The sequence below is a fragment of the Drosophila persimilis genome, unplaced genomic scaffold (assembly GCF_003286085.1).
Source record: "Drosophila persimilis strain 14011-0111.01,24,50 unplaced genomic scaffold, DperRS2 tig00000631-arrow-arrow-pilon, whole genome shotgun sequence".
In the NCBI taxonomy this organism is placed as follows: Eukaryota; Metazoa; Arthropoda; class Insecta; order Diptera; family Drosophilidae; genus Drosophila; species Drosophila persimilis.
In genome coordinates this window covers 49,268-121,356 of record NW_020825327.1, presented here as the reverse complement: position 1 = coordinate 121,356, position 72,089 = coordinate 49,268, and the positions used below count along the sequence as shown (strand labels likewise).

Genomic DNA, 72,089 nt, shown 5'->3' with positions numbered 1-72,089 from the left:
GTTAGGGAGTTCCGCGCGCTCTCCGGAGCCGTTGTGAGAGGATTGCCGATCTCATCCCATAACGGAGTCCCGAAGCCAACTCACCCATACCCCAAAGAAAAGAGAGCCGTCAGCAGCCCGAATCAGGCCATGCCCTTGAACCTAGTTCAAGGGCGATAGAAGAGAGAGCGATGGGGATCAACGGCCCGGGAGCATTAAACAGAGCAGCTAAGCCAAGAGGGGGTTCAGAGAAAAAATTCCCGCAACGGAGGAGCATGCGCGCCGGACATAGTGATTTAATGATTTTTTTGTTCTGAAAGAAAAAGTGAGTGGGATGAGGATGGAGTAGTGGCCATCACCCTGAAAAAAAAACTTATTAACTTATTTACTCCCATTATTTATTTCTTGTAAACGTCTCCATTTATATTTATATGTTAATCCCCTAATTGATGTCCGTCTATATCTATTTATATATGTAACTTATTTATATTTATTATATTAATTATTTCTATTTAGCTATTTTTTTATTAACCGCCCGTAATGATAAGATGAAGGGGGAATGAAAAGGCAGGCTATGTTTAGCAATGATACCATGTAAAAGTAGGAAATTAACGTGAAAATTATAAGAAAGAAAATGAATTGCTAATCGTTTCGTATGAGGGGAAGAGGAGCCACAGCAACGGGGGGGTAAGGCTGCTGCACATGGCAGGGAGGTCCAGAACGTCGTGATTCGGATCTCAGGTAGGGTGGGTACGTCAGAGGTAAAAACATCGACACCTCGACCTGGTCCACGTCTGTGTTGAAGGAAGTTACTGTAATATTGTTTGTCGAGTAGAGTCCGTTTGCAGTTTTTTTTCTCGTTTACTTTTGTTGTTTCAATTTGTTCGAGATGTCCAATTAGTTGGTATATTGTGCGACCTGAGGGCTTGGGAAGTACCCAGCCCTGAGATGACTGGCTAGCCGGCCTTGCCCCGAAGAAAACAAAGGTTCGTAACAATAATGGGGCCCATACTGAGACAGGGAAGTTGACTCGCAGTCCTGGCTCTACCATCAAAGAGGGAGAGTACGGATGCGAATCACACAGACGTCGAAGAAATTATAAATATCCAGCAGAGAAGATAAATCTCGTGTGGTAGTGGTATTTTGCAATCTGGGGTCCATCGGTGTTCCGGTGGCCTGTGAGGGACTCGACGAGTTGGCTCACAGAAGCACGGCGCTGAGGGATCTGAGGATGCAAAGAAAATCCACAAAGTAAAAAGTTTCTTTTTGGTGTTTGATGATTCGGCACTTATCTGACAACGGAAAGCAGGAAATCTCAAGAGGGGATTTGGTTTGGCACTGGCAGAGGCGAATCCACAAGCCAGTTAGCAACCGGCCCGGTGCCTGGTGTGCAAAATGAGAACCTGAAGAAGAAAAAAGAAATACCCGAAGTTAGGATATGGTCAGAAAGATTTCTGTTTTTCGCTTCCCCTGCTTACCGCTGGATGGAGTCGGGAGGGTAGATTCTCAATGAGATTTTTGTTCTGAGTGGCCCGTGGGGACAGAAGTCGGCCACGCGTTGCACTCGGAGCAGCTACAACATCCCGCAACGCACATTCAGTAGGGAAGTAGGCGGAAACAGCGACTGTAGGGAAGTAAGCGCCCTTGACTCTTAATCTTTCAAGGAAGATAAGATTAGTCAACAGCGCTCGCAAAGTCTAGACGTTGGACAGGAAAAGACGTAGAACACCATGTGCGGAGTTGGCCCTAGTAGTAGTTGTGGTTCCTTTCCCCCTTAGTATTGTTTTGCCGTATTAAGTGTTTTTGTGCTGAAGATCAGTGAGTTAGCGTTATAGGTAGTGTTTATGCGATTGTTCTGAAAGAAGAATAGATAATTGTAGTGAATAAAAAGATAAATAGGATAGTTCGAGGTAGCGAAAAATAGGGCCAAGTTGATGAGCGTGTACAACTTGCGGTCTAAGCAGAAAATGACCCGCAGGACTCCTCCACCAGGTAACCTCCAAGTACAGATGCAAGGCGGTGACACACAGTGCGCTGAGGGGCGTGGAGACGACAGCTGGAATTTGCCAGACCAATCGAACGCACTGCCCTCCGAGATTCTCTCAGCAGTAAATGTCGCCATAGCGCAAGCACAGGAGACGTGGAGAGGCAGCATGGCAGATACCCTGAGTAAGACGCTGCAGGAGGAGATCCGTCGCGGCTTTATGGAGCTGATGGGGGCCACAACAGAGGTGATGGCGCCTCTGCGCCAGAACGTGGAATTGATCCAAGACCTGAGATTGGAAAGAAACCAGAATGAAATCAAGGATAATAATGGCGATCAGCAGCCTCTAGCTCACCTCAGGCAGAAGCCGAACACAGGGGCCATTCCCAAAAGGTGCAAGGACGATGACGCATGGAATTCCCAGTCGCCTCCAAGGAAGCCGGCGAGGTTGAGCCAGAACTGGAGCCGAGGAATAGGCGATGCGGACCTGGATCCAGGTGCTGGAAGGCAGAGACGGAAGACATCAGGAGACGGCGGAGGTCCAACAGATCTGCCACCATTTGAAAGGAGAGATGATTGGAGAGGAGCGAGATGGGGACGCGTCGACAAATGGGAAATCCACTTCGACGGAGATGGAGACCCAAATAAGATGACGGTGCAGGACTTCGTGTTCAGGGTCGAGTTCCTCCGTAAAAAGCACCGACGGTCGTGGGACGAGGTCCTTGACAACTTTCACCATCTCGTCAAAGGACAAGCGGCGGAGTGGTATTGGCAATTTGTCCGAGAACGGCCTCCGGAAGTATGGGAGGATTTGAAGGACGAGTTGGTGTCCCGGTTCCGAGCAGTGGGTTGCGAGCTCGAGCGGCTACGCACCTTGCATGAGCGACGACAACAATCTGGCGAATCTGTGGAAGAGTACTTTAGAGCGATGCGCAGGCTGGCAGCTAGACTCACCACACCTTTGGTTGAGTCCGAAATGGTGGAGTCTTGAAGAAGGGACTCGATGACGAGATCGCCCGCTACGTTTACGCGATCCGAGTCCGAAACGTGGAGCAGCTGAGGGAAGAGTGCCTGGAAGTGGAGTACAACTTTCGCGGACGCGAGCAGAAGTCGACGTTCCGTCCTGCGCCGAAATACCAATCAGCCGGGAAGCGAGTGGAGGAGATAGAGCCGGAAACGGAGTTTCTGGATGAAGACGAAGCAAGGATAGTAGAAGAAACTTACCTGGCGAAGGTAGACTGCGTGGCGAAGGAACGCAAAATATTCTGTTACCGCTGCGGAAAGCCAGAAATGTTTATTCCAACGTGTCCAAATTGCTCGGGAAACGCACGAGCGGGCATAATGAAAGCGGGAGATCAGCGCTCGGGACAGAAGCCCGCGAAGAAATGAACGATGGTCCACTAATCAATATAGAAATTAAGAATAATAGCCCGAATAAATTTAATAAAAATAGTTCGAAGTTCATACCGGCCGAAGAGAGGATGAGGAGATACATACAAATTCGAAACCAGATCTTTGATGACAGGCAGCTGGAGGGGATGCGCGGTGTCAGTCGTAGACTCCAAAAGGCCCGTTCAGGATTTAAGGAACGGCGACAGACTCGCAAAGAGGTGGCCGAGGCAGTCAGACGAGGAGCAGGACGCGATCCCAGAGTGTTTTCCGAAGTGCAGATAAGAGGACATCGGATTGCTGGACTCCTAGATACTGGGGCATCCGTTAGTGTCTTAGGAAAGGGCAGCCGTGAACTACTTGCCGACCTCGAGGTGGAAATGGACAATTATGTCTCGATCATCAAGACAGCCTCTGGAGAAGACAGGTGCATAATCGGCAAAACCAAACTCTTCGTAGGATATAACGGAATAAATAAAGAGATCTTGTTTTACGTATGCCCGTACCTAGAGCAAGCCATGTACTTGGGTATTGATTTCTGGAGATCCTTCGCGCTGGCTCCCACAGTCCTCGGAGAAGAGCACAGTAGATCCAGCGAGGCCCAAGTAGGCGAGATCCAAATGTCACAAATCAGCCAGTACGACGAACATAGCCAGAAGGACGAGGATGTGGAAGCTTGGACCCTGGAAGACACGGAAACCGAAGAGCTGGAGAAGGCAAAGAAGGAGTTTCTGACCTATGAGGAGGCCGGTGGGGATTTTTCACGCCAAAGACCTAAAATTGTAGCGAAAACTTCAGACTGAGTCAGAAACGAGGAAAACGCACTCACGTGGGGAATATCCGATCAGTGGGTGTAAGCCTACGTTGGGCGCTGCAAGACCCTAGGCACCGTAATGTCCGGAAAGGCCAGCAGTTTTAGGGAAACGTGTAACTCTTCGATGTTTGCGAATAATTCTCCGCGGCCATGGTTGCTCGAATTTTCGCTAGGTATTGCATGCGAAGACATCGATAGGTGATACCCCATAGAAGTGGTGAGGAGGAAAGAAGTTTGAACAGAGTGGCAAGGCCAAAATTTAAGGGGAAAAGGTTAGCGAAGAGTGGCGCCACCTGGTCCTGGAGAGTGGGAGTTCCGCGCGCTCTCCGGAGCCGTTGTGAGAGGATTTCCGATCTCATCTCATAACGGAGTCCCGAAGCCAACTCACCCATACCCTAAAGAAAAGAGAGCCGCCAGCAGCCCGAATCAGGCCATGCCCTTGAACCTAACTCAAGGGCGATAGAAGAGAGAGCGATGGGGATCAGCGGCCCGGGAGCATTAAACAGAGCAGCTAAGCCAAGAGTGGGTTCAGAGAAATAATTCCCGCAACGGAGGAGCATGCGCGCCGGACATTTGATTTAGTGATTTTTTTTGCTCTGAAAGAAAAAGTGAGTGGGATGAGGATGGAGTAGTGGCCATCACCCTGAAAAAAAAAAGATAAATAAATCTGTGACTCCAGGGGATCCAGATCAGTTAGAGACCAGGAACCAGGACTAGCGGGACGGGAAAGAGACCCAAGAAGCATAAGAGTGAGTCCGCTCCAAAGGGGGGAGTAAAGAAACCCCAAATTTATTTTTTGTTGGCCTATCCGTAGGGAATAGGTCACAGCTCCGCATCCTGGCTTGCTTTTTGCTGGGCTCGAAGACACAATCCTGGCCACGTAGCGCGGGTCCCTCGCCACTTTAGGGAGAAGAAGAAAAAAAATCATATTAACTTATTTACTCCCATTATTTATTTTTGGTAAACGTCTCCATTTATATTTATATGCTAATCCCCTAATTGAGGTCCGTCTATATCTATTTATATATGTAACTTATTTATATTTATTATATTAATTATTTCTATTTAGCTATTGTTTATTAACCGCCCGTAATGATAAGATGAAGGGGGAATGAATAGGCAGGCTATGTTTAGCAATGATACCATGTAAAAGTAGGAAATTAACGTGAAAATTATAAGAAAGAAAATGAATTGCTAATCGTTTCGTATGAGGGGAAGAGGAGCCACAGCAACGGGGGGTAAGGCTGCTGCACATGGCAGGGAGGTCCAGAACGTCGTGATTCGGATCTCAGGTAGGGTGGGTACGTCAGAGGTAACAACATCGACACCTCGACCTGGTCCACGTCTGTGTTGAAGGAAGTTACTGTAATATTGTTTGTCGAGTAGAGTCCGTTTGCAGTTTTTTTTCTCGTTTACTTTTGTTGTTTCAATTTGTTCGAGATGTCCAATTAGTTGGTATATTGTGCGACCTGAGGGCTTGGGAAGTACTCAGCCCTGGGATGACTGGCTAGCCGGCCTTGCCCCGAAGAAAACAAAGGTTCGTAACAAAATTAAAAAAAGATGCCTTACAATTATATTAAAGTCATATAAAAAGAACAAAAGAAATGTAATGAAGTTTTTAGAGCAAGAGTGGAAACCGTTGAAAAAAGTAGTGCAATATGGCAGAATAAAAGAAAATGTTCCGCTATGTAAAATGGCAGGACATAGCATAATTCACTGCTATAAGTTTAAGGGAATGAGTCCGATAGGTAGAGACCAGTTTATTAAAAATCCGCGCCTTTGCAAAAAATGCTGTAGGCATAGAGATAATGGTTTTTATCTTCGATCGGCCGACTAATTATTTCGAATTAAGTAAAACTTTATTGTGCGAGCTCCAAATTGCAAGTATAACTTGCTTGCCCTTTACATTGCCGCTCCGATCGCTTAGCGCAGTTTCGCTCGGCAGACGTCGGTAGGCAGACGCAAAGCGGGGATAGCGAAGAGCGAGCTGGCAGAGAGCGTTTAGCAGGGCAAGCGAGCGCAAAGCTTTAACAAACATACTAGTGACATAGCCATTAGTAACAGCTAATCGGCTGGGTTCTGATCCAAACATTCACCCTCCGTTGGAAGGCAACGGCTTTCAACAGATCCATCCTGAAGGGGCAGAACCGATATCTTTCCAGCGGCCCTCTTGAAGACGCTTGCTTGGGCGCGGCTAGCGGCTACCCTGGGGTGATCGTTGAATTCAGCAATCGGCGATTCTTTACGAAGGTGGCTTGTGATTGCATAGAATGGCAGAATTAAAATAAGCAATGTTGAAATTTGAATTTTATTCAGCGTGGATATGTCTTCCGCAATGTCTGCAATTGGTCTTACAGTCGAATCTGTTCGACGTCTGCCCTCACTGCCCAAGACCTCAGTAATGATGTTGTTTTACTTGCCACTGCCACGGTCTTAGTCAAAAATCGTTTCGGAGTTTTAGTTCCCTGCCGAGCCTTACGAAACTTCTCGTTTCGCGAATCAGCTTCAGCTTCGAAAAATGAAATCATCGACTGCAGTCTCGGGAATAGGCCACACTAGCTTCGTCACGGATGGATTTTCGGTCAACGTTAGCCTGCACTCTCGCTCATCGCTATACTCAACTCTCATCACTGCTATTGTAGCCTCTAGCATAATCAGCCAAGCTTTGGAATTGACACTCAAAACTGAAACCACTAGCAGATCCGGAGTTTCATAAGCCGCAGCGCGCCGATCTGCTAATTGGCGCAAGTCTGTTTTTCGAACTCCTGTGTGTTGGTCAAGTCAAGCTACTGCCAGGATTTCCTTCAATTCAGAAAACGCGCTTGGAATGGGTCGTGTCTGGAGGTTGTTCCCGTTTAAAAGGTTCCTCTTTGATGGTCAGAAGATCGGCTTGAGGTGCTTCTTCGGAGGTTTTGGGAGGTAGAAAATTGCATCGAACCAATAGTAAAGTCTACCAAAGAAGAGCTAGATTGTAAAGCACATTTTGTCCAGCATTTCCGTCGATTACATAAAAGCGATTATTGTGTTCGTCTGCCAGCTAAATATAATTTGGATCTCCTGAGAGAATCATAAAATCAAGCGCTTCGTAGATTCCTAACCCTTGAGAGAAAGTTAATACCTTGATTTGGGTCATATGTCTCAGGTTCCTGCCCAGTCAATCATCAACTGCCGTTATTTTTTGCCTCACCATTGCGTCGTTTTTGATGGATCCGCTTCAACTTCATCTGGATATTCCCTGAACGACGTTATAATGGCCGGTCCTGTAATCCAACCCAAACTGTTTCATATTCTTGCTCCATTTTGGTCATACGCCGTTGCGATTACGGGAGATATAGAAACTTGCAGTGTATTCTGTGGAGAAATTCCATGGAAGATGTAGGCCGTCTAACCCGGGAATTGTAGTGACCAATATCGGTGCGTGAGTGAACTGTCTAGGTATAAAAATACAAGCCCGGCGATTTGATATAACTCTTTTTTATTAGCTGCGCGTCCGTCTCTCACAATCGCCATTTACAAAGTGCACTTACTCTATTATCGATGTTTCTTATCCGATATCTCACTATTGGTATTTCCCGCCGAGTGTATCGATGGTGCGGTAAATACCAATGCGCGCTGTATGCTATTTTAAATACTAGTTGAATGCCTCACTAATTATTACCTTGATACAATTCGGCCATCCTGACTGGAGTGCTCCTGAACTCCTTACATTTAAGTTAGTTTCTAGATAGGTTGATTTATTACAGTTGGGTGTGGTTTACTCTTAACATTCTCAGTTTACGTATTACAATCATTTTCTTCATTTTGATTCCCTGTGACATTTGCATTATTACCATTTTCAATCCACGGCTTCATATTTGCCACCGCCCAAACTCCTTTATACGGGATCCTTGATTGTTGAAACCCCTCTACATCTTCTAGCAAATACCTATCATTTTTTAACACCTTTGATATCTTATAAGGTCCTTTGAACTTCGGGATGAGCTTTTTAGACACCCCTATATGAGTGTCGAAATTTCTCACCATAACTAGATCATTGTCTACGTACACGTGTGGCCCCCTTCGCTTTGAATCTGCTGCTTGTTTGTGAATCTTTGAAACACCGCCGATGCATTTCGTAACCCGAACGGCATCCTCAACCATTCGTATTGTCCCATGGGGGTCGTGAACGATGTGTATTTAACTGAATCTTTATGCATAAATACGTGGAAGTATCCATTCTTCAGGTCTAACTTGGTGAAAAGTCTTTTCCCTGACAGTTTATCTAGTAGGTCGTCTATAAGAGGTGTTGGGTAATTGTCCTTTATCATTCCTTTATTAAGTGTGCGATAATCGACGCACCGTCTCAACTCTCCCGAATTCTTTTTTTACCAGTACTATAGGCGAAACGTATTCTGACTCACTGGTTCTGATGTAACCTTTTTCTGTGTAATCGTCTATCATTTTCTGTTCTTGGGCTTTTTCGCTATACGACAGTCTTCTAGGTGGGCAATGAAACGGTTTTTCGTGTTCGAAATTCAACTTCATTTCCCACTTGGTTTGTGGTAAGTTTGGTCTTTCTGCGTTTACATACGCTGTCCTAAACATGTATTTAAGTCGTCCTGCGAGTTCTTGGCTACAATCTGTCCCTACTTTCAACTCCCAATCGTTTTCTTTGTCTGGATACTGGCTTGGTAGTTCGTTGAAATTGGCTTTTACGCTCTCGCAGGTATCGCTGTCTTCCAGACACTCAACCATTGCAGAACACTCATTTTCTACCTTGCCTTCACTTTCTACTTCATGCTCGTTCTCTTTACCACCCTCATCTTTTACTTCACACTCATATTCTCCTAAACGCTCATTCTCTATTCCACACTCATTTTTTTCTAAACACTCATTTTTTATTTCACACTCATTTTCTTCTAAACACTCATTTTCTCCTAAACACTCATTTTTTATTTCACACTCATTTTCTTCTAAACACTCATTTTCTCCTAAACACTCATTTTTTATTTCACACTCGTTTTTCGTCTCACTCTCCTTCTCCTTGCAAATGTCACTTACAATTTTAAATTTGGCGATGGCCTTAAACTGCGCGATCCAAGTTGTGACGTCATCGTTGTTTCCAGAAATGTTGCCATGATATGTTGGCAACACGTCTTTGGCGGCATTTAGCAAGATGACGCCAGCGTCATTGTTGGCGGCTGGTGTTGTGTTCTCTCCTCTCCCTTCCTTCTCCCTCTCGCTCTGCAGCTTCAGCAGCTCGACTTGCAATTTTAACATTTCAACCTCTGCTCGATATTCGCCGTGGTTGTTGTTGTGCCCAGGCGCTTGCGGTGCTTTTTCGTTCTTCTCTTTGCGTTCGCTCTTCGTCGAGTCTTGATCTGCGGCTGCCTCATCTTCCCTCTCGTTCTCGCATCTTTCGGCTGCCGGTGGTCCCTGTCCCCGCAGCACTACTGGTATTTCGTTAAGTCTTTGCTTCCACCTTTTGGTAGATTGAGGGACTCCAGCCATCCGCGCAGCTGGGCGGCCGAGAACTCCTCCGTGCCGACCAAGTCCGACATGTTTTTTTTCAGCAATGGCGTCTTCGACGGACGAGAAAAGAAAAATTTTCGCTATTTTTCACTGGCGGCGGTTGATCATATCCCACTTCTGAAATTGTAGGCCGTCTAACCCGGGAATTGTAGTGACCAATATCGGTGCGTGAGTGAACTGTATAGGTATAAAAACACAAGCCCGGCGATTTGATGTAACTCTTTTTTATTAGCTGCGCGTCCGTCTCTCACAATCGCCATTTACAAAGTGCACTTACTCTATTATCGATGTTTCTTATCCGATATCTCACTATTGGTATTTCCCGCCGCGTGTATCGATGGTGCGGTAAATACCAATGCGCGCTGTATGCTATTTTAAATACTAGTTGAATGCCTCACTAATTATTACCTTGCTACAAAGAGGACTTGCGAAGCCTGCCTCCTATTTTTCTGTGCGAGCGATGCATTAGTTGGCAATGGACGAGCAGAGGGCGTTTCCAGTTGGAGCTGAAATCCTCCGCCGTGACTTCTACGTGGATGACTTGATATCTGGAGCCAGCTGTCAGGAAAAGGCTGTCCGAATTCTGGAGAAAACTGCTGAAATTTTGTCTAATCTGGTCAGTTCAGATTGAGGAAATGGTGTTCGAACGTGCCTGCTGTGCTGGATGGAGCTCCGGAAGAGGGCAAGGAAAAATTTTTGAATTTCGACGATGGCAGCCATGTGACTAAAACTTTAGGACTTGCTTGGGATCCAGTTTCTGATCAACTGTTATTTTCGTTTTCGGCCCTACAATCTTCTTCGAATTCCTGCAGGCAATCTGTTTTGTCATCCATAGCGCGATTCTACGATCCTCTCGGACTAGCTGAATGTCTTCAAGTGAAGGTGTTACTGTATTCGGGTCGAGCCGTCAAGATTTAATATATTTGTTGCAAATAGAGTGGCAACAATTCAGGAAATGACCATCAGAAGGCGATTCTGGATTTTTGCTTGGTCGAGGCTATGGACTGGCATTTCCTTCCTCCGCGCTCCCCGCATTTTGGTGGTCTATGGGAGGCTGCAGTGAAGACAGCCAAGTACCACTTCTACCGTGCGATAGGCAGCTCGGTTCTTGGATTTGACGAGCTGCGGACGCTGTGGTGCCATATCACGACAGTGATTAATTCAAGACCTTTAGTTTCAATTTCAGAGAGCCCTGCCGATCCAGATGTTCTAACTCCAGTGCATTTCTTGAATGGAGGCCCTCCTGCTTCGTTTGCTGAGGCTGACGTCACTCAGCTAAACTTCGATCGCCTGGACGGCTGGCAGCGCGTTTCGTACCTGCAGCAGCGCTTTTGGTCCCGGTGGAAGAAGGAGTACCTTACGTCACTGCAGCAGCGATCAATGTGGCGCACTGCGAAGCCAAGATTAGCAGTCGGAGATTTGATTCTTGTCAAGGCGAGAATGGTCGAGCGCGCCAAGCGCGCCGTCAACAAGATGTGCCTGCTGCCCCTTAAATATGCTTTTGAAAGTCAGGCTTCCAACGGGGGGAGTATGTCGGGTCAAGCAGCTTAAATATTGCAATTATTGCAAGTGGTGTGACCCAGAGGAAATGTATTTTGTTGTCATTTCCAACGCCCACTGTAAAGATTATTTGTTACCGCATATGCATATGCAGCAGAATTCTTTCGTCTCCATATATCTCGATCTCTTGTACTCGGTCTAGCAGCGGCACCGAGCAGCTCTAACGCTCTCGGGCTATTCTACTCTCTCGCTCGCGTCTAAGCTTGCTGCATAAGGCCCGGCAATTTAGCCCGTCAGCCCTTGCATTTTCAGTCTTGAGCTAATCTTCGCAGCTATTAGATTAACATCCTCGCATCTTTCGTTCGCCCAATCACCCCCATATGTACATCGCAATAAGTTGGTTTACATATATAAATTGTGAATTATATATCTCTCTATATATACCTCTCCACTTTTAAATTCAAAGTTGCAACAGTTATTAAAAACGCTTAATAGCTTAACAGGTACCTTAGAGCTATCTTACGCTACTTTGCCTCCTGGACTGGTTCGACTATTGGGTTCACCTCTTCTCCGTGCTTGGATAGCGCGACCTACTTTGGACCCCCCCAAGTCGTCTCCACGCGTGGCTCCGCCGGCTCTAACGACTGGGGCTAGAGATTCTTAACGCGTAGCCCAAGTTCGCCACTCAGTCGGCGCCTGACGCGTTCGCTCTCACTCGACTGAACTTGGCTTTTCGGCCCGCTCGTAGTTCGCCCCCCGTGGGATGCACTCCAAGCGTTGCACCGTTGGTTCAAGGGATTGGGGCCTTTGGCTCTTGGCTTTGGGCTCGAGTCCGCCTCTCAATCCTCACACAACGTGTTCGCTTTCCAAAGTTCTTCCCTTCGTGCTGGGTCTCACTGCTTGTTTTTCACTTTTCAAGTACAACGGCACTTTCCGCCATGCGCTGCCCGTATTTTTTCATCGGCGTTCCTTCATTCTTTACTCGCTTCATAACGGGACCTGGCTGGTGACCTGATCTCATGACCATATTTTGTCATGCGCTGGACCACTGCCGGCCCAATCCCGCCATTCCGAGGCCCTCTTCCCGTGGGTCCTCTCCTCTCGTGTTGGTTTTATTCCGGGAGAGCTACCCGCATAACGGCCTCTAACCCTTAACCCTGTATCGCCGCCTGCTTGTAGGAATACATTTCCTCACAATATGCCGAGCGAAGCTGCGCTTAGCGATCGGAGCTGCAATGTAATGGGCAGGCAAGCGACACTTGCAATTTGGATGTCACGCATTAAAATACATATCGCAATTTTATTCTGCGCCGAGTTTTCTTTAATTCGAAATAATTAGTGGATCGATCGGGGATAAAAATCACTAGGTTAGGTTAGGTTGACCCGAACGACCCACAGCCCCACATAGGCCAATACGGCCGTTAGTTATCCGGATAGGGGATTTTAAAGTCCTCGAGAATCAAGGTAATTTTCGCTGAGGCCAGTTGCTGTGGCTTCCTCTTGGAGGCATCTTCCAGTGATGCCAGCACCGGTTCGCCCAGGAATTTCCTCCTTGCCCTTAAGAGAGCAGGACAGTTGCCGATAAGATGTTCCAGGGCTCATCACATTTCCTACAACTGTCTCCTACAACAGATAAAAATCATTATCTGCACATCAAATTTGGTGACACCGACGTGATCTCTCAATTGAAGTGCCAATTAAAAATCGTTTGCGATCAACATTTGATAGCCTTAGAAAATATTCGGCACTTAAGAACAATTTAATGTTATAATATACTTAAATAGTCGCATTGCTGGCTATTCATTTCCCAGTCGCGACAATTCGGTCAGTGCAGTGCAGTGAACTCACTATGCACCTGAGCCTACCAACGTCGCGAATGCAGCAATGCCGAGTGATGTAGATTTCTACAAGCACAAGGCCAAGCCCATTGCGAGGCAATTTAAGGCCATGGATCGATTTTTCACCAAGGAAGAGCATGCCGAGTTAGATGAGGCAGAACTTCAAGCTCGCTTAGAGCAGATCGAGCGAGTGAATGCCGATTTCGATGTCACTCAAACGAGCCATGAAAGGCTGCATTTGCTGCAGTTAGCCCATGATACCCAACTGGATTGGTCAGGTCCAGGCTGTCACGGGATTTGATGGCTGCTCGCACGGTTAACGCTGCTAATTCAATGGCTCGGAATGATACTACATGCTACTATGATGGTATAGCCTATTCTCAAATGCCCGAGTTGTAGCTTCCTCGTTTTAGTGTAATACGTCGGCAAATAATGATCAGGCAATTGCCGTTATTTTTGCCCAATTTTTCCAAACCACCTATTCTGAGGAAAGCTACTCTGGTCATCCGTACCCATACGGTTTACCGAGGTCGAACGGCATTTTCCCTTGGTCCCTTGTTAAATGAATGTTTTTTACTTCATGATCTTCGACTAGTTAAGCCGGTGTGTTCACCGGGTCCAGACGGGGTTCCAGGTTGCGTACTCAGGTACTGCGCCGATGCTCTGTGTGGACCCTTGCTTAAACTATTTACCCAGTCCATCGATTCTTCTTGCTTCCCCCCAATCTGGAAGTAATCGTTTATAATTCCTCTCCATAAAAAAGGTAACAAGTCTGATGCAAAAAATTATAGAGGTATAGCAAAGTTATCCGCTATTCCCAAAATGTTTGAGAAGGTTTTAACTCCGCACTTGCAACATCTCTGCAAGTCACTTATATCTCCAACTCAGCACCACTAACTTGCGTGAGGTAAGCTTTACTCTTTCATTATTAATGGTTTTCAAGGTAACTTACAGGCGGATGTTATTTATACCAACTTCAAAAAAGCATTCGACTCTGTAAACCATTCCCTTTTAGCGCATAATCTTGACTTTTTGGGTTCCCGCCCAACCTCCTGAGATGGATTTCTAGCTATCTTTGTTCCAGGTCTCAAAGAGTCATCTCTAGAAACGTCCTATCTTTACCTGTAAAGGTTTCTTCGGGAGTGCCAAAGGGCAGCCATCTAGGCCCCTTACTCTTTACACTCTTTTTTAAAGTCGCCTTGTGTGGCGATATATGCAAATTGTACCGCTGCGTATGCGTTTCCCATCCCGATACGCATGTGCAATGCATCTTATGACGCAACGACCCGAAGGAGGAGATACAGGTGTTCAAGTTGGAGACTGTTACTTACCTGACTCTTTCTTATCAATTCGTGCTATGCATCAATTGGCGAATAATGAAAAATCGCGTTTTTCGTTTGGCGCTGATATTGCTCGGAGAGATTTCTAGCTAGGTTCTACGATCCTATAAGGCTCATCTCTCCCATAATCACAAAAACTAAAAAATGTTGTGAGAAATTGATATTCCTCACAAAGGCTGAGGAAGGGTATAAGGCCAGCGCGGCGTGGCGAATTAGCCGGTCAGCGACCGGGGGCATGGAATAGCAGAGAACGCAAGCAGCAGGCCGCGGGGCTAGCGCAGTGAGAGAGAGAGGGACCGGCGGGATCGGGCCGGCAGCAGTCCAACGCAGGACCATATATGGTCACAAGATCGCGCCACCGCGGGGATCCCGTTACGAATGAAGAAGAAAGACGCGGAGTCGCCAAATGCACGGTTAGGACAGGGCGACGGCACCCGGGGCACCGTCAGGGAAGTCGATAAAAAGGTAGCCATGGCGGGAGAAGACCGGAGACAGATATTGAGTGCCAGAAAAAGGCTCACCGGGAAGTAGCCTTTGCGCTGGACGAGCGACGCGTGCGTGTCGCTACGGAAGGCATCCAGGTAACTCATCGAAAACGGCTGTCGGGAGGCGAGCAATATCCGTGTGCGGAGTTGAGAGGGCGGACGAGGCGGAGCCGAGTCAGAACCCCGAGCGGTAGCACCGGCGGAGGCAAGCCTAGGAGTAGCCCCGAGGGGAGTTAAAGATAGGTTTACGACTACCCAGTATGATAGCCCGTAAGATAGAGTTAAAATACATGAATTTTTCCATCTTAATCTTTAAGATGACCCCGGTTCAGCGGGCTCTAGAGCGATTTTTACGTTAAATTGTCAGGTAATGACTGACCAAATAAAACAAACAAGTGCTCGACTTCAAGGTATTTATTCAACTGATCGCAGCCACAGACAGCAATAACTCCAACTCCAATAACATGCTCAGAGAGAGAGCAGTACACAACATCGCACATGCTAAGCTAGGGGGATTATGATAGTCTGCTGCAACAATACCAATAAAGAAGTAATCAAACCCACCTAGTGCCTTTCTACTTGTCGGCGGGGAAACTTATAAATTTGTTACGGCGAGCCCACCGACCGCTGAGCCAGCCCAGCTGAATCAGACGGAACAAAACGGTTCGTTACAACTTGCGCCCACGTGCGGCCTCACGACAAGTAAACAACAAAGTGCATTTGGGAAGGGGCGGTACTGAGCTTAGTATCCCGAGGGTGCAACAATGAGGAGCCGACGATGGGTTCATTCGCTGAGGAAGGAGGACTGGCCGAGATGCGCAGAATATTAAAGGAATGGGTAGAGAAGCACGAAGAGGACCCGGATCCATACGAGCGCCTGACGCTGGCGGCGAGCACGGAGCAGGCATCGCGGTTTAGGCAGCCAACCGAGTCCCAAGAGGAGCTACCGGCAGTCCCGGTAAAGTGCCGATCGCCCAGCATGCCACGGGCCGAGAGTGGGGAGTGGGGACCATTCCGGCATAGCCTGAGCAAAGGAGCGCGAGAAACTCAAATTGGTTGGGAGGGGCGAGAGCAGGGGAGGAACATCGCCAGGGACCATACGCAAGGCCACGAGACCGCCTGGATCGAGCTTTGCCCACGTCGCCAAGCAGGTCAGGGAGCGGTCGTTCCAGTTTGACGGAACGGCGAAACCACTCGAATTCCTAGATCACTTCGAGTGATCAGCCGACATATATGTATGGCTTTGATCTGAATTTAATTCCACAAGCAATGCCAGACCAGCTATTTCGAAAAGTTACTCCAGGAGGTGAGGTTAAGGAAGCAAAAGTGGGGAGAGCCATTCAAGGCCTACATGGTGGAGATGCAGACCCTCATGCGGACAGTGAAATGCACGCCTGAAGAGCAGTTGGTGCTCATCAGGGACAACAGCATGCCCATTTTGAGGGTATTCAGCCGGCCGCACAGGTTCAATGACCTGGATCATAATATGACACTTGCCCACGAATAGAGCGAAATCAAATAATCCGTTCACGCGGCGGTAGCGGAGATATGTCGCAATGGTCGACCAATAACGTTCGCCTGGAGGTGCGGCAAAGTAGGAGCCCCGAACCTGGCAGTGCTGCCAGAAAGCGGGTCGCAGGACGTAACCCCCCCAAGACTCGTAGGAGAACTTACAGTGGATGATGTTCAGCTGGAGGTGAGAATCGCTGGCAGCGAATAGAAAGCAACGGTCGATACCGTGGCGACAAGCAGTTTTATCAGCTGCGTGGTGAAGGGCAGGCTGGGGGTGGAGAGGCGAGAGAAGGAGACAAGGAAGCTGGTGCGGCTGGCTGACGGACGCAGCCGGGAAATCAACCCCCAGATCGAGGTGGAGCTAGCCTTCGGGGACAAGAGGGTCCCAATCACGCTTCTCGTGTTTTCAGGAGTGATTGGTGCGGTTGTCGAATGACCTGTGCGGACCTGTGAGGACCTGTGTCCTCAGAGCCACCACGAGGGATCGGACGAGGAATTCCTGGCGAAGGAAGGTAGCGTCGAACATAGCTACACACACGATCACGATGAGCGATGCCCAGCCGATAAAACAACGATATTACGCCAGGGATCCCAAGATGCAAGCTGAAATCAACCAACAGGTGGACGAACTGCTGGCAAGAGGGCCCATCGTGATGGTCAAGAAAAAGACGGGAAAGTGGAGGTTATGCGTGGACCACCGTCAAATAAACGCGAAATCCATCAAAGATTCGTACCCCATGCCAAGAATTGATTATATTTTAGAACAGCTCAGGGAGGCGCGGTTCAACAGCAGCTTGGACTTGAAGGACGGATATTGGCAGATACCGTTGGAGGAAAGCAGTAGGAAGTTCACCGCGTTCACGGTGCCCGGCAAAGTGCAGTTCCAATGGAAAGTGATGCCGTTCGGAATCCACTCAGCTTCGGCTACGTTCTAGAGTGCATTGGAACAGTTAATAGGCCCTGAGATGATGCCACACGCGTTCGTGTACCAGGATGACATCATTGTCATCTGCCGTACAGAGAAAGAACACAAACGAAACCTACAAGAAGTTTTTCGACGGTTGAAAAATGCAAACTTGTGCCTAAACGTGGACAAGTGTACATTTTTTCGGAAGGAACTGCGATACCTGGGGCAGACGGAAGACGGAATCTGCACCGATCCCGGGAAAGTAGCGGCCATTGCGGAGTTGCAGCCGCAGGCGAGTGTCAAGGAGCTACGGCAATACTTGGGGGTAGCCTCCTGGTACAGGCGGTTCGTTAATGGATTCGCCACGTTGGTGCAGACCCTCAGCGCTGTACTGAGAAGGGTTCGAGGACATAAAAAGTTGGCTGACAGCAGACCCGGTGTTGGTATGCCCGGGTTTCTCTAAGAAGTTCGTGTTCCAGTCGGACGCCAGCGACTATGGACTGGGGGCGATCCTTGCACAATAGACGGTAATGGGCGAGAAGAGCTCTGAATTGTACAGAGAAAAACTATTCGGCACCGAAAACAAAGTGTCTGGCCATAGTATGGGCCAAGAGAAAGCTAAAGCCTTATTTGGAGGGATACCGTTTCAAGGTAGTCACCGACCACATAACGTTAGAGCGTTGGAGGAAGAGGAACAAACCGATGAAATATCCTGACTACGTGGTGGAGGCAGGCGGGGTGTACCGGAACATGCCGCACCGAGCCTAAGAATGCTGACGCAAGTGTCAGAGAAGCCGTAGGCGACGGTGTGTGCAGACTTCGTTGGCCCCCTGCAAAGGTCAAAGCATGGGAATGCCATGTTTGACGGAATTGGTCACAGAGAAAGGCCACTGCGGAAGCACTAACGAAAGCGTTCCAAGAACGCATCTTTTGCCGGTTCGGCGTGCCGAAAGTGGTGATCACGGATAATAGAGTTCAATTTACCAGTAGCGTTTTTAAGAAGTTTTTGAAGCAAATGGGCGTACGGCATCAGTTCACGGCCCAGTACACGCTACAAGAGAACCCGACAGGGCGAACTAACCGGATAGTAAAAACTATGATAGCTCAGCTCACCGAAGGGGACCAGAGGAACTGGGATGAGAAATGGCCCGTACGTACCGTACGTATGGTATGGTACATAAACCGTCGAATGCTTGGTCGTTGGATTGCGGAGTGGGTATTCTACGGTGGGCAAAATGAGGATCTGAAGACACGGCGACAGCCTCTGATGATTGCGATGGGAAAATGAGTGACAGGCAGTTGTGGTACTGTTTCTGATGCTGAGTTTTATTGAAGAAATGCATCTCCTTATATAGCTAGCAGTGGTACTCTTATTCTATGGGAAGGAACGCACAGTCTCCTTGTGAGTGTATTTTTAGATTGAGTGCACTTACTCCGTGCGGGGGTTACATTTCAGTGCATTTACTTAGGTACTTGGCAGCAATAAAGTAGATAGTTTATTGCTTGATCCCTTTTGGTGGGTTCGAGTTTACAAGTGATATTGTCTATTCTTAGTTGCTAATGTAATTTTCGTGTCGTCATATTCATTCACATGAAGTGACATGGACAATTGTATTTATGAGTATTTGTGTATGAGATTGCACTGTATATTCTCAATATTAATTAAGTATATGTCTGTGACTGAACATTCTCTTCTAGTGTTATAGTTGACGGAACTTCGTTGCATACTGCTTGGAGTTTCGTTGCGTTGCGTTCGGAATGCGTTGAGAAGATCCATTTATTTGGGTGCTGAGTTTTTAGCCACAACATGTCAGCCTTTGTTTGTGTTACCTGACACTGTGTTGCTGTTTTATTGTTATATATTTGAAACTCGCAGCGATTGTCCACATTGAAGATCGTCTGATGGTCAAAACAGATGAACTCCTTGTTTTGTACATTAAGACAACGTCGGAATTCCTCTTGGGTAGTGCCCATGAACTGGTCTCGGTGGATGTTTACAGTTATTTTGGTGGTTCTGAGGTCAAACATACTCCATCTTGTTGAATCCCAGAAAGGAATTGGTATGATGCTGAAGACTTCGAGCTGAATTGTTGAGACCAGAGGTAGCGTCAACTTGAAGATGACGTGTGTTGCAGTCGGGGTTCCTTCGGCTTGCATGATTCTGTATAGTTGAATCACCTCTTTCGTTGTGACCGGAATTTGATCTTGTGGCAAATTATCCCGCATCTGGTCTAGTTGGTCTCTTAGTTGCTCGGGAGACACCAGCGTGGGGCTTATTCTCCGATGATGAATACCGATTAGGACATCAGATATGTCGGACTGCATTCGTTTGAGAGTTGTTGTGAGCAGGGTTAGCTTTGCTGTTAGTCCTAAATACGCTTGAGTCAGATGATCGATGTGATATGCCCCTCTTTCTCGGTTGATAGTAGCCATTTGCTGTTCCAAAACTTTTAGGCTATTATCCGTGGATACTTTGTCTTTTCTGACTACGTTTATTATAGTGTCGATAATTGATGCACATAAGTCGTAGCTCTGACATTCCAGCAGACATTAGTAGCATATCCCTCCAATATGGGTCCAAGTCATAGTATACGATCATGGTGCACTCAGAAGTTGCTATTCTTGATGTTCCAAGCTTCTCATAGAATATTCCAGGCTTGTTTGCGAATTGTGTCACATTTATTGACTGTGACTATGCTAATGGAAGCATGAGCAACAGCACTAATAATGTTGATGTTAATTTAGGTAACAATATTCTTGTTCGCTGTTTGGGTGGCTCATCCTTTTCCGTTTTGTCATTGATCACGTTGTTGGAACGTTTGATTGCCACATCTTCTGCAAATAGCGGCGCCAGACGAGTGATCGGGCGCTTGTATATGCCAGATGCTGTGTTAACATGATGCGACCCATTGGCCACTTCTTTACTGGAAGGTTGTCTTCCTTCACCAAAACTAATAATCCTTCAGGTACGTTTGGTGAAGCGGTCTTCCACTTATGCCGAGCTTGCAATTCTTGGAGGTATTCCGTAGGCCATTATTTCCAGAATGAATGCTTTTGGCGCGATACCAATTCCCCCCCAATACCAATGTTTTTCCTTGATGATCAGTATTGATGTCAGGTGGCGTTGTCAATGGTTTACCAATCAAGAAGTGTCCTGGGGTGAGCGCTGTTGTATCAGTGGGATCATTATGCACAACTTGATCAGGGGTGACATAGACAGCCCTGATCTGTTGAGCCGCATAAACTTCACGATTCCTGTTAGACTGACTAGAAATTGTATACCGTTGTTCCTTCCACTTTGTAGATCGAATTATTCCTTGCATGAACCGTTTAGGGTCTTATGCTCGGATTATAATTCCCTCTACCATATTATATCCAATACTAATTCTCTTCCTCTTATTAAATTATTAATCCTTACACACCTTTCGATTAATTAGTAACTGTAGTGGTATTTGTATTTTGATTGCATGCTTAGTTTCTTAGTGAGTTTAGTGCTAATTTTCCTCGAATGTTAGTCTAATATCTATCTTTCTTGCATGTTCGCGTTTGGTTCGGCTACGCACCGCGCGTCATGCGGCAGCGCCCCTCGGTCGGTTGGGCGGGAGGAGGCCTGCGTTTTGCCTGGGATCCGCGCGTAACAGCCTTCTGCTGGTGTCACACGGGCCACTTGACGGTGCAGTAACTGCATCGCCCCTTGAAAGATGCAGTCATTGCATGTCAACGTCCAAGAATTTGACATTGGAGTGATGGGTCGAGAATTGAGAATTGCTTCAATTTCGATTATCACTGTGTTCAATTCTTCAAATGTCAGAGAACCTGTGTTGGTGGTTATTATCAGCAGCTTTTTTGCTGATTTTACTGTCGCTTCCCAGAGGCCGCCAAACGATGGAGCCCTGGGAGGAATGAATTTAAATTCCACTTGTTTTTTGTTGCAATGATTCGTGATTATAGCACTTGCCTTTGAGCTAAATATGGATTCTTCTAATTCTTTAAGCTGGTTGTTTGCACCAACAAAGTTCGTTGCATTGTCGCAATGAATAGTTTGGCACTTCCCACGTCTGCTTAAGAATCGACGCAGGGCTGCCAAGAAAGCATCCGTGGTCAGGTCACTTACCAGCTCCAGGTGCACTGCCTTTGTGGAAAAGCAGCAGAACACAGCGATGTATGCCTCATCTGGCCTTTTGCCTCGGATCTTATAATGGATCAAAATTGGTCCACAGTAGTCGACGCCTGCATTAAGAAATGGGCGTGATTGTGTGACTCTTTGTGCTGGAAGATTGCCCATGATCTGGTGCATCAGCTTTGGTCTAGTCTTGGTACAAATAACACAGCTGTGAATGATGCTTTTAGCCATTGTGTTGTCATTGGTGATCCAATATTGTTGTCGTGCAATCGCCCTTAATGCTTGAGTACCACAATGCATGTTCTCCTCATGGAGTTCACGCAAGATCATTTTGACGATTGGGTCATTGTATGGTAGCAAAACTGGGTGTTGATTTTGTAGCAGAAGCGTAACATATATGCTACCATGCGGTGCAGTTTGTGAAACGAGTTGCTATGTCTGCATGTATATAATTCGTCCCCAAATGCGCTAGGTGCGTTTGGTAAGCTTACATTTTTAGCCTTTCTCTCAAGATTGCTGGGTTCTATGATGGGTGCCTTCATCCATTTCTCTCGAGATCCGTGCAGAAATAATGGTGCATATAACCTCAAAGTGTGATTTGCCAATCTGCTTGCTGCGATCCCCCTCGACAAATCCCCCTGCTTTGTTGGCCAATGACACATGACGACATTGTGACTGGTTTGTTAACGCCTGGATTTTGGCTATTCGATTTGCCACACAGGTTTGGTATGTTGAGGATGATGCGTATATCCAGGATAGCACAACGGTGGAGTCACTCCAAAAGCATCCTGGAACCGTGTTAATGTCCATGTGCAGATCCTGTCGGACTCGGTTTGTGAGTTCGGAACCAAGGACTGCAGCACACAGTTCTAACCGTGGTAGTGATTGTTTGGCTGTCGGCGCCACACGTGATTTGGAACAGAGCAGTGTTACTGCTTAGTCTGTCTTTATATTGTGTTGCCAAGTGATCTAGACATTTCGTTGCTAGGAACGGAGCAACTGTTGTCACATATGTGACTGTTTTCAGGTGATAGTACCTGATATCTTGGAAAGGGTTGTTTCTCCAGACTATCATCTGAAGGAATTGATCCTCCGGGTTCATCCACACTTGTCGGTACATCTTTTCTATGTCCGCTGTGAACACGTACTTATGAGCTCGAAATCGTAGCAGAATGGACATGAGTTCTCTCTGAACTGTGGGTCCAGCGGTCCAGCATGAGGCATCGAATACTACCCTAAGCCTTGTTGTGGTGCACTCAGGTTTGAGTACACAGTGATGTGGAATGAAGTAGTATTTTTTAGGAACCTTTGACGCTGGTAAAATCTTCATATGTCCTAGTCCTTAGAACTCTTTCATGAAGTTCACATAACTCTTCCATGTTTCTGATGATTTGTGGCGCTCCAAATGGTGAAATGGACTTCTTGTGCTTGAGTCCATAGTGATTTTATCAAATCACTTGATGTGCGCCCTTCCGCCTCTGTAAGTTGTTTCAGATTGCGTTCTACGGAATCTACTATGGCCTTTTGTCGGCGACATAGTGCAAGTAATTTGCTGTAAACCTTCGGGGACTTCTGGATCAGATCGCTTTCTTTAGGACCTACTGGAGGTTCCTCATGATCTTCTTTAGGGACATTTTGACATTCCCCACGAACGCTAGTTGTCTGCGATAGCTTGTCAATGCATTCGGTAAAAATCGTAACGTATTTCTTACATGTTGTACGTAAGTCTTCCCGAAAATTTACATACTCATCCGTTTTGTCTGTATCGCGAGGTTTGGAGTCGTTTTTGTTGAAACGATTCCATGCATTTTCGATTGCCGATATATTGGCTTAAAGTAAGAGGCCTTTTACTTCCTTTCTTGGGGATCTCTTTTAAAGTTCCGAATGCACCTCGATATCTCCTCGCCAATATCTTGCTGCACATCCATTGCCATTGTAGCGGCAGCTTCTTCCTCCTTTTGTGTATCCATTCTATCTGTTTGTAATTATTACTTTTTGACCCGTTGGGAGTGTTTTATTTTCTTTGCAGCTGGATACGCTCCGAATCGCAACCGTTGTTGGTCAGAAAGTAATAGTACGATACACAGTGATGTATTAGATGGAGGGATTTGTGCACCAAATGTTAATGTGTATGTGTGTGTAGGAAGCTGGGTGTATACGGTACATAAGCCGTCTACAGTTTGGTCGTCGCAACTAGAACTTGAACCAGTTGGACTGCGGAGTGGATATCCTACGGAGCGCAAATGAGGATCTGAAGGCCCGGCGACCGCCTCTGATGATTGCGATGGGAAAATGAGGGACATGCATTTGTGGTACTGTTTCTGATATGGGAGAGAACGCACAGGCTCCTTGTGAGAGTGTATTTTTAGATAGGGTGCACTTACCCTATGCGGTGTGCTATATTCCAGTGCATTTACTTAGGTACTTGGCAGCAATAAAGTAGATAGTTTATTGCTTGATACCTTTTGATGGGTTCGAGTTTAGAAGTGCTATTGTTTGTTCTTAGTTGCTAATGTATTTCTCGTGTCGTCATATTCATTTACATGAAATGACATGGACAATTGTATTTATGAGTATTTGTGTATGAGAGTTAGAGCTGGGTCGACCACTCACTACACTATCGAGACATCGAATTTTTGTGAGAGATATGCACTATCGATTTTTTTATTTCGATTTGATTCGATAGTAAGCGATAGTGCTCAAACATTTTTTGATCACACCACTATTTGATTTGCATTTGTCACAAACATTTGTATTGCATAGATACAATTGCATTTGTATATTGGTGTTAATGGCATTTTATTTTCCAAATATGGACAAATTATTTTTCATTTTAGTTTTGTTCATACGCAGATCCCGACAATAGCAGTAAAGGAGAATCGCCTACTTTAAAAAGGCAGCGACTTGGCAAAGCAAAGGTCTGTCTTCATTTTGAGAGGTCCAAAGTTGGCAAGACCGCCAGGTGCATATACTGTTCCAATGATTATAGAACAAGTGGCAACACGTCCAATTTATTCGACCACATTAAAAGACTGCATCCCGGCATTTCATTTGACGAATCGCCAAACGAGCCGCCATTTTTGAGGGCTATTACGCTCCCTCTTTTGAACGGGAGGGCGGAACAGGGCTTTGCCCATACTTGCTTCGCCAGACATGCATCCATTTATGATTCTGGAGGGTGGCGGGTTTTGCGAGTTTGTAAATATCCTTGATCCTCGGTACAACCTGCCTTCATGAAAAACACTAAGAGAGCTTGTGAACTGTTGAAAAAATAACGTCTACCGTGCTTTGCACACACAATAAATTTAGTTGTGCTTAATATATACTAGTCCAATTGCACTTAGCAAATTTAAAGGAGAGCAACAAACCAAAGAAAAGTACAGCGTGAAACAAGAAGCGCATTTTATATGATAGAGCGAATAATTTCAACTAACTATAGTGCTATAGTGAAAGCTGATTTTTTTTATGTTAATTTAATAATGATTAAAAAATCCGGATACTATCGATAGTATCGAATTTTTTGTTGAAAAACCTCGAGAATATCGAATGTTTCATCTATCGATGTTCTCCCAGCTCTAAGGAGAGTGCACTGCATATTCTGTAATATTAACTTGGTACAATTTTGTAACTGAACAGAAGGAATGGCAGCTGCTCAAAATGGTGCCACCGATCTTTTGGAAGCAGCCAGAGCAACCAGCAAGAACAGCAACGAGCAGCAAAAAAAACGGGAAGGAAGTGGAACCGATGCTGCCGAGGTTTTTGGAGGAGCAAGCAGGCAGCGTGCAGACGGGCCACCGCCAGCACCGGGTGGAGCCCTTGCGTGATGAGAGGTGGACTCAAAGAAGCGAGTCGCCGGAGCTGGAACTGGAAATTATGGCCTCCCCTTTTGGTACCCTAGAGCCGGCCACCCGAGACACGTGGTCGTCACCGGGATCACCGCAGAGCACGCAGACAATAAAGGTGCTCTGTGTCTGGAGCGGATGGACCAGCGGCGAGGTCGGCCGGCAGCGGCGCCAGGAGTCGTGCCAGCGACGCGAGGAGGAACTCCGTTGTCGCGAAGAAGCAGAGGACAAGAGAGGTGGTTCGGTGGATGGACACCGTGTTCCAGTCCCACCTGAACGATAGGTGGCCAGGGCTGAGGGCGACTCGCCATCTAGCGGAAGTCTAGGGAGGCTCGATGGTGTATGGGGACATCGGGGGGAGCTGGAGCCGTTACTGGGCATATAAGGAATAGAATAGGATTAGTTATATGTATTAGTAAGGGAAAAAGGGATAAATAGGAGTGAAAATATTAGAAAACGTGGATTGGATTATGGAAATCGTGGAGCGTGGACGGAAGAGTAACGTCGAAATTTTAAATGTTGTGCTTAAAACAGAAAGTTTGAAGTGAGTACAGAAAAAGGCGGGCGTGCAAATAGGTTGTAATGCAGGAAATTTTACTCACAGCCGGCAAGGAATACAGCCACCAGAACCGGGCCAGAAGGTTTCCTGAAGAGAAACACTGGAGTTCGAGAAAGTCGACGGCAGAGAAGAAGACTGTCCAACGTGAACCTGAGTGAGTTCGTTCCAGTTGCGCGTGTGTGAGCCAAGAAGCGCGGGACGTGTGAAGGGGGAGGGTGAAAGAGGACGATTTAGCTGCCAGGGCGATTCTAGCCACATCGCACGATCGTTGCATCGCCTTCCAGTGCGTTCCACACGTTTGGTCTCATTCACCACGTAAAAGCCCCGAAACCCTATTTACACACACACACGCGCACACGTATACACGGACCTATATAAATTTAGGGCTGACCGGCCACGGCCAGCGATCGCCCACGTCGTTTGAACTTAAAAGAAAAAAAACATAATCCGCACTCCAAACACCGTTCCACATTATATGTTGTCCCGTGTGTTGTCCTTTATATAGTATTTAGTATTAGCTTAAACCGTTTAACGTAACATCTTGGCCATTGAAAAAAAAAATATGTAAAAACACCAACACCTTTCACGAACCTAAATCTGCGAGCAGCTGTTCAGTTCCAGAAGATTAACCCTTAGTGGGTGACACGGGGGTCCCGTCAGTCCACCGTATTTGGTCGAGCGATTTTTGGAAAAATATTGTTTATTGTTTATGTCCCGGGGACCCTTAACAAGAGCTCTTGGTAGATTAAGTCTCCGTAGGGGCCCGAGTTAAATTAACTCCCGTAAAGCTGGATCCACTCACCTACATATATTCCATTACGTATGGGTGAGGGTATCCCTGTTGGTTGAACGAAATTTCAGCAGTTATTTCCGTGTTTGCCTTTGTGTCGAACGTTTTGGTGTTTCTTTTTGGTTAGTGATAATTTTGAGTAGATCTATTTATTAATGAGAAAAATGAAATTGTCAATTTATAATTATTAAAGCTTGGATATATATTGAAGCATGATGCAGTAAATTAAAATAGAGGGAGGATGCGTGGCGTAAGCCATGGATTAGGCCAGCCGTTACCGTTCCAGCAGAGGGTGGCCAAAATGAACGTTGTGTTTGGTCACAGGTAGGGCGGGCGCGCGAAGTGATAGCACCCAAGCTTCACCCACTTGATAGCCGTCTGTTTATGATTTTCTTTGTCTTTAGGTTGTTGTTAGTTTTGATGTCCCGAGAAGTAGTATGTCTCCTTTTTTTGTCTACATTTGGCGGGCAAGGGGAACTACCCAGCCCTGGGGTCGACAGCTAGCCGGCATTGCCCCTGGGAAACAAGCCAAGTGTAACAGCCGCAATGCAAAAAGCCCGAGCAGAGGCCGAGGCCCGCCAAGCAGTGGCGGAGGCAAGCGAGGCGCAGGAGACAAGCCAAGAGGATGCACCGCCGACGCCGTCGCCGTTCATGCGGGTGAAGGCAACGACTGACCAACAAGGGGCCGGCACAGGTCAGCCGGAGTCCCAAGAGCCGACGGCCCAGGAGGAGCGAGAGCCGAAGCCTCGGCCACAATGGCAGGGACTGGAGAGCGCGGTGTGCGGGCCCCACCCGTTGCCTGAAGGAGTCTCACCGTGAAGTAGCCTCTTAGCTGGATGAGCCTCGCGTGCGTGTCGCTACGGAAGGCATCCAGGTATCTGTCGGGAGGAGAACAATAGCCGTGTGCGGAGTTGAGAGGGCGGACGAGGCGGAGCCGAATCAGAACCCCGAGCGGTAGCACTGGCGGAGGCAAGCCTAGGAGTAGCCCCGAGGGGAGTTAAAGATAGGTTTACGACTACCCAGTGTGATAGCCCGTAAGGTAGAGTTAAGATACCACTAAATAAGTAATCAAACCCACCCAGTGCCTCTCTACTTGTCGTTGAGGCAACTTATACATTTTTTGCGGCGAAACCACCGATCACTGAGCCAGCCCAGTTGAATCATACGGAACAAAACGATTCGTTACAATTTATGCAATCGCTATGGAACAAAAGCCTGCCCCAGGATCTACGTACGACATTAAATGAGCTGACTTCGCAGTTGTCGGTGGTCCTTTAAGTTTCCAAGTTACGTGCTTTGGCAGCAAGCCAGATTAGAAATGCTCGCGTTTTGTGCTGGGAGCCAGGTCGCAAGCTTGAGCTATCGGCTGCCCTCTTGTTAGCCGAACTAGTTTCCACCATAGTTAAGGGAGTATCAGCTCCATGCCAAGTACATTGCTGGTCGGATTTCTCCATAGCCCTTTCCTGTATTCGGGAATCACCATTAAATTTAAATATATTTGTTTATAATCGAGTTCAGCGGATTCAGGAGCTCACCGCAGGAATGATTTGGCAGCACGTGCCCAAAAAGTTGAATCCGGCCGACATCATATCACGTGGTTCCACGTCCGCTGAACTAATGGATAGCAGCCTTTGGATTTCTGGACCATTTCTTGCGTCGTGAAAGCTCAGATTTGCCTGCAGGCTTGCAATTGCCGACTGATGTACCAGAAAATCGTCATGAAGCATTGGTTGCTTCAAATGAAAGCGATGTATCGTACGATTGAAAATTTCCAAACTCATTCGGATCCATGCAGCGCGTTTTTGCATATATATATCGATTCTACATTCTCAAGGACAAAGGCTCAGCGCGGTCGAAGGGTCAACTTACCGTAACATAAAAAATGGTACGCATTTGCTCATATGGGCCCTTAATTAGCAGCAATTCTCGGAAGAGATATGGGCCCTCAGCAGCAAACAGGATCTACCGCCAAAAGGCACGATGGCCTCACTGAATCCATTTCTGGATAGCTTTGGATTGCTTCGGGTTGGAGGCCGCCTCCAAAATTCCGAATTTGACTACGACGCGAAGCACCCGATCCTGCTTCCTAAGGGACATCTTGTCACTGTCTCAATTATCATATTTTTTCAACGATTGCTCGGATTGCTTCTGCAAAAATTCTGGCCTATTGGTGGACGTAAATATATTAAGGGCATCATTCGCAAATGCTTGCGTTTGAAGCCAGTGCTAAGGGAACATATCATGGGAAACTTGCCAGCGGATCGCGTAAGGACTAATCCGGCATTCCAAACATCGGTGTTGATTTTTGCGGACCGTCGTATTACAAGTCGGAGGTCAGAAGCAGGCCTCCTATCAAATGTTACATCTCTGTCTTCGTATGCTTTAGCACCAAGCAACTCATTTGGAAGTCGTTCGGGATTAGTCTACAGAATCCTTTCTGGCAGCATTAAGGCGTTTTATAAGCCTGCGTCTCAAACCTCGAATCATCTCGTCAGACAACGCCACAAATTTTGTAGGAGCAAAAAATTAGCTTTCGGAACTTCGGCAAAGGCTCCTCCTCACTGTTAAAGCAGCAAAATATCATTTTCATCGCATCGTCGGTACCTACAGTTTTACTCTTAATGAAATTCAGACCTTGGCTTTGTTAAATTGCCGACCGCTTTATGCATTTACAGAAAGTCTCGATGATCTGGATGTGCTCACGCCAAACCACTGTCTCAATGGAGCCCCGAAAGCTGCTTTCGACGATTCAGACGTGACGCATCTCCGGGTGAACCTACTTAATCGATGGCAGCGGCTGTGTCAAATGAAGCAAGCGTTCTGGAGAAAATAGAGTACGGCGTACCTCTCGATTCTTCAGGAGCGGAACAAGTGGCGGTCATCATCTCCAAACAACTAACATCGGAGCAGAGCCCAGCCGATTAGCTTCTTGCCAAATAGCACTAAGTATCGGGTATAATAATATTAATAATCTATGCCATGCGAATTAAAATAGCACGAAGACTGCAAACGATAGAACTTCCCTACCCAAATCCTTACCAATTGACTGTAAATGATTATCCGTAATTGTAATTATAGCTATAAAGAACATTTTCACAAAAAGGTTCACAAGAATCAAAATACAAAACGAGGGGGAAAATTGTGATTTGCTGCGGACACCGCAACTCTACATTTGTACCCGATACTTAATCAGTATGGCTCTCCTCCGGCAGACGCCGCTAATATTAAACGACACGACAAAGAGTGCGTGCGAGAGAGACAGAAAATCAGTCTGAGCGTTACGTCGGGCGCTAAAAAGCCACTGCAAATTGATTTGTTCCTTTTGGCTATAAAAATAATCTGATCTGATCCAGATTCAGCAGTCTGATAGATATGGTCATTATCTATGATTGTGCGATTTAGTTTTCTCGAATCTGCAATATTGTCGATGCAACAGATGTTCGTCCTTTGTGGTGGCGGAAGGTGGTGGGGCGAAATTTTGAGATATACCTTTTATAGTGAGATCTAACAGAAGTGTGGATAATAAATTTGGTTACTCTAGCCTTAATAGTCTCTGAGATTTGTGGATGCCTCAGATTTTCGTCCTTTGGGGCGAAAGGGGGTGTGTCGAAATTTTGATACAAAACGGTAAAGGTCCGATATCACAGGAGTGTGGATACCAAATTTGGTTGCTCTGGCTATTATAGGTTCTCAGATCCTTGAACTCATATTTTGCAATTGGCAAAACCGACCATGAAACCTCTGTGTTAGAGAGAGACAGAGCGAGAAAGAATAAAATTGTTTTCTTAATTCTGGCTATAATAATTATACGATCTGGTTTAGATTTTACACTCTAGAACATATAGTCATCTGCTACGATTCTGCGTTTTTAGTTTTCTCGTATCGTCGAAATTGTGGATGCCACAGATTTTCGCGCTTTGTGGAGGCGGAAGTGGGCGGTGCAAAGTTTTGAAATATACTTGTAGCAGTGACATATTACAGAAGTCCGGATATAAAACGTCGTTGCTCTAGCTCCTATAGTCTTTGAGCACTAGGCGCTGATAGGGACGGACAGAAAGACAGACAGGGCTCAATCGACTCGGCTATTGATGCTGATCAAGAATATATATACTTTATGGGGTCGGAAAAGATTCATTCTGGACGTTACACACATCCACTTTCACCACAAATCTAATATACCCCAATACTCATTTTGAGTATCGGGTATAAAAAACCATGCCACTTTCGGCCCCTTGCAGAATGTTCAAAAATAAACATATAGTACACATTCACTCATGTACCAAAAAAACCGTTCTCTTAATACATCACATAAAGTAGATAAGTTATGACTGTTCGGGTGTGAACAAAGATCTATAACCCATTAAAAGATACTACAACAAAACACAAGTGGAGGAAACATTTAACCATGCAGTCCTAAAATTACACTAAAGTAAGCATGCACTCAAATAAATAACCGCAGTAAAATGTATCCTTTGCGTTAGACTAACGATAATTATAAGGAATGTGCCGAAAAGAAACTGCACACTTTGTTTTTCTTATAACTTCGATGTTTTCGTTCCGATTTCAATTTTTATTTTTTTTTAATTTTAGAGAAAAACATTAACTTTCAATTTTGTTAAATAATTTAAAAAAATGTCTAGCCTCTTATTTTTGATCGAATTTTTTGCTTAACACCGCTCATTAAGTTCTGCACACACTCTTTGGTAATCCTACGGGTCGCACGCATCCAGTTTTTTTTCATATCTTCCATGTTTTCGGAGAGACTACCATCCTTCTTTAAATTTCTTTTAACTAATGCCCAATATCGCTCTATTGGCCGGAGCTCTGGGCAATTTGGTGCGTTCTCCTCTTTTGACACGAAATTGATGCCTTTTGAGTCAAGCAGCGCTAACGTTGAGCGGGCATAATGCGCGGACGCCAGATCTGGCCAAAATATTCTTGACACATTGTGTTTTTCATAAAAAGGTATAAGACGCTTTTTCAAACACTCCTTCATGTACACATCGGCGTTGATTGTCTCCTTTGTGAAAAAAGCACTGCTTCTTAGGCCACAGGTGCAAATGGTCTGCCATATTAGCACTTTCTCCCCAAATTTATCGACTTGAATTGTTGACACCGACTCGTCAACAGTTCCACCTTTAACTTTTGTATAAAACTGAGGGCCGGGTAAAGTTTTCGAGTCCAATTTGACATAAGTTTCGTCGTCCATAATAACGCATTGAACTGCATCATTGAGCAAGCGATCATAAAGCTTTCGCACTCTCGTTTTGCCGACTTCTACTTGTCGCAGACTTTTTTTCGGAACTTTTTGTTTTTGTATGTCTTTAAATTATGGCGTTGCTTTTTTTTTTAACCATACTCATACTTGTTCGCGCTTTTTTTGCCAATTCTCGAACGAACATCGTGTTATGTTTGTGGATTAAGGCTAATGCTTTTTTATCAATATTTTGATCCCTTGGACCCTTTTTTCTCCCAGTTTTTGGTAAATCTTTTAAAGAACATGTCTCTTCAAACTTAATTATAATATTTTAAACACTATTAACACTAACTTTGTAGCGTTTAGCTAATTGTCTGTAAGACACACCTTTTTCTGTGCAATAATTGTGCAAAATTTTTTTGCGAACTTGCTCTTTAAATCGAGGCATCCTTGAAACTGATAAGTGAATAGTGAAAAATGAACATGCAAACAAGGCAGAATTTCTCAAGCTTTCTAACGGTACATCGAACGGCATGATCGAAAGCTCGCACTGCGAGAAATTGACGATTGTAAGTGTGCAGTTTCTTTTCGGCACATTCCTTAGAATACAAAATTTTAACTCATGCCTTATTGTCAAATCACATACAAGGATCTGATTTTAAGAATAAAATTTAGTATGAATTTACAACTCAACTCGCATATGTCTAGAATTTTCTTTTAAGGTCTTAACACTCGGTCTGTGGCTGGGGGTATTTAATGCACTCAAACCCCTCGTAAAAGTCTACCTGAAGTCCCTACTCGGGAGCTACTTGTAACGAACTTATTTCAGGCTGAGGTAAGCTGGGTCTGTACAAGTCACATCCGTGTTTCGAGTGAGGGGCACAGAGCGTAGTCATATCCGTGTAGGAAGTCAGATTAAAACGCTGAAACTATCTCCTGTACGCAATCAATCCTCCGCTTTGTAAGGGCTTTGTGCTGTGTTTTTCTGTTACAGTTTTTACGGGTGTCGGTGTATACGCGCCAGTTGCCATCCGTGGCAAAGTCTAACGAACTTGTCAGTCCGTTTTTTTTAGTAGCCACTTTTTTTGTCACAAGAGAATCCATTGTCGCCAGCAGCATTGGCAGAAATCAGCGTCAGCACCTTGCAACCAGGAGCCGACAGTCACGACAGGTACTTTTGGATGGGGCTTTGACTCCGGCCCAGCCACGAATTTCGGACGGCTATATAACCGTCGTTGTTGACTTCGCCAGTTTGGAGCGACGTGTGTCAACTATGTTGGTGTTAAAATGTCTGCGTGCCGTGTCTAAATGAAAAAATATAGTGAAATTACTGTCATTTGGATAATTATGCTGAAGGAGACGTAGTGGAACAATGATAATACTCAGTCAGGATAGAAAAACATCATCGATCTTTATTTTAATAGTTCTTCATAGATTTTTATATTTAAAATAATTAATATTAATTATTAATATTAATATTAATTATTAATATTAATATTAATTATTAATATTAATATTAATGCATGTGTATATTTTTATAAAAACATTTTCCTACCAAAGTTAAAGTTTAGAAACTGGCTTTAGTCCTAGTATGTAGAAACATTGACGCAATACTGCTGCAGTTGCCTCGCACATTAAAACTCGACTACGATTTACTTCAATTATCTCTCCATCTTTGTTTTTCTTAATGCAATAGCAACTGTCATAAAATTCTGTAAATACAGTGCATACCTCATAGCAAAACTCACAAAGAAAATGAAGGAAAAGGTCTTTCGAGCACTTGATCATTATGTCGTGCATCTTTAAAAGGGTTTTTGCCAGCTTCCACTCCTTTTCGTGATTCAAAACAATCTCGACGGTATCTAAAACCTTTAGCAAGTAACAGAAGTCATCACCTAAGTTACGTGCAATAGAGCAAATACGTGTGTATGTGTATAATAAATAAACTGCAGTATTACCGCGGTCGTCTAGCATCTTGTCAAATGAAAACACGTAGTCACTGATACGGTTGTGGCATAAATCTGAATATTTTATGCAACCATAAGCCACTGCCTCTTGTGCTTCAAATAGTTCCTGAGCTGTGAGAATTTCGTCGCGGCCTCGACTGCGTAGTTGCTCTAATGAACGTTTCATTCCCTCATTAAGAAGATCTGATAGTTTAACGGTATCACCAGAACGGGTCTTAAATTTCTTTCCATCCTCACCAAGAACCACGCCAAACTGTACATGGTGAACACGGTGGGCGGTCGGATTGAGAATACAACAGCGCTCCGCCGCTTTAAAAATGGTATTAAAATGTGTACTTTGTCCGGAGTCTACAACATAAATTATCCATGTGCAATGTTCCTCTTCTATGCGGTGGCGTATAGCAGCCATATCAGAAGTGTCATAGGTGAAACCACCATCCGACTTTACGATTGTTAGAGGTATGCCACTCCTGTCTTCGTTTGGCCACATGATTTGACGGCCCTCATCATGTTCAAGCATATTTTTGTTTCGTAAAAAATCAACCACAGATAACATACGTGATTGATAAAAGGATTCACCACGTTCTCTAAGTGTTACATCTAAACGGTCATATATAGCCTGAAATTCCTGTCGCGAAACATCACAAATAAGCTGCCATGCTTTTCTGGAGTTTGGTTCACCGCTTTGCAGTGAAACTACTCGATTGTAAGCGCGCTTCTTGAACTCTTCCTCCGTGTCAAAGCTGTAACAAAAAGAGAAAAGCTAAAATCAAGTTCTATAAAGGATAATAAATAATAAATGATTTGTAAAGCTGTAGATTTTTTTTAGAAGCCGGGAAAAGCATTGAAAAAAGTAAATTGATCAAGATCAGAATTTTGCATAGCTCCGTATTTTCATTCTAACCTCGAGAAAAACGGAGCTATTTTTTAAATTATCAAAATACATATACGGAGTTTCCAAAGATTTTTATTCCAAAAGAATTCCAACTAAGTTTGACTTATAGAGGCACACCAGGCTGTCTCTGTTGGTTCTAAAAACTCTTGTTGTAGTAAAGTGTTTTCAATGATTATTGAATTCCTGATTGAAATTCATCAGCATAATTAAGATTTTACTTTTTATACCCGATACTCAAAATGAGTATTGGGGTATATTAGATTTGTGATGAAAATCGATGTGTGTAACGTCCAGAAGAAATCGTTTCCGACCTCATAAAGTATATACATATTTTCTTGATCAGCATCAATAGCCGAGTCGACTGAGCCCTGTCTGTCTGTCCGTCCGTCCGTCTGTCCATCTGTCCGTCCCTATCAGCGCCTAGTGCTCAAAGACTATAAGAGCTAGAGCAACGACGTTTTATCTCCGGACTTCTGTGATATGTCACTGCTACAAGTATATTTCAAAACTTTGCCCCGCCCACTTCCACCCCCACAAAGGGCGAAAATCTGTGGCATCCACAAATTCAGAGATACGAAAAAACTGAAAGCGCAGAATCGTAGAGTATAATTATATCTTCCAGAGTGCAAAATCGGAACCAGATCGTATAATCATTATAGCCAGAATCAAGAAAACAATTTCATTCTTTCTCGCTCTGTCTCTCTCTAACACAAAGGTATCATGGTCGGTTTTGACAATTGCAAAATATGAGTTCAAGGATCTCAGAACCTATAAGAGCCAGAGCAACCAAATTTGGTATCCACACTCCTGTGACATCGTACATTGGCCGTTTTGTATTGAAAAACACCCACAAAGAACGAAAATCTGTTGCATCCACAATATTGAGGATACGAGAAAACTAAAAATGCAGAATCATAGATAATGACCATATCTATCAGACTGCTGAATCTGGATCAGATCATAATTTTTATAGCCAAAAGGAAAAAATCAATTTGCAGTGGCTACGCAGCGCCCGACGTCACGCGCAGACTGATTTTCTGTCTCTCTCGCACGCACTCTGTGGCGTGTCGTTCAATATCAGCGGCGTCTGCCGGAGGACAGCCATACTGACTAAGTATCGGGTATAAATGTAGAGTTGCGGTGTCCGCAGCAACTCACAACGTTTTAAGAAAACTCTAGTCAAAGTGTCATTCGCTGTCGGCGTAAAAATCCGTCTTGATCTACAAATTTTACTTACACCTAGTTTTACTAACAATTTTTTCGAAGTTCTAATGATGGTTTGCTATTAATGGTGTTAAATTAAAGATACAAAGCAATAGCTTAAGTTTTTATGTACATAAGTAATATGATATGCCATTTCGGCTATTGTAAATGGCTATAATTGTATAATAGACCAGCGCGCTCACTACACGATGACGGGTGTGTGAAAGACGGGGAATGAGTAAGCGCGTGGAAGGCGTAACTACTGCAGTTTCATTATTTCTTCGGGCTATAATGATAATAGTCCAATTATAATATAATAAAAAAGTAATATAATGATAATGATCCACATTCGGCACTCTGGTTTAGATATGGTGTCTCTAGATTCTCTATGATTCTGCGTTTTTAGTTTTCTCGTGTCTTCAAAATTGGTTGCCACAGTTTCTCCTATAGTCCTATAGTCTCAGAAATCTAAGCGCTCACCGGAACGAACGTACAGATTAACATGGATATATTGATTGGCCATACAGATTGGCACAGATCAGCGGTTAATCCATTTTTCGAAATAAATTAGTTTAATAGCAAGCAAACTATTTGTTCAAACATGAACATATTATCGTCAATACAATGCCACTTTTGGACCCTTGCAGAATGTTTAAACATAAATAGATTATTGTACCCATTCACTCATGTAACCACACCGAACTCTAAAGAAATCACATAAAGTAGACAAGTTATGACTGCACTGGTGTAAACAGAGATCTGTAACCCATTAATACGACAACAAAACACAAGTGGAGAAAACACTTAACAAATGCGGTCCTAAAATAAAACTAATGTAAGCATGTACTCAAATAGACGCCCCCAGTGAAGTGTATCCTCTGCGTAGGTCTAACGATAATTATAGACTACCAAATTGTACCTCCTACCTCATTGTCAAATCACATATGAGGCTCTGATTTTAAGAATAAAATTTAGTTTGAATTTACAACTCAACTCGCAAATGTCTAGACTTTTCTTTTAAAGTCTTAACACTAATTTTTGAAAACACCGATTTGAGCATAAATATAGTACACAGACTTGCTTGGAACTTCGTAATTTTCATAGAAACCCTTTTGCTCAAATGCTTCAATGATATTGATCGATTTTCCTCATATCATTAAATCCTTGATCATCCTCATTCAAAGAAATTGAGTTGAATACTTGCTGATGAGCTTTTGACTCCATAAAACTGCCCGATTTTGGTAGCCTTATTGGTCCCTTCAGATTTCGTCATTGAAGCAAGAAGCATACTTTCATTTCACAATTTTTGTTTAGATCGGTTCTCAAAAAATAAATTTAATTTTAGAAGCATCCCAAAGCGAGACTGGATTACACGCGAATGTCGAGAAAACAAATTGGATTAAATATTAACGAGTATTGAAGTGTATTCAATTTTTGGCGAAGGTGGATGTGTGTAACGCCCAGAAGGAAGCGTTTACTACCTCAAAGTATAAATTGTAATAAATAGCCGAGGCGACAAAAGAATGTCTGTCTGTCCGTTCGTCCTTCTTGTTTGACGCCTAGTTCTCAGAGACTACAGCAACCCAATTTTGAATCCAGACTGCATTGATATCACACTTAATCAAGTTAGTTTTAAGATTTTTCCACGAGTTTCTCCAATTTCAGTAGCTACGATAGCGTAGCCACGCGCTTTCTCTCTCTCTCACACACTCTTCCTGCTGCAGTTTGCGCCCCCTATCGGAAGGAAGCGAAATGAAACAATTGTTGGTGAGAATAGAAAAAAATAGACAAATGTAAATAAAAAATAATAAAAAACGAGGGGGAACGTTGTGAGTTGCTACTAAGTCAGTATGGCTCTCCTCCGGCAGACGCCGCTAATATTAAACGACACGACAAAGAATGCGTGCGAGAGAGACAGAAAATCAGTCTGAGCGTGACGTCGGGCGCTGCGTAGCCAGTGCAAATTGATTTGTTCCTTTTGGCTATAAAAATGATCTGATCTGATCCAAATTCAACAACCGGATAGATATGGTTATTCTCTATGATTCTGCGTTTTTAGTTTTCTCGAATCTGCAATATTGTGGCTGCAACAGATTTTCGTCCTTTGTGGGGGCGGATGGGGGTGGGGCGAAATTCTGAGATATACGTTTTATAGTGAGATCTAACAGAAGTGCGGATACCAAATTTGGTTACTCTAGACTTAATAGTCTCTGAGATTTGTGGTTGCCCCAGATTTTCGTCCTTTGCGGGGGCGGAAGGGGGTGTGGCGAAATTTTGACACAAAACGGTCAAGGTCCGATATTACAGGAGTGTGGATACCAAATTTGGTTGCTCTAGCTCTTATGGGTTCTGAGATCCTTGAACTCATATTTTGCAATTGGCAAAACCGACCGTGAAACCTGTGTGTTAGAGTGAGACAGAGCGAGAAAGAGTAAAATTGTTTCCGTGATTCTGGCTATAATAATTATACGATGTGGTTCTGATTTTGCACTCTGGAAGATATAGTCATCTTCTACGATTCTGCGTTTTTAGTTTTCTCGTATCGTCGAAATTGTGGATGCCACAGATTTTCGCCCTTTGTGGGGGCGGAAGTGGGCGGGGCAAAGTTTTGAATATTTTTGTAGCAGTGACATATCACAGAAGTCTGGATCCAAGACATCGTTGCTCTAGCTCTTATAGTCTTTGAGCACTAGGCGCTGAAGGGGACGGACAGACGGACAGACATAATCGACTCGGCTATTGATGCTGATTAGTGTTGTGTTGCTCATGAGTGAGTGAACAAAAAAGAGTTGTTCACTTAAGTGAGCAACTGAACATGTTCCTTCCAAGTTGTTCTTTTTTGTTCACTTGTTCTTTGTTGTTCACTTGGTCTTTTTTGATCACTTGTTCTTTGTTGTTCACTTGTTCATTTTTACTCACTTGTTCATTTTTACTCACTTGTTCTCTACTCACTTTTTGCGCAATTTTGCTCCTCAAAGGGCATTTTGCGATCTGGCAGCTTTGCTCATATTTGCGTTTACTTCACACTTTTTATATTACGGGCAAAGCTGTTTAGACTTTTGAAAAATTCACTGTCGCTTATTCGGAAGTATAGTGAGATTTGGAACCATTTCGAGGAAGTTGGACGCCTGGAAGCCAAGTGCAAGTATTGCAAATCTATTTTGAGTTGCAAATCTCAAAGCAACTTAAGCCGCCATTTAAAGAGCAAGCACCCGGCGTCTGTGGAGCCCGTTATCCGGCAAAACACCGATGGCCCGATCGCTGTGCAAAGTGCGCAACCAAAAATAACAAGCTTTGCTGAAAGGCCTGTACCAGCGAGCGAAGCGCAGCAGATTGATCTGCAACTTGTACGGATGATCGCCAAGGGTCATCACGCCTTGCGCTTGGTCGAAGAACCAGAATTTAAAAAATTTATTCAAGATGTGTCGCACTCCCCAAACTATAAGCTTCCGACGAGGAAAACATTAACCAGCTCCTTGATTCCCAAAATTCGTGACGAGTACACTGGGACGATAATAGAAGAACTACGTGCGGCCACAGCGGTGTGCTTAACTACAGACGGTTGGACATCTATAACCAACGAAAGTTATCTGGCTGTCACAGTACATTTTATCGATGAGGAATCAACGATGCTGACCTCCTATACAATTGCTTGTCAGGCCTTTGAAGCGTCGCACACTGCTGCGAATCTGTGCAGCTTTTTGGAAAAAATTGTGAATGAATGGGATCTCAAAAACAAAGTCGCAGCAATAGCATCCGATAATGCACACAACATTGCTCTTGCTATTAGAACCGGCAATTGGAGTCATATACGGTGTTTTGCTCATACCCTAAATCTAATTGTCCAAAAAGCTCTAGATAAAATGAGCAGTGTGCGCAGAAAAGCTAAAGCTATAAGCGAATATTTTCATCGCAGCTCATCAGGCTTAAAAAAGCTTAAAGATATGCAAGCGCTGCTTAAGTTGGCTGACCTCAAACTAACACAGGATGTGCCAACACGTTGGAACTCAACGTACAAAATGTTTGAACGGCTGTCTATCCTGAAGGAGGCAGTCGTGGCAGCTCTGTCAACAAGGACAGATTTAATTTTGTCACCAGAAGAATGGGATGTCATTGATGGAGTGCTTCCCGTATTAAAGCCATTTTATGAAGTTACAGAGAAATCTCTTCAGCTGAAAAAAACGTAACATTGTCAAAAATAATTGCTTTGATTGGATTACTTCAAAGAACAATGGCTCAAATATATCCAACAGTTAAAAATAACCTAGTTGCCGAAGTAATCAATGAAATCATAAACGAGATGGACGGCAGGCTTAACGATATCGAGGCAAATATTTTGTATGCGGAGAGCACTGTTCTGGATCCCAGGTTCAAAGGACGCGCATTTAAATCTGCGGAGGCCTTTAAAAAGTCAGTAGCGGATATCAACAAAAAATTGGCTCAAACAATACGGTCACTCCCTGAACCTCCACAAGAAGCTATAAGCAACAAAAAACAAGAAGAGGACACAATATGGGCTGAATTTGACACCACTTTTCAGCAAGTAAGCCAACCCACCAACAATACGGCATCATCCAAAAGAGAAATGGATAAGTACCTGGCTGAGGAGTACATCAGCCGAAAAGATGATCCATTGGTATGGTGGAATCAGCGGAAAGCGCAATACCCGCTACTTTATAACTATATACTGAAGCGCCTCTGCTTAGTCGCCACCTCAGTGCCATGCGAGCGCATATTTTCAAGTGCAGGCGAAACTATACGTAAAAGGCGCTCCCTTTTAAAGTCAACAACCGTTGAAAATTTAATTTTTTTGCATAACAACATGTAAATCGGAAGTGAGTACAACCTAATTTGTACTCGATTGCTTGTTTGCTTGATTAACATTTTTTCTCTTATAGCGCTAAAATGAAGAAAACGAAAAGTATAAGAATTCCTATGAAAGGATCTCCTTTTTTTTAAGTTAGTATAAGAATTCCTATGAAAGGATCTCCTTATTTTTAAGTTAGTATAAGAATTCCTATGAAAGGATCTCCCTATTTTTATGTTAGTATAAGAATTCCTATGAAAGGAAATAAAAAGTTTGTTTTTTTGTTATATATACTTTTTTTTCTTTTTAGTTATAAATGTTTGATTAATATTGAAATGTAACGTATTTTATTTGTGTAAAAGTCTGTGGTGCTTAGGGTTCTGTGCATGAATAGTGAACAACTGAGCAAGTCAGCAACTGAGCAAGTAAGCAACTGAGCAAGTGAACAACTGAGCAAGTGAACAAGTGAGTAACTGAGCAATCTAAGAGAGCAAGTGAGCAATATGAGTGAGTTGACTCACTTACTAAAAAAGAACAAGTGAACATGTTCACCAAAATGAGCAATGTTTACCCAACACTAATGCTGATCAAGAATATATATACTTTATGGGGTCGGAAACGATTCCTTCTGGACGTTACACACATCCACTTTTACCACAAATCTAATATACCCCAATACTCATTTTGAGTATCGGGTATAAAAAGGAAAAATGGAAACAGATATAATAATATACAGTAGGGTCCGGTTATAACAACACTCAAGGGACCGACGATTTTACGTCGTTATACCCGGAAGACGCTGTAACCGAAAGGATAAAAAAAAATTTGTTTTTCTTTATTTTATGGTTGCCATGGTCGTAATAAGTTTTTAAATAGAACAAATTCATTTTTCAATAAAAAAAAAAATGTAACAAGTTTAATTCAATAACATGTTTTTTTTTCATAAAAACTCGTATGCATATACAATAATTCATAATATAAAAAGATTAATTTCTATGTGTTGTTTTTCTTTTAATTCTTATTTTAAATAATCAGTAATCCATGATTGTTTAGCAGTACTTTATGACATATAAAAACAATCGCGCTCAGCATTATTTAAACGTGATATGCTGTGCGTTAAGCTCTCGTCATTAAAATTTGAATGGAATCTATTAAAAATTTCTGCAGCCTTAAATCGCAAAATCATTGTCAATAAGAGCATATTCATCCAGTTCTTCCTTTGAAATCGGTGCCGATAATTGATAAATACATACATTTCTAACAGCGTCGCTTAATTTTTAATTTTTTTTGGCATTTTTTCGCAGTATTTGTTTTCGGCACGTCGCAATACCCGGTTGAATAGTGAAAAATATCGTCGGTATAAGCGGTTTTTCGCTAAAAGCGGAGACGTACTAAGGCCCTTTCATATAAATTTGTATAGGGACCAACCAAGTCATCGAATTTTCGTCGCTATGACCGGACGGACGCTATAAGCAGAGTCGTTATAGCCGGACTCTACTGTATATTCAGCCAGGCTCCGGTTTTCACTTTCACAAAACTTTTCCGATTGACTTTTGAATTCACGTCAATTACACATTTCGGAAGATTTCTTCGTTTTCAAACCGAAAACATTTTCCTCGACGAATTGAAAAGTAAACGGCTTTTTATACAGCAAAAAAAAATGTTAATTGCGAAGGGAAAAATATAGATGACTTATTGATACATAAATATAAATTTGCCCATATATATACATATATGGTATATCCATTAAAAAAAGAGCAGCTCGACATAAAAAAAATCGTTCCGCAAGATGTCATTGAGCTTTTAGAAACACCGCATTATCATTTTCCAAAAAATATTCAGCGTTTAACTAATGATTTCAGTTTTGATTATGACTCGGATGAGTCGGAAATAGACGATATAAATCCATATTCGCTTGAATTAGCTGTACAAAACAACTAAATGCTAAATTTAACATAAATTGTTATAAATAGTTAAATAGTAGAATAAATTAACATAGAAACTGGCATTAAGTAAGAATTTGATCAAAATAAGAATTGTTTATCAAAAAATTTGTTTTATATTTTTATATTTACCACTATTACATCAAAATTCCCTTAAAATTGTAGTATGTACTTTATTTATAGCTCTCATGACTTTCATTTGTTATCACGTATACGCCTTATTAGCATATATGGGCTACTGGGGTAGGCGTTGTCAAATGAACTTAAAATTTTGTTTAAATATTTAGAGTGCTATATTTATTAAATATACCAAGTTTCAGCTCGATATCTGCTTTATTCGACTTTGTGCGACTAATTTGGGAATTCCGCCCAGTGTGCAGTGGCAATAAATACATTTTTGCGCATAACAGCACAAATGTGCGGGTAACAGCAAAGACGGTTCGCGTAACATGCACTTAACAGATCAGCGGGGTAATAACAGCTGTTTCCCGCCTTATCTAATTCAAAATGTAAGTGCAGCCAATTTATATTTTGGCCAAGATGTTCTATGTAGAAAATAGATATATGTGCAATCATGTTTATTCATGTTTTGAGAGTCGCAGTGTTAGCATCTTTTCAGTAAAAGTGACAAGCTGATTGATTCTGTACGTAAGCACTCATTATTGCTTCAAAGCAATAACAATTTTAAAAAAAATTGCATTTTAGTTAAAAATGCCACATGATAAATCATTTTCTGAGGAAGAAAATGGGAGGGAGAAAAGAATGAAATTAGCCGGCATAAAAACTGGAATAGCTTCGCTAATGTATCGACATCGAAAATTTTCATAGGTCCTGACGGTTACCGCATAAATCGTCGACTTGGCCCAGTATCCACCATAATAGAATGGACAAAACGGCACTTGGGGTAGTTTGCAACTGAAGACTTAATGAGCTGCAACAAAATCAAAGCCAAATTTTGACGAAAATTTTAACCTGACATATCAAAAGAAAGTGGGCAAACTCCTCTAAACTAAACGTCATCCAATATTGTTTTTTTTTGGAATAGCAGCCACATTGTTAGAAGGATACCGTACAGCTCATTCAGCATTCAAATTACCGTTAAATCTATATGTACATATATGTAATACTGCAAAAAACACCGCAGTGGTCAAAGTTTTGCCAGCACCAAAAATCTTCATCTGGGACGAATTCACAATGGCACATAAGCGTGCATTAGAAGCACTTAACCGAACATTGGCGATTTCCGCAGTGTTTGGCTAATAATTCCAAGGTCATCGCCTACCAACGAAATAAACGCGAATCTATGACGCTATGTGAAGAAACTTCAGCTGACAACGAACATGAGAGTTGCATTGGAAAGTGATACATCTGCTGAAGATTTCTCAGAGCAATTGCTGACTATCGGTAATGGTCGAATATCTGTCGACTAAATATAATTTCCAACTACAAATATAATAAATTGCTGAGTGAGATGACCCTAACTAAGTAAGGAATGTGCCGAAAAGAAACTGCACACTTACAATCGTCAATTTCTCGCAGTGCGAGCTTTCGATCATGCCGTTCGATGCACCGTTAGAAAGCTTGAGAAATTCGGCCTTGTTTGCATGTTCATTTTTCACTATTCGCTTATCAGTTTCAAGGATGCCTCGATTTAAAGAGTAAGTTCGCAAAAAAATTTTGCACAATTATTGCACAGAAAAAGGTGTGTCTTACAGACAATTAGCTAAACGCTACAAAGTTAGTGTTAATAGTGCTAAAAATATTATAATTAAGTTTGGAGAGACATGTTCTTTAAAAGATTTACCAAAAACTGTGAGAAAAAAGGGTCCAAGGGATCAAAATATTGATAAAAAAGTATTAGCCTTAATCCACAAACATAACACGATGTCCGTTCGAGAATTGGCAAAAAAAGCGCGAACAAGTATGAGCATGGTTAAAAAAAAAAGCAACGCCATAATTTAAAAACATACAAAAAACAAAAAGTTCCAAAAAAAGTCTGCGACAAGTAGAAGTCGGCAAAACGAGAGTGCGAAAGCTTTATGATCGCTTGCTCAATGATGCAGTTCAATGCGTTATTATGGACGACGAAACTTATGTCAAATTGGACTCGAAAACTTTACCCGGCCCTCAGTTTTATACAAAAGTTAAAGGTGGAACTGTTGACGAGTCGGTGTCAACAATTCAAGTCGATAAATTTGGGGAGAAAGTGCTAATATGGCAGACCATTTGCACCTGTGGCCTAAGAAGCAGTGCTTTTTTCACAAAGGAGACAATCAACGCCGATGTGTACATGAAGGAGTGTTTGAAAAAGCGTCTTATACCTTTTTATGAAAAACACAATGTGTCAAGAATATTTTGGCCAGATCTGGCGTCCGCGCATTATGCCCGCTCAACGTTAGCGCTGCTTGACTCAAAAGGCATCAATTTCGTGTCAAAAGAGGAGAACGCACCAAATTGCCCAGAGCTCCGGCCAATAGAGCGATATTGGGCATTAGTTAAAAGAAATTTAAAGAAGGATGGTAGTCTCTCCGAAAACATGGAAGATATGAAAAAAAACTGGATGCGTGCGCCCCGTAGGATTACCAAAGAGTGTGTGCAGAACTTAATGAGCGGTGTTAAGCAAAAAATTCGATCAAAAATAAGAGGCTAGACATTTTTTTAAATTATTTAACAAAATTGAAAGTTAATGTTTTTCTCTAAAATTAAAAAAAATAAAAATTGAAATCGGAACGAAAACATCGAAGTTATAAGAAAAACAAAGTGTGCAGTTTCTTTTCGGCACATTCCTTAATTCAGAGCGAGATCATTGGAACAATGTATTCATTCAAATCTATTGACTGTGTTAAAATTGAAGATGAAGCAACTAACTATCCAACTGAATTTTTAAACTCCTTGGATGTCCCAGGATTATCACCGCACAATTTGAGCATAAAGGTTCAATCATTCAATCATTTTTCGAAAAATAAACCAATCAAAATTATGCAACGGCACGCGTTTGGTGGTAAGAAAATTGATGATCAATTAAATTTACGCCACGACACTCAAAGGAGAATTCGAAGGTGAGGAAGTTATAATTCCCAGTATTCTGATGATCCCAACAGTTGGAAGACCATGGGCGTTTTTTGTTTTTGCGCCTGATAAAAAAAAAAAAATTGTGTATCACTATGAGTATGATTAAAGAAAAAAAAATAAATCTCTCAAACAATCGTTAAAATACTAAAATAAACATGATAAAATAAAAACTCTGCTTATTTATTGCTTCTAAGGCGGAAAACATTGCACCGGGTCATCTAAAATTGTTCGCTATAAATTAACCACATTTAATTAAGACCAATTTTCAGTTGCGTGGCAGAACAACGTCTGCCAGGTCAGCTAGTAGAGAATACAAATTCGCCAAATTTTTATGTTTTAGCTAACATAATTTTCAGGCAGGCTTTAGTTTTCACCTTCACAAAAATGTTCTGAAAAATTTGTGAAAACAGAAATACATAGATGACTTAATGTTTAATGTTTAGAGTTAAACTATAGACAGTTAAACTGTGTAAAAATAGGAATGTACAAATCTTAAAAATTATCTGCTACTGGAAAGTTCGGTAACACAATAAAAGTTAGTTGAATTTAAGTATTTATAAATATTACATGCAATTAGTCTAAGGGACAGTTCAGGGGATAAGGAAGGACAGAGGGAGTTATAATTATGGCATATAACCCTAAAAGGTTCATCTTCGGCATAATTTGACCTACATATGGGTAAACGCATTGGCCTAAAAGTGCGGGTAGGTCTAGATGGGACGGCCAAGTCAATCTGACCCAACAGAGTTTGGGAGTCAACAATCCCGAGAAGGAGCTTGTGCACGAACATAACGCGATGGTGTTCTGCGATATTCTGCGATGGTGCAACGACGGCAGGACAATAAGATTTAGCATAGACCGGTAGGGTGGCAATATTCTACCGGAGTCCCAGTTAATGTTACAAAGGTGTAACAACGGCAGGTCAATAAGATTTAGCCTTGACCGGTAGGGTGGCAAGATTCTACCCGAATCCCAGTTAAAGTTACGAAGGGCAAAAATTAAAAATTGCTTTTGCACGGATTCAATAAAAACCTGCTGCTCTTTATACTGCGGGCTCCACACACAAGAACAATACTCCAAAATAGGACGTACAAACGAGATATACAGTTGTTTCGTAACGTACGGGTCGTCAAACTCCTTGGACCAACGCTTGATTAACGCTACAACACCCTTAGCTTTATTTACAGTTGCAGCTATATGGCTATATTTGAACTCCAAATTCGCTCGAGGACATGAATTCCTAGAACATGAAATGTGGAGCGCGACGGTAAAATGCCATAAGTTTGCATTTAGAAAGGTTCAGAAAAAGAAGATTAGTTGAGCACCACAATAGTAGTTCACTTAGATCCAGTTGAAGGCGTGTGTGCAAATACCAATCAGAGTAAGATAGACACCTTCTGAGAGGTGGCATACGAACACGAACTTTGACTGCAACAAATTCAATTCCATGGATGTTACTCAATGGGAATAACTCAGATGAGAAAACAGATTTGACTGCAATCAGAACCCCACCTGCAAAAGATGGGCGGTCCATTCTATAAATAGTGTAACTATCAATGAAAATTTCATGACCATTGATAGTGAAATTAAGCCAGGTTTCGGAAAAGCGATGGCATCGAAATCAAACGCACTATTTGTATGAATTTGACGCAACTTGCCCAACAAACTGCGAACGTTCTGATAGTGAATAGAAAAATGGTACATCAGGTTTTTGGAGCAGCAGGTTCGGTAATTATGTGACTCGAGTTCGAATCTTTGAGAAGGAACTCATGCATAATTGTATGCTCAGGCCATATTGACGGTTCTAGAGAACTGGATAATAAAGAATAAGGGAGAAGAATTTTAAAGGATAATATGTTGCGCTTATGTTTAAATGTAAATTTAGTCACAACTATATCATCAGGCAAAGTGTTAAGTTTAGAGGAAAGATGTTGTTTAACATCCTCCGTTGTAGCCTCAGGAATAAGACGAGAAACAAATATTGCTTTCCGAGGGACCACTGCTCTAAGTTGAAGTCCCGAGCGAGATCGAGATGGTGGAGCTACTCCTAAAAAAGATCTCGGTCCTGGGGCAGAAGAATTGGCAGCAATGGCTGGAGCCGGAATTGGGAAGACATCACCAGCAACCAGCACACCCGCACTAGGAGAACTCACCACGTCAGAAGTGATGGCAACAGAAACTGCAGGGATGGGATTGATGCTGTTGGGAACTTGGATGCTCGAAGGAAGCACATTGCTCGGTGTAAAGAACACCGGAGCCACCGTTGGCGGACTTACAGATAACGGCGAGGCATGACCACACGGAGTAACAAATGCTTCCGATGGGTAAAGGTGGAAGGCAGGCGTACCAATCGGATTAGGTTGCAAGAGATTGGTATCATTATGGGGAATTTTCCGTCTAGGCGATTCGCTCAAGAGTTTGAGCCCAAGAAACTGTGATTCAAGGGCAAGAAATTTCTCGTTGAGAGCCACAAATTGTTTCCAGACATCCAGAAACCCAGTTCGAGTCTGTCTCATAAATTTGCGCATTTCGGCCTCAATCTGCCAACAAGCCAGACATGACCAAGACAAGCCCATGCGTTTTGAGATCAGATCGTTTAGCCGGCCAAAATTTCCGCCACGAGCACATTTTATGTGGGCAAAATTGTCGCACAGCCAGCGGCTAAGGAATGAATCACCAATGATTACACCACCGAATTCACATTTCTGTGCACTGCAAACGATTGCCATTATTGACAGCAGTAGAATCACTGTGCACGGATAAAAAAAAGTACAGAGTGAGAGCGCAGGTCAATGGGAGAGCAGACAGCAGAGCGAGCCCGACAATCAGCAGCAGCGGCAATAATTCAATGCAGATGATCCAACGAAGTGCAGAAAACGAGCAGTAAACTCACCAAAGCAGAGACACAAAAGAATAGTCCACAAAGAGGGAGAGTATAGGCAATCCAGAGAGAGTGAGAGAAACAATGCGAGCAGCAGGCCCGCTTATGCCCACGAGAGAGTGTGGGCGATGCAAACGCTGATGCGCGAGAACAGTGCACACCGAAAAAGCGAATAACGAAGAGCAGACTGGGCAGACTGAGTCCGATGCGTTACGTTGCGAATATTGTATTTATATTAAATACTTGTTTACAAACGAAACACTGGTGATTAACACAAAGTATAATCAAACTAAAGAGTTTCGATGATATATCAAAACAAAGTGATGGCAATGTTATATGGTTTTTAAGCAAAGGGCGGAGAATGCAGGAGCAAGAAAAAAAAACAAAACCGGCTTAAGGAAGAGCTAGAAGCAAATTATGTATTAACAGAAATTTGACACCATTACCTCCTTTATAAATAGTTTTTTTTTAACCCAATCTCAAGTTTGTCTCTGAAATAATTTGTCAATTGCTAACAACTGACGCAGCGCAATTCGGTTATCGGAACAGCTCATATTGTGCTCGTAACATGCGCGTAACAGAACATCTGGGGAAAGAAAACTGTTTCCTCTGACATTTAATTCAAAGTGTAAGTGCAAAGAATTGACCATTAGCAATTAAATTTTCAACATGTATTTTCACAGTTGTTGCATCTAAGATGTGTTAATCTCTTTAAATCGTGCTTTTTCTGCCGTCGTTTTGTTTTAGAACAAGAAATTGCAAAAAAATTCATTTTTACCACGCTGTATATTTACGAAGAAACCAGGTCAGCTGCTTTCGGCTATCACAGTCAATGAGAAAATTAAACATATCGATGAAAAACGAGGGGGAACGTTGTGAGTTGCTGCGGACACCGCAACTCTACATTTATACCCGATACTTAGTCAGTATGGCTCTCCTCCGGCAGACGCCGCTGATATTGAACGACACGACACAGAGTGCGTGCGAGAGAGACAGAAAGTCAGTCTGAGCGTGACGTCGGGCGCTGCGTAGCCACTGCAAATTGATTTTTTCCTTTTGGCTATAAAAATTATGATCTGATCCAGATTCAGCAGTCTGATAGATATGGTCATTATCTATGATTCTGCGTTTTTAGTTTTCTCGTATCCTCAATATTGTGGATGCAACAGATTTTCGTTCTTTGTGGGTGCGGAAGGGGGTGGGGCGAAATTTTAAGATATACGTTTTATAGTGAGATCTAACAGGAGTGCGGATACCAAATTTGGTTACTCTAGCGTTAATAGTCTCTGAGATTTGTGGATGCCCCAGATTTTCGTCCTTTGCGGGGGCGGAAGGGGGTGGGGCGAAATTTCAATACAAAACGGCCAATGTACGATGTCACAGGAGTGTGGATACCAAATTTGGTTGCTCTGGCTCTTATAGGTTCTGAGATCCTTGAACTCATATTTTGCAATTGTCAAAACCGACCATGATACCTTTGTGTTAGAGAGAGACAGAGCGAGAAAGAATGAAATTGTTTTCTTGATTCTGGCTATAATAATTATACAATCTGGTTCAGATTTTACACTCTAGAACATATAGTATTCCTCTACGGTTCTGCGTTTTCAGTTTTCTTGTATCTTTGAATCTGTGGATGCCACAGATTTTCGCCCTTTGTGGGGGCGGAAGTGGGCGGGGCAAAGTTTTGAAATATACTTGTAGCAGTGACATATCACAGAAGTCTGGATCCAAAACATCGTTGCTCTAGCTCTTATAGTCTTTGAGCACTAATAGGGACGGACAGACAGACAGGGCTCAATCGACTCGGCTATTGATGGTGATCAAGAATATATATATAGAATATACTTTATGGGGTCGGAAACGATTCCTTCTGGACGTTACACACATCCGCTTTTACCACAAATCTAATATACCCCAATACTCATTTTGAGTATCGGGTATAATAATTGTGAAAACGGCAGCCCCTAAAAACGAAACGTTTTGGCTGAAAATGAGGAACCGCAAATAATAGTTATGAGTTTAAAAAAATTTAGGCACAAAAAAACCACCAAGAAGAGTGGGGAAAATAGACATGTATGTTTTTTTTTACTGCAAATTTTAAAACAGAATAAACTTTTATTATACATATTATATATCATTTGAAAGGTATTAATGCGTATGTCATATACATACACACTTGATCATAATAATAGGTACACCTTGAAGCTTTTCATTAATAATTAGTTTTATCGTACTTTAAGTGTTGAAAACAAAATTTTGTTTGGTATGTTTTATTTGTCAATGTATTGCAGTTCCGTGACAAAAAAAATGAAACAGGGAAACCGCCGAATAACAGAGCTTTAAGCGAAATTGCGAGTTGACATCACATTATGGCTGATCAAAATAATAGGTACAGTGTCAGTAAATTTTGAATATCAAGTGAATAATTTGGAAATTCTTGACTTTTTGGCAATTAAACATCCATTTCATTTAACAACAGTCTAAATATAAACAAATAATTATTTTTTTCTTACAAGAATAGGCCGAAAGTATTATTGTACAGCCCAATTGGCTCTTAGTCTGAAAAAAGAAGGCCAATCTCTTCGGGCCATTGCCAAATTAATGAAAAGATCTCATAATTTTGTTACAATGCTTTAAAATCAAACCTAGTCAGGAAACTCGCGGAAAGCCACAGACAACAACCATAACACTTGACCACTACATACTTTTCTTTGAGGAATAAGGACCCATTTAAGTCGTCAAAGGCTATTGCATCAGAAAGTGCACTAGAAGTTAGTGCTCCAACGATCCGTAGACGGCTACAACAAGCCAGCGTTCCAAGGAGAATAGAAAGAAAGGTCCCACTTACGCGTCAAAAGAATCTAGCCATGGGGCAAACTTTTGCTAAAGATCATAAAGACTGCGCAGGATGCGCCGGAGAGAAAAAGTGGAGAAGCCTTTTTTGGAGCGACGAAACTAAAATAAATTTATTAGGGAATGAATGTGAAAACAATGTAGGAAGCCCTAAACGAAAGAGTTTTGATCCATGTTTCAAAAAAAAAAATGTCTCAAACATGGAGGTGCCAGTTAAAGATATGGGGCTGCTCATCCTGGTACGGCGTAGGTCCATTTTTCCTGACAACGAACAGAATGGACGCTGAGCAATACAAACCCAGATTGCACACAGTTATGCTGAAGAAAACATGAGTTTCCATTGGGTATTTAAGTAATATAACGACCCAAGGCACACATCTAAGCTTTTGACCAACTTTTTTGAGGACCAAACAATAGACGTTTTAAAGTGGCTTCCTAAATTTTCCGACTTAAATCCAATCGAAAACTTGTGGGGAGATTTACGAAACAAAATTAGCTAAGTTTTCATTTTCAAATAATTAAAAATTATGCGAGGGCGTCCAAAAATTGTGGTATGAGACACCTGCCAGACGCTTATTACAAGTACGCCAAAAATAATTATAAAGGTGACAAAAAATAAAGGTGGACACATCGGATATTGACTATAGATCCCATTTAGGCAACAAAAAAATAATAATAATCAGTTAACAAACTTTTTTCATAACAAAACTTGAAGTGTACCTATTATTTTGAGCAGCCTGACATTGACTCTGAAGTACAAATTGCTCTCTTTTCTTTTATAACATTATCCTATAATATAATAAAGTTTATTTTATTGAAAACAAATACTGTTGGTATAATTGAGAACTAATTTTAAGTTTCAAATATTGAATACAACTGCTTTTTGTTATGTTAAAGTTTACGTAGATGTGTGTACCTATTATTATGATCAAGTGTGTATATAGGACTATATGTAATCTGGCTCTTTTGTTTCAAAAGATATTTGAATTCAATTTTTATTTTAAATTTTTATAACTTTTATTTTAAATTTTTATAATAAAAATTGAAAATAATTTTTGTGTTAAATTTTATATAAAAATTATTTTTTAATTATTATTAATTAAATTTTAATTTTTATCATTTAAATTAATTTTAATAATTAAAAAAATTTAAAACAAAATTTAATTTTTTTTTATAAAAATTAGAATCGTTACGATCTCTGCTGAAAATGAAAAATTAAGTGAAAACCGGAGCCTGTCTATGAGTATAATTTGTTTATTATAACTACACGCTATTGTTTGGAAAAATGTATATTCTTTTTAAGGGTGTAGCAATAAAAGTTTTCAATTTATCTCTTACCGTTTCTTTGACTCCTTATAAAAGGATTGTAAATCTCCAATTGGTGGGCTTTTGTTGAGAAAGTCGGGAAAGCGATCTTCTAAATGTGCAATTAACATACCGAATTGTGTTCCCCAATCACCAAGATGATTTATACGAATTACGTCGTGTTGCAAAAATTCCAGTAAGCGGCAAACTGATTCGCCAATAATTGTAGAGCGTAAGTGGCCAACATGCATCTGCTTGGCTATATTAGGTGAAGAAAAATCCACCAAAACTCGCCTTTTAAGAACCCTTGGAGGTTTGATACCATTACGTAATATGTTCTTTAAAGATTGAGCTGCATAATCTCTTTTGGAAGAAAAATAAAAAAAGTAATGAAATATCACATGCATGATACGTATGTACATATATCACGTACTTGCTAAGATACACGTTCACAAACCCAGCACCGCCAACTTCCAGCTTATTTATGATCGGCGATAGTGGACAACATTTTTGTAACTCGTTAGCGATGTCACGTGGTGTTCTGTTAACACCCATTTCTTTCATTTTTTTGGCCAAACCCATCGCATTGTTACACTGATAGTCACCATACTTTGCAGAGGCACTATTCACTGGTGCAATTATGACTGGTATGTTTCCATATTCCGGAAACGCCAATGAAATAGCTCTTGCAAAAACGTTTTCCAAATGCTCCGTGATCGAAAAACTTTCGGTAACCTCCATTGCTGACTTGGCTTCATAAGCTATGGACTTTAAAAACAACAGTTATTTTGATGCCTAAATAGTAATTATTAATTTAAGTTACTTACCTGCCTAATTATGGATAAACGATGTTTGAGCTTGGTATTTTTAAGTTGGAGTTTGATCAGATCATCGTCAGTTTCAGCATAGTGATCTTTTCCTGTTACAGACTTTACTTGGGTGGAAAGCTCTTCTGTCGTGCGCTCCTTAAAATGCATTTCATTGAATGCCGTAAAATAAAGACATTATTGCTTATTTACCAAATCACTTAGTTTTGATAGTTCCGAAATGAGTTCTGACATTTCTAAATAATTATATTTTCATGTAAGCCCCAACCCTGCTGCCACATGCACGCCAACAATGTGCCCACAGCTACTTTAACCAATACTTATATATCGATATATGTATATAACTATATCGATCGATTTTAGGAACGAATAGGCACTGCACACTGAGCACATCACGGAGAAACAGTGGAATTTTTTCATAAGTGAACCCTGATTCAGGGCATGATATAAAAAAGTTTTGGTCTGAATTGAAAAATTTCAACAATTTATTTTTTGTGATTTGGCTGTATTATTTGACTGGACTCAAGCATTTCATCTTATTTTCTATGATTTCAAGAGTTTTTTTTGTTTTTTATCTCTTCTAATTTTTATCTTGAACGATTCGAAAATTCAAACAAACTATTTCATATTGCCATTTGTTTCGTCATTGATCATAGTAGAGCATTTATAATTGTATGGCTTATCGCTTTTGATATTTTTAATCATATAATAAAAGTTCGCACTCTGCAAATTCGCTCTGCCTTACTACCGTAGGTCAGCTAGACTAATCATTTTGAAATACATATGTAACAGTGAGATCTAACAGGAGTGTGGATACCAAATCTTGTTACTCTAGCCTTAATAGTCTCTAAGATTTGTGGATGCCAAACATTTTCGTCCTTTGCTATAATAATTATACGATCTGGTTCAGATTCTGCAGTCTAGAAGATATAGTAGTTTTCTACGATTCTGCGTGTTTTGTTTTCTCGTATCTTTAAAATTATGGATGCCACAGAATTTCGTTCTTTCGGGGGGCGGAAAGGGCGGGCGAAGTTTTGAAACACATTTGTAGCAGTGACATATCACAGCAGTCTGGAAACAAAATGTCGTTGCTCTAGCTGTTTTAGTCTTTGAGCACTAGGCGATAATAGGTACGGACAGACGGACGGACAGACAGACGAACAGACGGACGGACGGACGTACAGACAGGTCTCAATCGATTCGGCTAGGGGTCGGAAACGATTTCTTCTGGACGTTACACACATCCACTTTCACCACAAATTCACATCAGCTGTTATTGACGGATGCTGGATGGTGCCAGTGTGAATTGGATTTTTTGACAGATGTGAAACTCCGATTCACACTGTCACCATCCGTCAAAAATAGGTGGTGCCAAAAACAAGTACATTACATTTGCGCGGCTGTTAAATTTATTTTCTTATAATGGATGATGAAGATATAGTAATTATTTCGGCTGTGGTTAAACAGCAAAATATTTTCTTGCACCGTCTAATAATCTTGCTGTTAATGAATAATGATTATGACATTAACTTTGACGAGGATAAGATGCTTTACTGGGTATCTGCCATAAAAACACAAAGGCCACGAAGGTTATGGTCTTTTGTGAGTACTTTTACTAACTTCAGTCAAGGTTTTAGGTACAATGACATATTGTATGTTTTTAGAATCGGTTCGGGACATTTTGGGAGATGTAGCTGAAAACAACGATGCGTTTGTCAAAGAGAGTTTCCGAATGGAGAGGAATGCTGTGGAAGATGGACACGAACTGACGAGCTGCAATTCCTTTGGAAAAGCGCATTGCCATTGCGTTATATACTTTGGGCTCGTCCTCTGAGTACTGAACAGTTGGCAGGCTTTTCGGTGTGGCTCCAAACAGTGGGCTCCTGCACGAGTTTGGCAGAGCACTTATCGACGAGTTTTCTAAGGGGTACACGTCACCCATCTTCCGACAAAATTGATGAGTGCGTAAAGGGTTTCCTCAGTGCCTAGGTGCAATTGGTAAGAAATCAATAGGAACTTCTTAATATTTGTATATATAAATTGATTTTTAAACTTACTTTTTATTCTAGATTGATGCCACATCGAAATAAAACCACCACCAGCTGAGGCAGTAGACCACCTTAGCTAAAAGGACTGGTTTTCCACAAACTGGTTTGCCCTAGTGGATTATAGGTATGAAAATATCTTGTACGAAATTATGTTTTTATCTAGTGGTTTAATGTCTTAAATTATTTAAATTCTTCTTAGATACATATTTACATATGTAAATATCGGCTCTGCAGCAAGTTGAAATGACTCGATGATATACCAGGAGTCAACTCTTGCAAAATGGATCGAAGCATTGGAAATACGCCAAAAGAAAGCTAATAAAGTATGCGGAGTAATAGGCTCTGCACACTGAGCCCAAATTGAGGGAATGGTGGCATTTTTTGACAGATGTGAAACTCTGATTCACACTGGCACCATCCACCATCCGTCAAAAACAGCTGATGCCAATTACGATGTACTTGTTATTGGCATTGACATTTGCGCGGAAGATATATACATTTTTTTTCTTATAATGGATGATGAAGATGTGTCTATTATTTCGGCCGTGTTTCAACAGCAAAATATGCGAACAGCCCGATAGCAGCAACAGTTCTGGTGATTTTAATCATTCAGCAGAGCAGATACGTTCTGCAATCGCAAAATATTGTTTAGACCATAATGCAAATTATAAACTTATTTATTTTTATTTCTCTGCACTTCCAATAAATCTTTCCTGTGAAGGTCCTTCTGCTCTTCGAATCGCTCTCTGCCGATCTCTGCCATCCAAGAAGTGTTGAATTTTTTGGTTCGCTTTGGCGGGGGCCTTTGTTGCCAGAAAAGGTGATCCGTCCAGATCCAATTCGATAATGTTTGAAAAAAACTCATTATTAAAGAATACATTATGCATAACATAAAGCATTTATAGAGCATAGAAATATTTGTTCTATGTTGTCAGTCGTCTGCCATTTATTCGCCACACACTTGCAACTTCAGCCTGGCAGACTCGGCCATGCCGCATTCAATCTCATCGCCAGCCTTGAATGTATTCGAGCCATTGGGCCTGATTGTTGTTGTTTTTTGTTTATTTTTTCGCAATCATTGTTCGCGTTTTCGTAGTGAATTTCTTCTTTTCGTTGTGAATGACAATTATTCAGAGTTGCATTTGAAAACCATCGGCTAACTATCGCATAGAAACGTGCGGCTTAGGAACATCCAAAATGGATGGTGGCCTAACTGGGAAATTTTCGGAACTGCAAAACCTTACGAACCATCCCCGAAATGGATGGTGGATGGTCGTCAGTGTGAATAGCCTATTAGGAACGTGCACAATAGATGATGGAATAGCTGGGAGATTCCCTGAAAACGTTGGTGGATGGTCGTCAGTGTGAAATGCCTATAAGAGATAAGATTGTGAGAAAATAAAAAATCATTCGTTGAAAATTAATACGATTGAGCACACACATATGTATTACTTTCGTCCCGCAAAATAAATAGTTAATAACAGATTCTGCTGTTAGAAAAAACCGTCTTATATTTCACTGCGCTCCCGGGTGGACTATTAATTTGTATGGACTATATCATAGAATAACCTATTGTTGCACGCGTCGTGGTAGAAGGAAGCTTTTCCGACACAATACAATATATATATTTTTGATCAGCATTTTGTCCGTCCCTATGAGCGCCTATTGCTTGGAGACTATAACAGCTAGAGCAACGACATTTTGTATCCAGATTTCTGTGATATGTCAAAGTTACATGTGTGTTTCAAAACTTCGCCATGCCTACTTCCGTCTCCACAAAGGGCAAAAATCTGTGGCATCCACAGATCTCAGAGCCTATTTTGGCCAGAGCAACAAAATTTGGTATCCACACTAATGTTAGATCTCACTATAAAACATGTATTTAAAAATTTCGCCCCACTCCCTTCCGCCCCAACAAAGATCGAAAATCTGTGGCATCCACAATATTGAAAATACGAGAACACTAAACAGGCACAATAATAAAGATTGACCATATCCACCAGATTTCCGAATCTAGATCAGATCGCATCATTATTGTAGGTAACAAATCAATTTGCTCTGGCTACGTAGCGCCCGATGACACGTTCTGTCTCTCGCACGCACACATTGTCGCTCAATGTAGCCATACTGACTATGTATCGGGTATAAATGTAGAGTTGCGGTCGCAGCAGCAACTAACAACGTTCCCCCTTGTCTTTTTTTTCTGATACTGTCGAGCTTAATCCAATCTATTGGGAGAATGCAGCGCCAGAAGAGGAAAGTGCAATTCCTGGACTACCGATTATATACAGAGGCATTTTTGAAAAAATGTAAAGCTCGATTGAAGATGTAAAGATTAAAAAACTCGTAATGAATAAACACGGGCTACAGTGCAGCTGCTGGGAACGGCTAAAGCCCAGCCACAGAGTTCGAAAGGGTCAATATATTCCAGATCAACGGGAATTGATATCTGATTTAGCGGATAAACAGTTGGCGGTCGTGCAGAGGAGGAATCCGACACCACATATGCGCGGGAGTTACCGATAACGGTTCCGCAGCATCGCCACCTAAACCCCCTCGGACACTTGCAATATCCCTCTAAATGACTATGTTGTTCAATCCGGACAATGAAATGTCCATCGCAACACTTTGACTGTTTCAACACTTTACCTACCGCAGCATAAACAACCGACTACACATTCAATATAAACAGCATCGAAATTTGAACTCGACATCCGGCGTAATGCCGACTCGGCGGTTTCACAATACACTAGCCCTCTGCAACAACTTGTATATAGTAAAATATGCGACAATCGAGTTTAAGTTTTACAATTAGATTTATTTATTCACTTAAACTTAGCGTACAATGGTTAGATAGTGTATTAAACGGAATTAACTTGGGTGAATTCTCCGACGGTGTCGCGATTGACGTTTGTCTTGAACAGAACTGACTGCTTACTTAGATGTAGACTATTTGTATTACGATGCTCGGACTGGGATTCGGAGGCGTTGGCTTCGGCTTTGGTGATGGAGTACGTGACTGGATCGATATGTGGGAAAGGCTTCCGCTGCGTATGATCGGTGTTGCATTACTTGGGGGTGGCTGAAATATGGCCTCCTTGGTTTTGTGCCCAATTCTGATTGGTGAGCTATGATGGCGTGGTTCTTGAGAATCGATTAGTAATTGATCTCTGGAGGGTGGCGTGATTCTAGTGCGGATGGATACGCGGCATCTATTGTTTTATGATCGACTCCTAGCTTAGGGTGTTTGTTTACATTGCCGGCTATCGGCTACAAGTGGTCCACTTCGAGCGTGGGATTGTTTATGAGATTCGATGCTGAGGGTGTTGGATTGTTTATAGTATGTGGGTGCAGGGTAACAGACATAGATAAGGGTATGCGGAGCATGGACTATAGATATGTCACTTCCCCATCGTTAGATTTAAGCCTGTCCTCAGGCGATTATCCTTGGATATAGCTCAGGTGCATCTAAAACTGTGCACGCTGGGGATTCCCCGTCTTCGTCTAAAGATGTTTCTATGTGGGAGTCGGGTTTAGGCTTATTGATTTTACTTAGATTAAACAATTTGTAACTTAATGCTATTATGATTATGACAAGTAACAGTATTGAGCTTACATGTAATACATTATTCAATCGGGTATTTTCTATTACGATTTCTTTGGTTTGCAAATAAGACAATGGTTTAATTCTTGTTACGTTATTGTTGATGTATATGCTTTGTGCAAATTCTGGTATTGAGTTAGATACTAAGAATTCATTTAATTGTACACTGAAATTATTTATTTTTATTAATGCGTTGCCTTCTACTTTTATTTCTTGGTTTAGGCAATCTTGGTATAATATGGTTTGTGGTAATTTCCAAGTTAACAATATATTGGGTTCTATGAAACTTATTTGAAGGTTTTGGTGTGTTTTGGTGTATGGACATTTTGTTGCTATTTGTTTGACTATTCCTGATATTCATTCGTCATTTATTTTTCGTTTTGATTCTTTCTCATATTACTCGTTTTCTAGAATGTAATAATTGTTTTGCGTTAGGTCAGTGAGGATGTTATTATCTTCATCTGGATATGGAACAATTTTAAGTATAGGAATATTTCTGATCTCTCGTGGGATGTTGGAAATTATTAGTCTGATTTCAACCAAGTAGATGTTTTGATATTTAATAATTTCTCTGAATCGATGTGTTTCAGGTAATCCTGCCTCAATAATTTTGGATTAAAGATACCTAATCTTGTTAGCTGCATGCCTAATTCAATATCCTCTATGTACTCAGTAAAATTTTGAAGGTTAAATATTAATATTTCTAGTTGCTTATTTCTGTCATTATCTTTGTTTAATTTATTGACAACTTCTATGCCGGAATTTACTGCTTGAATTACTAAGTTTAATTCGTTAACTTGAACACTGTGGCTAGCCAGATTGTCTAATTTCCCTTCTAATTCGACCTTATCATCTTGATTTAACGTTCCAAATAGATATTTATATATTGTGCCAACTGCATTTATAAGGCCTCTTCTGTTTCTTTTGGCTATTTTTATGCCGTTGAATTCACGTTGCAATTTCTCGACTAAATATTGAACTTGGATTTCGTTATCAAATTGGGTTGCCTGTTCTAGTAAACTCTGATATGTTTCATCTGTTTTTGTTATATTAATTGTTAGTTAATGGGTATGTTAATGGTATTTGTTTTGAATATGAGATATCCATTCCTTGAGTTGATGGGATCTATCTCTATATTCTGTCCGGTAGCTTGTAGGACGGTGAACATTAGTAAGATTATAATCTTAATCATGTTGTAGCTCCGGATTCCCAGTACTCTGGGGTACTCTGCAATTATCGTAGTTACTTTTATTAGATTTTTTCTTTCTTTTGAATTTCGTTTTATAGTGGGTGACTTTTCTCCCTCTATTATTCTCTTCAAAGTGCTTTAGGTTCCTAGTCGTTGAACGAACATCTTATAACAGTAGGTAGAGTTTTAAGGATTCTCGCAGAATATCGACTAAAAATTAAGGTTAGTAAATGTCAATATGGTTATGAAAGTATTGAGTTCTTGGGATGTACCCTTTCTGGTAAAGGAATAAGCCAAAACTGTGAACACACAGCAACCATTAAGCATCTGCCATTGCCAAAAGATCGCCATGAAATGCAAAAGGTTTTAGGATTATTCTCTTATTTTAGGCGTTTCATTCCTGCTTACTCGAGCTTCAAGACAAATGCACACAAACTTTTGAAAATCTTCGAGAAAATTTGATTACGCCCCCAGTATTAGCTCTGTATAATCCAAGTCGAGAAACAGAATTGCATTGTGATGCCAGTAGTGAAGGCTTTGGTGGAATTTTGTTGCAGAAACAAGATGACAATAAGTTTCACCCAACAGCATATTTTTCACAGAGAGCGACAAAACAATATGCAAGATACGAAAGTTTCAAACTGGAAAGGTTGGCGGTGATCTATTCATTGAGGAAATTTCGAATTTCTTTAGAAGGGATCCCGTTTCGAACTATAACAGATTGTAACTCAGTAGTTTTATGTTTAGGAAAGGGACGTCTTCATTCAAATATCGCCAGATGGGCCATAGAGCTAGCAAATTATTATTATACTTTAAAACATCGTAGTGGAAAATATATGCCCCATGTTGTCACCTTAAGTAGATATCCTTCAGCGCTTAATCAAGATTTTGAATATGAACCAATAGTGACAATTCAGGAAAGTGATAATAAAGACCGAATAGTTTCCGTGATTGAGTGTGACGACATTAATCTTCAGCTTCAGATAACACAAAACAGGGACAACCATATAGGAAAATTAAAAGAACAATTGGAGCATGGACCTGTTAAGAAATTTTCATTGTGCGATGGAATTATTTATAAAATAGGTGAGAGCGACGTTGAGTTGTTTTATGTCCCAGCTGAAATGGAAACGCTAATAATCAGAAGAGTTCACGAAAACTTATGTCACTTAGGAACTGAGAAATATATGAAAGAAATCTTAAGACATTATTGGTTCCCGAATATGAGATCTAAAATCGATTCGTTTATAGGAAATTGTTTAAGTTGTATCATGTTTTCAGTCCCCACACATGCGAATAATCGAACACTTCACAATATTCCTAAGCGACCAATCCCATTCGATACCTTACACGTAGACCATTTTGGACCACTTCCCGCTGTTATATCAAAGAAGAAGCATGTATTAGTTATCATTGACGCCTGTACGAAATTTGTAAAATTGTTTTCTGTAAATACGACAAGCACTAGAGAAGTCAACACATGTTTTTCAAAGTATTTTCAATTTTATAGTCGCCCACGTAGAATTATTAGCGATAGAGGAACGTGTTTTACATAATTAGAAATCAGTAAATTTTTGTTAGAAAATAATATAGAAATGTGAAAGTGGCAACTGCTTCACCCCAAGCGAATGATCAGGTAGATCGGGTAAACAGAACTATGAAAGCTATGCTCGCCAAAATAACTGAGCCAATAAATCACGAAGATTGGAGCAAACTTTTGATAAAGGCTGAATATGCAATTAATAACTCAGTCCATTCGACCACGACAGAATTGCCTTCAGTGTTGTTATTCGGAGTCCAACAGAGGGGCTGTAATATTGACGCGTTAACAGAATACTTAGATGACAAACAAGAGCGAACTCAAAGCGAATTATAATAAGTACGTAAAATATCTTTGGATAAAATCGAGCATTGTCAGCAGAAGAGTGAAAAGTATTTTGAAAGGAATAAAAAAAAACATATTGAGTTCTTGGAAGGCGATTTCGTTGTAATGCGAAACATTGACACCACAATAGGTACAAATACAAAATTTTTTCCGAAGTACAGGGGTCCGTACATCATCAAAAAGGTATTGCAGAACGACAGATATGTGTTAAATGACATTGAAAATTGCCAAATAAGTCAAATACCGTATGAGGGTAGTATAGAGGCATGCCGATTAAGGAAATGGGCAGATTGGCGTAATCAGTGTGAAAGTGACTCCTACTTAAATAGTTCAATTTATTGAAGAATATCGCCAGTTAGGGCATTTAGAGGCAATAGAGCCCGCCGGACAAGAAAAGGTCGAATACTTCATGCCACATCAGATAAGATTAATCTCCCAGATCATCCACCAGGGTAATTCTCTCAAGAGAACCACCAAATAGGGTATAGGGAGCCAACAAGGGGCTAGAACGATGAAATGTCATAACTTTGCATTTCGAGGCATTAAGGTGTAACAAGTTTGCATAACACCATGACTGAAAGTTATTGAGATGGAATTGCAAGCGAGAATGAAATGAAATTTCTTTATACTGGACACAGATTTTAACATCATCCGCATACATAAGTACTCGCAAGTATGTTAAGTAAGTCATTAATAAAGAGTGAGAAGAGTAAGGATCTTAGATGGCTGCCCTGTGGTACTCCCGAAAAAACCGTTACTGGTAAAGAGAGGGAGTTTTTGAAGAGGACTTTTTGAGACCTGGAACAAAGATAGCTAGAAATCCATCTCAGGAGGTCGGGCGGAAACCCTAAAAGGTCAAGTTTATGCGCTAAAAGGGAATGGTTTACAGAGTCGAATGCTTTGCTAAAGTCGGTGTAAATAACATCCGCCTGTAAGTTACCTTGAAAGCCTTTAATAATGAAAGAGGTAAACTCTACCAAGTTCGTGGTGGTTGATCGCCGCCTTATAAATCCATGCTGAGTTGGAGATATAAGTGACTTGCAGAGATGTTGCAAGTGCGCAGTTAAAACCTTCTCAAACAGCGGATAACTTTGCTATACCTCTATAATTTTTTGCGTCAGACTTGCTACCTTTTTTATGGAGAGGACTTATAAACGATTCCTTCCAGATCGGGGGGAAGCAAGAGGAATCAATGGACAGGGTGAATAGTTAAAGCAAGGGTCCACACAGTGCCTCTGCGCAGTACCTGAGTACACAACCTGAAAATGCCGTTCGACCTCGGTAAACCGTATGGGTACGGATGACCAGAGTAGCTTTCCTCAGAATTGGAGCTGTGGAGATAAAGTTTTTTATCTCCAATCGGCCGACTAATTATTTTGATTTAAATAAAACTCGGCGCAGAAATAAAATTACGACATGTACTTTAATGCGTGACATCCAAATTGCAAGTGTGGCTTGCCTGCCCTTTACATTGCCGCTCCGATCGCTAAGCGCAGCTTCGCTCGGCAGATGTCGGTAGGCAGACGCAAAGCAGAGATAGCGAAGAGCGAGCAAGCGCAAAAGCTTTAACAAACAAATGAGTGACATAGACATAAGTAACAAACAAGAGGGGCGGCTGAGGGCCAAGAATTAGGTGATACTTGGCCAGCAGCTAATCGGCTGGGTTCTGCTCCGAACATTCACCCCCCGTTGGAAGGCAAAGGCTTTCAACAGATCCATCCTGAAGGGGCAGAACCGCTATTTTTCCAACGGCCCTCTTGAAGATGCTTGCTTGAGCGCAGCTGGCGGCTACGCTGGGATGATCGTCGAATGCAGCAATCGGCGCTTCTTTACGAAGGCGGCCTGTCGTGATTACATCTTGATCATCGGGAACCTCTGTAATTGCATAGAATGGCAGGAAATTCGGCAATGTAGAAATTGTTGAAAGTTGAATTTCATTTAGCGTGGATATGTAGGTTTTTAATATATCGAAAAGTTCGCGCTGCAGTTCCTGATTCTCCGATCGCAGTTTTTCCACTTGCACCTGGCACTCGAGCAGCTGCTTCCTGCATTGCTGCTCTAAGTTTTGGTACTCCAGCGTTGTGGGTCGAAAATCGTCAATAGAGATGCAAGAGGAATTTTCAAAAGCGGCTAAAGCTGCACGCTTATTCTCCGAGCTATCAATGCTTCCTGACACTATCCAACCAAGTTTTGCCTCCTGCAATGTTGACAATTGGTCTGATAGTCGAATCTGTCCGACGCATATTAAATCGAAGAACAAACCAGAACCTATCAGCAGATCGATATGATGGGGCTTGGAGAAATTAGGATCAGCTAGTTTTAGATTATTCGGCAATCCTTTGCGTCTATGCCGTAGTTAGGCTGCATTTCCGTAATTGAGTTGGTGACAATTGCAGCGAAGGAAGCTCGATAGCTTGCGTCCTGGGATTGTACAACTATATGTACAGACTTGCTCGAAGGTAGAATGGAATCTCCGATACCGGAGATGTTAACATAAGACGAGCGATGATCCAACTGTAACTGATTAGCAAGTCTAGATGTTACAAAGTTTGACTGTGATGCAGAATCCAAAATGGCACGACATGGGATAAGTGCTCCATAACGATCTGTTACATGGACGAGGGCAGTAGGTAGCAACACTTTCTGGCTAGGCTGAGATTTCTGACTCGAGGGGGGAGGGCTAGTATATTTCCTTGCTACTAGGGCACTCGCAGGATCATGCTGGGTCGATTCCGTGCTCGGCGACGGCAACTCAGCGTCAGCGCCCGACTGCATGTGGAGCAGTGTGTGATGCTTGGCTTGGCTGATACCACATCTTTTTCACCGTAGGCATGTTGGTCTCATGCACCATGCATGAGAACAGATCGAAGAACTGGGTCCATTTCAATAGATCCCCATCAAACTTCGGGATGCTGATGCGTGGAAGATGCACGTTATCCGTGTTTGGTGTGGCTGATTTTGCCAATGCTCTTTGGACCTTACTTTCCAGTGTTAGGTAGGATTCGATGTCATATCCTCCTTCCACTGGGTCCTCGTATTCCTCATGAATTGTGAAGTGGACTTCCTGTGCTTGAGTCCATAGTGATTTTATCAAATCACTTGATGTGCGTCCTTCCGGCTCTGAAAGTTGTTTTGCGTTTAACGGACTCGCGCTTAACGGACTCTACTATGGTCTTTTGTCGTGAAAGCATAGTGAAAGCAGTTTGCTGTAATCCTTCGAGGACTGCTGGATCAGACCGCTTTCTTTGGGACCTACTGGAGGTTTCTCATGCTTTTCTTTAGGGACGATTTGACGTTCCCCACGAGCACTAGATGTCTGTGATAGCTTATCAATTCTTGTTATATTAATTGTTAAATAATGATATTCATAATTAATGGGTATGTTAATGGTATCTGTTTTGAATATGAGATATCCATTCCTTGAGTTGATGGGATCTATCTCTATATTCTGTCCGGTAGACTGTAGGACGGTGAACATTAGTAAGATTATAATCTTAATCATTTTTTAGCTCCAGATTCCCAGTACTCTCTTCGGGTACTCTGAAATTATCATATTTACTTTTATTAGACTTTTTCTTTCTTTTGAATTTCGTTTTATACTCTACCTGCCGAATTTCCCCTGTTATTTTGAACGGATTGGTTGTTTTTGTTTTAACTAGGGGGTGCATTCTTGTAGCGTGTGTCTACTTCAAAGTCGATTCTATCGTTATTCAAATGATTGATCTTCCTAACCTTATTCAGTTGGGTGTTTGAATCTGGTAGTCCGGCGTACAGGAAGATATCAGCTGGGGATCTTTTTGTAGTATTATGAACCGATTTATGATTATAAGTGTATAGAATTAACTCGAATTTTGTGAGCTGGTTCTCTATGTTATCCTCGCTTGAAATAATTCTTAATTTTTCTATGATCGTTTTATGTAGCCGTTCTACATCAGAAACTCCGTTTTTACCGGTAGTGATTTCGATTTTCACATTTTCCGCATTCAACCATGCTTGCAGTGCTGCGCACATAAAGGCTGAATCTTTGTCGGCTTTAATTCCCGGTGGTTTGCCCATTTCGTTAAAGACTTTTATGATGGCTCTCTTTGTTTCTAACCAGTCACCACTCTTAACTTCTACAAGGCTTGCCAATTTAGAATATACATCGATGCATGATAGGAATTTTTGATTGCCTACCAAATAGAAACCCATGACATACTTTTCTCTGATATTTTGTTTTTCAGGGGTGATTTCGAAGGTTAGTTTGGTGTTACGACGCTCTGTTCTAGCAACGTTGCACGTAGGACATTCATTGATGATATTTTGGATTAACTTTTGATAATCGGGGTAGTAGAATATCCCTTTAAACCAATTAGTGGTCTTTTCGATACCTGGTTGAAGTAGCTCTTTATGATTCTTCAATATTTGTTCCTTGAATTCGGAGTAGTTCGGAATATCTATGAGTTCGGTACTGGATTTAATCAGTTTAGTCAAGTGATTGGGATTGATTATTTTTAGGAATGCCCTTTGGAACAGTGGGAAGTCTTGTAAAGAGTTTTATTTGATAGAAGAAGTTCCGTTGTGTTTGAGATCTGATAAGTGAATGTTTATTGGAATATTTTTGAGTCTTAGCCTAGGGTACAATTTTTCTTATGTTTATCGGAGAGCGGGAGCTCTCCCATGCATCTTATGAAGAGAGTACCACTGCATTAGTATTAGTGCGAGTGGTCTCTGCCTCAGTCTATATTAATGCATGATCAGCATTAAGTGGATTATTGAAAGAGACCCTGGACACAGATTTTAACATCATCCGCATACATAAGTACTCGCAAGTATGTTAAGTAAGTCATTAATAAAGAGTGAGAAGAGTAAGGATCTTAGATGGCTGCCCTGTGGTACTCCCGAAAAAACCTTTACTGGTAAAGAGAGGGAGTTTTTGAAGAGGACTTTTTGAGACCTGGAACAAAGATAGCTAGAAATCCATCTCAGGAGGTCGGGCGGAAACCCTAAAAGGTCAAGTTTATGCGCTAAAAGGGAATGGTTTACAGAGTCGAATGCTTTGCTAAAGTCGGTGTAAATAACATCCGCCTGTAAGTTACCTTGAAAGCCTTTAATAATGAAAGAGGTAAACTCTACCAAGTTCGTGGTGGTTGATCGCCGCCTTATAAATCCATGCTGAGTTGGAGATATAAGTGACTTGCAGAGATGTTGCAAGTGCGCAGTTAAAACCTTCTCAAACAGCGGATAACTTTGCTATACCTCTATAATTTTTTGCGTCAGACTTGCTACGTTTTTTATGGAGAGGACTTATAAACGATTCCTTCCAGATCGGGGGGAAGCAAGAGGAATCAATGGACAGGGTGAATAGTTAAAGCAAGGGTCCACACAGTGCCTCTGCGCAGTACCTGAGTACACAACCTGGAACCCCGTCTGGACCCGGTGAAAGCACAGGCTTAACTAATCGAAGATCATGAAGTAAAGAACATTCATTTAACAAGATACTGAAAATGCCGTTCGACCTCGGTAAACCGTATGGGTACGGATCTCCAATCGGCCGACTAATTATTTTGATTTAAATAAAACTCGGCGCAGAAATAAAATTACGACATGTACTTTAATGCGTGACATCCAAATTGCAAGTGTGGCTTGCCTGCCCTTTACATTGCCGCTCCGATCGCTAAGCGCAGCTTCGCTCGGCAGATGTCGGTAGGCAGACGCAAAGCAGAGATAGCGAAGAGCGAGCAAGCGCAAAAGCTTTAACAAACAAATGAGTGACATAGACATAAGTAACAAACAAGAGGGGCGGCTGAGGGCCAAGAATTAGGTGATACTTGGCCAGCAGCTAATCGGCTGGGTTCTGCTCCGAACATTCACCCCCCGTTGGAAGGCAAAGGCTTTCAACAGATCCATCCTGAAGGGGCAGAACCGCTATTTTTCCAACGGCCCTCTTGAAGATGCTTGCTTGGGCGCAGCTGGCGGCTACGCTGGGATGATCGTCGAATGCAGCAATCGGCGCTTCTTTACGAAGGCGGCCTGTCGTGATTACATCTTGATCATCGGGAACCTCTGTAATTGCATAGAATGGCAGGAAATTCGGCAATGTAGAAATTGTTGAAAGTTGAATTTCATTTAGCGTGGATATGTAGGTTTTTAATATATCGAAAAGTTCGCGCTGCAGTTCCTGATTCTCCGATCGCAGTTTTTCCACTTGCACCTGGCACTCGAGCAGCTGCTTCCTGCATTGCTGCTCTAAGTTTTGGTACTCCAGCGTTGTGGGTCGAAAATCGTCAATAGAGATGCAAGAGGAATTTTCAAAAGCGGCTAAAGCTGCACGCTTATTCTCCGAGCTATCAATGCTTCCTGACACTATCCAACCAAGTTTTGCCTCCTGCAATGTTGACAATTGGTCTGATAGTCGAATCTGTCCGACGCATATTAAATCGAAGAACAAACCAGAACCTATCAGCAGATCGATATGATATGATAGATTATTCGGCAATCCTTTGCGTCTAGGCCGAAGTTAGGCTGCATTTCCGTAATTGAGTTGGTGACAATTGCAGCGAAGGAAGCTCGATAGCTTGCGTCCTGGGATTGTACAACTATATGTACAGACTTGCTCGAAGGTAGAATGGAATCTCCGATACCGGAGATGTTAACATAAGACGAGCGATGATCCAACTGTAACTGATTAGCAAGTCTAGATGTTACAAAGTTTGACTGTGATGCAGAATCCAAAATGGCACGACATGGGATAAGTGCTCCATAACGATCTGTTACATGGACGAGGGCAGTAGGTAGCAACACTTTCTGGCTAGGCTGAGATTTCTGACTCGAGGGGGGAGGGCTAGTATATTTCCTTGCTACTAGGGCACTCGCAGGATCATGCTGGGTCGATTCCGTGCTCGGCGACGGCAACTCAGCGTCAGCGCCCGACTGCATGTGGAGCAGTGTGTGATGCTTGGCTTGGCTGATACCACATCTTTTTCACCGTAGGCATGTTGGTCTCATGCACCATGCATGAGAACAGATCGAAGAACTGGGTCCATTTCAATAGATCCCCATCAAACTTCGGGATGCTGATGCGTGGAAGATGCACGTTATCCGTGTTTGGTGTGGCTGATTTTGCCAATGCTCTTTGGACCTTACTTTCCAGTGTTAGGTAGGATTCGATGTCATATCCTCCTTCCACTGGGTCCTCGTATTCCTCATGAATTGTGAAGTGGACTTCCTGTGCTTGAGTCCATAGTGATTTTATCAAATCACTTGATGTGCGTCCTTCCGGCTCTGAAAGTTGTTTTGCGTTTAACGGACTCGCGCTTAACGGACTCTACTATGGTCTTTTGTCGTGAAAGCATAGTGAAAGCAGTTTGCTGTAATCCTTCGAGGACTGCTGGATCAGACCGCTTTCTTTGGGACCTACTGGAGGTTTCTCATGCTTTTCTTTAGGGACGATTTGACGTTCCCCACGAGCACTAGATGTCTGTGATAGCTTATCAATTCTTGTTATATTAATTGTTAAATAATGATATTCATAATTAATGGGTATGTTAATGGTATCTGTTTTGAATATGAGATATCCATTCCTTGAGTTGATGGGATCTATCTCTATATTCTGTCCGGTAGACTGTAGGACGGTGAACATTAGTAAGATTATAATCTTAATCATTTTTTAGCTCCAGATTCCCAGTACTCTCTTCGGGTACTCTGAAATTATCATATTTACTTTTATTAGACTTTTTCTTTCTTTTGAATTTCGTTTTATACTCTACCTGCCGAATTTCCCCTGTTATTTTGAACGGATTGGTTGTTTTTGTTTTAACTAGGGGGTGCATTCTTGTAGCGTGTGTCTACTTCAAAGTCGATTCTATCGTTATTCAAATGATTGATCTTCCTAACCTTATTCAGTTGGGTGTTATAATCTGGTAGTCCGGCGTACAGGAAGATATCAGCTGGGGATCTTTTTGTAGTATTATGAACCGATTTATGATTATAAGTGTATATAATTAACTCGAATTTTGTGAGCTTGTTCTCTATGTTATCCTCGCTTGAAATAATTCTTAATTTTTCATTGATCGTTTTATGTAGCCGTTCTACATCAGAAACTCCGTTTTTACCGGTAGTGATTTCGATTTTCACATTTTCCGCATTCAACCATGCTTGCAGTGCTGCGCACATAAAGGCTGAATCTTTGTCGGCTTTAATTCCCGGTGGTTTGCCCATTTCGTTAAAGACTTTTATGATAGCTCTCTTTGTTTCTAACCAGTCACGACTCTTAACTTCTACAAGGCTTGCCAATTTAGAATATACATCGATGCATGATAGGAATTGTTGATTGCCTACCAAATAGAAACCCATGACATACTTTTCTCTGATATTTTGTTTTTCAGGGGTGATTTCGAAGGTTAGTTTGGTGTTACGATGCTCTGTTCTAGCAACGTTGCACGTAGGACATTCATTGATGATATTTTTGATTAGCTTTTGATAATCGGGGTAGTAGAATTTCCCTTTAAACCAATTAGTGGTCTTTTCGATACCTGGTTGAAGTAGCTCTTTATGATTCTTCAATATTTGTTCCTTGAATTCGGAGTAGTTCGGAATATCTATGAGTTCGGTACTGGATTTAATCAGTTTAGTCAAGTGATTGGGATTGATTATTTTTAGGAATGCCCTTTGGAACAGTGGGAAGTCTTGTAAAGAGTTTTATTTGATAGAAGAAGTTCCGTTGTGTTTGAGATCTGATAAGTGAATGTTTATTGGAATATTTTTGAGTCTTAGCCTAGGGAACAATTTTTCTTATGTTTATCGGAGTGCGGGAGCTCTCCCATGCATCTTATGAAGAGAGTACCACTGCATTAGTATTAGTGCGAGTGGTCTCTGCCTGAGTCTATATTAATGCATGATCAGCATTAAGTGGATTATTGAAAGAGACCCTTAGCCTCAGTATGAGTGCGTTGGGGTTCTGCCTGTGTTTTAGGGAAAAGATTGATCAGCAGTTTGGGCAGCTAGCTGATCCGCGCTCAAGAGGCAGATCATGTTGCTGTTCAGATGGAATGTGTAACATAAACAATAGTTGTTTATGTCACTGCGTTTATATACGCGCTTATATATGAGTTTATATATATAACAGAGTATTACATATGTACATGCATGGGTTCGCTACAGTCTATTTCACTATGGAAATATAATGCACTCTTTTTGGTACACACATATTCCTTTATTATATCTTTTGCTAATGACTCTGTCATTTCAGTGTATGTGAGTTTTATCAGTATCTTGTGGAAATACCTTATCCTCATTACCTTTAATCAGTTCTATTTGCCTATTATAGTAATTGCATGCAATTAGTTTAAGAGACAGTTCAGGGGATAGGGTTTGGCAGAGGGAGTTATAATTATGGCATAAAACCCTAAAAGGTTAATGATCAGCATAATTAGACCTACATATGGGTAGACGGATAGGCCTAAAAGTACGGGTAGGTCTAGATGGAACGGCCAAATCAATCTGACCCAAGAGAGTTTGGGAGTCAACAGTCCCGAGAAGGAGCTTGTGCACGAACATTACGCCATTGCATATTCTGCGATGGTGCAACGACGGCAGGTCAATAGGATTTAGCATAGACCAGTAGGGTGGCAAGATTCTACCCGAGTCCCAGTTAAAGTTCCGAAGGCAAAAATTAAAAATTGCTTTTGCACGGATTCAATAACAGCCTGCTGCTCTTTACACTGCGGGCTCCACACACAAGAACAATACTCCAATTAATACGTACTAACGAGATATACAGTTGTTTCGTAACGTACGGGTCGTCAAACTCCTTGGACCAACGCTTTATGAACGCTAAAACCCCCTTAGCTTTATTTACAG

General features: G+C 42.0%; 1 protein-coding gene across 1 annotated transcript; it reads right to left on the bottom strand.

Annotated features, from left to right (window-relative positions):
* Positions 1 to 33,295: 33,295 nt before the first annotated feature.
* LOC6603313 (probable arginine--tRNA ligase, cytoplasmic) lies at positions 33,296 to 53,800 on the bottom strand. The gene is made up of 5 exons (XM_002028257.2): positions 53,716 to 53,800; positions 53,524 to 53,661; positions 53,130 to 53,464; positions 52,730 to 53,059; positions 33,296 to 34,480 (listed from the first exon to the last, which is right to left on the bottom strand). The coding sequence occupies exons 1-5, from the start codon at positions 53,755 to 53,757 to the stop codon at positions 33,331 to 33,333; spliced, it is 1,995 nt and encodes a 664-aa protein (XP_002028293.1). The 5' UTR covers positions 53,758 to 53,800; the 3' UTR covers positions 33,296 to 33,330.
* Between the last annotated feature and the right edge of the window lie 18,289 nt (positions 53,801 to 72,089).

Excerpts from the sequence above, each read along its gene's own strand:
- LOC6603313 (XM_002028257.2), bottom strand. The coding sequence starts at position 53,757 with ATGTCAGAACTCATTTCGGAACTATCAAAACTAAGTGATTTG. Across the intron at positions 53,662-53,715 it reads TATCAAAACTAAGTGATTTG|GAGCGCACGACAGAAGAGCT; the intron begins GTAAATAAGCAA and ends ATGCATTTTAAG. Across the intron at positions 34,481-52,729 it reads TATAAGGAGTCAAAGAAACG|CTTTGACACGGAGGAAGAGT; the intron begins GTAAGAGATAAA and ends TTTTTGTTACAG.